This window comes from Arvicanthis niloticus, chromosome 1, assembly GCF_011762505.2.
Source record: "Arvicanthis niloticus isolate mArvNil1 chromosome 1, mArvNil1.pat.X, whole genome shotgun sequence".
Classification (NCBI taxonomy): domain Eukaryota; kingdom Metazoa; phylum Chordata; class Mammalia; order Rodentia; family Muridae; genus Arvicanthis; species Arvicanthis niloticus.
Window position 1 is genome coordinate 2,792,157 of NC_047658.1, and position 66,960 is coordinate 2,859,116.

Here is a 66,960-nt window from a genome sequence, read left to right on the forward strand (position 1 = left end):
CATAGCGAGTTCCAGGTCTGCCAAGTTACACTGCGAGACCCTGCCTCAAAAACAAACAAACAAACAAACAAACACACAAACAAACAAACAAACAAACACAAACACACACAAGTAAGGGACCAGAAGTCAGGCTCTGAGCGAGTACCAACTCCAGCCATCTCCGGAGACCCACACTAACACTGGTGTCAGACCTCTGCACTCAGCCCAGCTGTCTCCCGGGAACTCGCGGTCCCCACAGAGGTGGGATGGACAGGCAGATGCGTAGGTCAGATGGAGGGACAGACGCACGACCTGACGGGGCCGGGGTGGGGGTGGGGGGCTGGCGGGGTGGGGGTGCAGATCCGGGCAGTGCTGGCCGCGGTGACCGCGGGGCCGCCTCCCGGGTGCCTTCCGCTCCCCGGAAGCGCTGAGTCGTCGCTGCCTTATCTGGCGGCCGCTATTTCGGGCTCTGCTTTGCAGCAGCGCGGTGACTATTTTTAGCGGCGTTCGGGTAAAAATGGACTCCGCGCGCGCGCGGGTGGCCGAGACCGTGCGCGCCCGGGGAGCCGGGGACGCGCCTGAGTCACCGCCGCGCAGAAACTTCCAGGAGCCTCGGGTGCAGTTAGGAGGGGGGGCACCGCGGAATAAGGAAACCGAGGCACGCAGACACCCCCGCCCCCCGCGGGGACTGCAACAAGGGCTCATGGGCCGATTGAAAGGTAGCATGCCGAAACTTCAGCTTGGATCTCTACCCTCCACCCCCTCTTCTTGTGTCTCTGTCTTTCTGCCTCTCTATGTATCTGTCTCTTTCTCCTTCTCTCTTTCAGTCTTTCTGCTTCTCTGCTTCTGTCTCTCTCCCCTTCCCCCTTTGCACCTTCCTCTCTTCTCTCTCATTGAGACAGCGTCTCACAGAGACGTGCTTGTCTGTGCATTCTCCCTTCCTCCTCCTCCCCCACCCTACCCCGTCTGTCTGTGTCTCTCTGTCTCTCTGTCTTAGTCTCTGTCTGTCCTCTCTTTTGAGACAGGGTCTCACTATGTAGACCAGGCTGGCCTTGATCACAGAGATCTGCTTGCCTCTGATTTCTAAGTGCTGGGATAGCTCACACCATCAAAAAGTGGCTTTTACAATTTTCTAAAAATCAGTGTGTGTGCCTGTGTGTGTGTGTGTGTGTGCCTGTGTGAGTGTGTGTGTGTGTGCGTGCCTGTGTGTGTGCGTGTGTGTGAGTGTGTGTGTGCCTGTGTGCGAGCGCATGTGTGTGTGCACTGATGTATGTATGTGCTTTTATGGCTCCTCAGGCCTTTGTGGTGAGCCTGTTTACCCACTGGCCCATCTCTATGGTCCCATCAGAAACTTTGAAAGTTTACTTGCCAAGCAGTGTGCTATAGTCCTTCTGTCCCAGCACTCAGGAGAAGGAGCAGGCAGGCGTCTCTAAGAAAGGCCAGCCTGGTTTACATATCAAGCTCCAGACTAGTCACAGCCAAGGTTGTGTAATGAGGCCCTTTATTAACACACACACATACACACACAGAGAGAGAGAGAGAGAGAGAGAGAGAGAGAGAGAGAGAGAGAGACAGACAGACAGAAAACCACCAAAACCAAACCAACAAAACAAAAACTCAACCTGTTTGTTTACTGTTATGTATGGCCTGTGGGCTTTGAAGGTCATGTAGAGGTCAGAGGTCAACTTTGTGGCGTGGATCCCATGATTGACTCCTGTGGTCAGACTTGGTAATGAGTACTTGATCTGCTGGACCCTCAACATACATGGGTCTTCTCTGTGCCAGGCCTGGTGCTTGGCCATGGGTGCAGCCTAACCCTTATGCTGTTTGTGACTGGGGCTGAGAAGACCCAGTGCCTCATCCGCGGTACACTGTAAGATTTGAGACGCTCACATCAGCCAGCCAGCGAGGACCACAGAGCAGCTTTGGGCCAGGCTCTAGTCAAGTCTATGTCTGTGGACAAGGAGGTGAATGCCTCAGTTACCACAGATGGCCTGCCTTGTGAGGGGCTTGGGCAAGCACCCACGGGAGATGTGGGGCGGAGCATGCGGCCTGGGCTGCCTAGGACCCCGGCTTTAATGCAGAGCATCACGATGCTGCCCCCAGGTCTCAAAATAATGGAGTTCAGGGCGAGTTCTGAGAAGCCTTGGAGAGACACGGGATTTATCATGAATTTTGCTGCCTTGAACTAGTTTACAGTAAAGGCAGAGACAGTAGAAGTCGGGGAGAAAAGGAGAAAAAAAATTACTGTCACAGTTTCAGGCACAACTTGATACTGTGACAATGGTTGCTGTCTGCGTCTCCACAGTTCTCTGTGAATCCTCCAAGGCAGCCTCTTCACATCATTAGTTAGTTAATTTTTGCATGCGTGTGTGTGTGTGTGCATGATGAGAGGTAGAGGTGTCGCATGTGTGTGTGTGAGCATGATGAGAGGTAGAGGTGTCATGTGTGTGTGTGTGTGTGCATGATGAGAGGTAGAGGTGTCATGTGTGTGTGTGTGTGTGTGTGAGCAAGATGAGATGTAGAGGTGTCTAGTGTGTGTGAGCATGATGAGAGGTACAGGTGTCATGTGTGTGGCAGTCACAGGACAGCTTTGTGTCATTGCTGCTCCCTCCTTTCCTCCTCTTTCTTTCTCTCTCTTTCTTTCTTTCTTTCTTTCTTTCTTTCTTTCTTTCTTTCTTTCTTTCTTTCTTTCTTTCTCTCTTTCTCTGTGTAGCCCTGGCCCTCCTGGAACTCGCTCTGTAGACAGGGCTAGCCTTGAACTCAGAGTTCTGCCTGCCTCTGCTTCCTGAGTGGTGGGATTAAAGGTGTGCACTACCACCTGGCTGCTTTTTTTCCTTTCATCTTTACCTGGGCTCTGGAGATCAAATCAGAGTCATCAGGGTTGCATAGAGGCTGGTATGACTGAACTCTAAAAAAAAAAAAGAGAGAGAGAGATTGTATTTTATGTGTATGACTACTCTGCCTGCATGTATACACATGAACCACTACCATGCAGTGCCCAAGGAGGCCGAGAAGAGGCTCGTTTGACTCCTGGGACTAGAGCAGTGGGTTGTATTGAGCCACCGTGTGAGTGCTGGGAGCCTGCCTTAGTTACTGTTGCATCCCTGTGATGAAATATTATCACAAGGTAACATTAGAAGGAAACATTTCATTGGGGAATTGCTTACAGCGTCAGAGGGTTAGAGCCCATGGCCATCGTGTAGAGAGTGTGGCAGAAGGCCAGTGAGCGTGGCATTGAAGCAGTAACCAAGAGCTCACATCCAATCCAAAACTTGCAGGCAGAGAGAGTCAGAGTGGGCTTGGCCTGGACTTGTGAACCTTCAAAGCCCATCCATCCCCATTGAAATACCGGCTCCTCCAAGGCCACACCCCTCCGAGGCCACACCCCTCCGAGGCCACACCCCTCCGAGGCCACACCCCTCCGAGGCCACACCCCTCCGAGGCCACACCTCCTAATTCTTCTCAAACAGTTTCACCAACTAGAAACTAAAGGTTCAAATGTATGAGCATTTGTGGCTACTGTCATTTAAACCATAGGGCCAAATCCAGGTCCTGTGCAAGAACAACCAGTGTTCTTAACCATGACTTTGAACTTCTGATCTCCCACATGATAAGGTGTAGTTGTTACCATCTGTAACCTCGTGTTTTTTAATCTGGCCAATTTATTCCCAGAAATAACCCCGAGACATATATGGATAAATGCCTAGGCCAAGAGTTTGGGCCTGTTCCCCAACTAGCTCATAACTTAATATCCTGTATGTTCTATTCTATGAATGCCCAGTGGCTGCTTACCTGGTCCTCAGTTTGTTGACTGTCTTTCTCTGTTTCTGAGGCAAAATCTCCCACCCCTGACAATTTCCCAGAATCCTCTCTCTCTCTCTGTTGGATGTCCCACCTTCTGAAAATCCTGCTTCAGCTCATTGGCCACAGCCTTTTAAAAAATTGACAGGTGAAGCTTCCACCATTGCACAAAAGATTCCCTCTACAATGAGAGGGAAGGTTTGTGCCACCAAACCCAGAGCTTTATGGTTCCTAGGCAAGGACTGTCCCCACCAGGCCACATACCCAGCCGTTATTTCATCTAACGTTAACACTGTTTTAGGAAAGAGCTCACTGTGCCCTCCAAGCTGGCACATAGCCGTCCAGTTCTTCTGCCTCCACCATCATTCATTGACCTCAACAGGATCATATGCTTGGGCCTGAATCGATCCCGGTCTCATGTGGGCAAAGGCTTGGGCTGGCCCAGTGTGGGGTGAATTTGCCTGAAAGGTGCGTTAGACTGAACTCAAGGTTTGGGATGGGAGCCTTCCCCAACAAGATGGATGGCACAACTAGAGCAGCAGCCTGAGCATCCGGGCCCTGTGGCTGGGAGGAGGGGAAGGCAGGACAGGTTTCCTTCCATGTTAAGCTTATGAGAACAAACAGTACCTTCCCTTCCAGGGTGAGGGCGGGCATTCAGCCCACAGTTTGGCAGGGAGCAGGTGCTGGGTGACAGGCGGTTGCTACTTTAAAACAGTCACCAGTGTTACCACCACTGCTGCTGAGAGGTGTCTAGGAGCTGGGAAGTTGTGAGCTCCCTGGCTCAGGAGGAAACCAAGCCAAGGCTGAGCAAATCTGAGAATGAAACTCATGCCCTCCACATCCTGAAAGCACAGTCTGCCACTGTGCCTCGGGATGGATGGGGTGGAGGAAGCCAGAGGTCTTAGACTGTCACTCTTCTTTGTCACGGACCTCAAGGCAGTCCTTGTCTACTCTCATCTATGCCTTCTATCATCATCACCCCCAAAACAGACAGACAGACAGACAGACAGACAGACAGACAGACAGACAGGGCTATCTCTGCGTAGCTCTGGCAGTCTTGGAACTTGCTTTGTAGAACAGGTTAGCCTCAAATTCAGAGATCCACCTGCCTCTGCCTCCCGAATGCTGGGATCAAAGGCATGCACCACCACATCCAGTGTATTTTCTTTTTGTTATGGTGCTTGGAGCAGAACTCAGAGCTTCTAAAGAGATGGGGGAGCACTACATGGTTGAGCCACTCTCCCAAGACCCTGTGTAGTGATTTGATCTGTTGCTAGAGTATTGCTTAAACTGCGGCATAGACTCATCCCACCCTTAGGTGAAGCGATCTTTGTTTTTCGGTGTGGCACCTCCTTTTATTTCATTTTACTTTATGTTATTTCTTTCTTTCTTTCTTTCTTTCTTTCTTTCTTTATTTATTTATTTATTGAGACAGGGTTTCTCTGTGTGGTCCTTTTTAGTTTTCCTTGGCAACAGACAGCATCTGAGCCCCCCTCCCCCCACCGTTGCATCCCCAAAGGGTACCGGGGCTGAGAGAGCTCATACAGTGCATCCGGAGGAACCAACAGGGGAGGGGTGGTGTGGGGGTGGGGACTCTAAGCAGAGGCTCTCCCACTGAGCCACACCTCCCAGGGTCTCGGCTTTGCCAGTTTCTGTAACATTCTCAACAGAGTTACATCTGTCTACATTTTATGGAGAAAACACTCTACCCCGTTCTGAGAGTGTGAGACATGACAGTTATCTGTTCCTGCCTAACCTGGGCTACACCTCAAGACCCTGTTTTGGGGACCAGGGAAGGGAGAAAGCAAAGCAATTTAAAACCTCAGATTCTGGCAGGGAGATGACTCAGCAGGGAAAAGAGTAAAGGTGTGAGCCTTGGAAGTCTGACAACCTGAGACAGAGCACTGGAACCCATGTAAATGTGGGAGAGAACTGACTCCCTCCACGTGTGTGCCGTGGCATGGGTATGCCCCACTCCCTCTAATAAGTAAAACTGTCAAGGAACCCCAACACTCTAACCAAGTATGGCTCCCACTTGTGACCTCAGCACTTGGGAAACTGAGAAAGCTGTATTGCTGGCATTTGGGGGAGAGCTTGGTGTCTTCCTTGGCCAGCCTGGCCTATATGGCAAGGCCCTGTTGCAAAACAAACCAAACACAGCCAGACTTGATGTTCTACACCAGTCAATCCAGCACTTGAGGCTGTGAGGCAGGAGGACCAAGAGTCAAGGCCAGCCTGGGCTACAAGAGACCTTGTCCCGAATGAATGAATGAATGAATGAACGAATTAAAATTAAATACAAAAAAGTCACCAGGTGCCGGGCAGTGGTGTCATACACCTTTAATCCCAGCACTTGGGAGACAGAGGCAGGCGGATCTCTATGAGTTTGAGGCCAGCCTGGTTTATAGAGCAAGTTTCAGGATAGCCAGGACTACACAGAGAAACCCTGTCTCAAAAAAATAAAATAAAATAAAAATAAAAGCCACCAGTAGGATGGCTCAGTGGGTAAAGACTCTTGACACTTGACCCCAAGCATGACAACCTGGGTTCAACCTTCAGGTCCCACATGGTGGAAGGAAGGAAGGAATGAAGGAAGGAAGAAGGAGAAAACATTCCTGGAAGTTTTTCTTTGAACTCCATATAAGTACTGTGTACATGTTTCCCTCCCAAATAAATGTAAAAATTCGTAGATGTAAGTTAATTCTCATTATAACAATTAGTGTTATAAATAAACAAAACAGCCACATCTGGTGAATGTCCTCCATCTGTGGCAGGACATTCTGAGTGACAGGAGACCACAGTCTGGAAGATTGTTCTGGCTCTAATGCCAGCCCTGGAGCTGCCCAGCTATGATGTAATGACCCCCCCCAAGCCCCAGCTTATTCATCTACAGAATCAGGAGTCTCAGGCTTGAGGATGACGTTCAGTGAACAGAGCCGCATGCGTGGAGCCTCCTGTTCCAGCGCAGCATAAGCAGATGTGGTCAAGTCTGTCATCCCAGTACCGGAGAGGAGAGGCAGCACATCGAGAATTGAAAATCATCTCCAGCTACGTAGTGAGTTTGAAGTTAGTTTGGTTTATGTTAGACGCTGGAGAGAGAGACACATACACACGGGGGGGGGAGGGACAGAGAGGGAGACAGAGATAGAGAGAGACAGAGACAGGGAGAGACAGCAGAGGGAAGAGATAGAGAGGGGCAGGGAGAGAGAAACAGAGGGAGAGGGAGAAAATGAGGGAGAAACAGACAGAAAGGGAGAAGGAGAGAGATGGAGAGAGACAAAAGACAGAGATAGAGAGATAGAGAGGGAGACGGAGGTGGAGAGAAGTGGGGCCGGCAAAATGGTTCAGTGGCAGATGTCTGCCCTGCAAACAGGCGACCCAGGTAAAGATGAAAGAGGAGAATCGACCCCAGGAACTTGCTCTCGGACCCCCATCCTTCGTTATTTTCACACTCACACACACAATAAAAAAAGACAACAACAACAATAATAATGATAATAAAGAAAAGTCTGGTCAGATATGGTGGTGCACACCTTTAATCCCAACACTTGGGAAGCAGAGGCAGGCAGATCCCTGTAAGCTCAAGACTAACCTGGGTTACATAATGAGTTTCAGGCTAGCTTGGACTACATAGAGAGACTGTCTCAAATACATACATATACACGTACATGCATACATACGTACATTCATGCATACATACATATGAAAACGAATAAATTCAAGAGACATGTAACAATTCATTACAAATAATAAAGAAATTCACATTAACCTACACTGTACAGTTTACTGAGCCTGCACTCTTCAGAACTCAGTAAGAGCCGGGTGGTGGTGGCCGCGTCGCACGCCTTTAATCCCAGCACTTGGGAGGCAGAGGCAGGCGGATTTCTGAGTTCGAGGCCAGCCTGGTCTACAGAGTGAGTTCCAGGACAGCCAGCTCTACACAGAGAAAACCTGTCTCGAAAAAAACAACAAACAAACAAACAAACAAACAAACAAACAAAAAAGAACTCAGTAAGAAGGTGTCACTGGTTTGGATGTTTTTGACATGATTTAGATCTAACCAAGGGTGTGGTGCTATTTACTTGTTTGGTTCCGTAAACAGTTTCCTGTAGCCGAGGTGGCATGGCCAGTCTATGCAGTGGTGGGGATTGAACCCATGACGTTGTCAACACGAGGCAAGTGCTCTACCAATGGACCTATTCTAAGGCCATTATTGAGTTTGTTAAGACAGAGTCTTCTTGAATAAGCCCAGGTTGGCCTGTAACCTTTCACCCTCAGGCTTCAGCCCCTGGAGGGCTGGCACCTGAGTCCCTGCCTCCACATCCAGTTTAGAATTGCTCAGTCTTTGCAAGCCACCACGGTCCTTGGGTTTCAATGAGCTATCATCCTTCTCTCTCACGTTTATGTCTGTGTCTGGTCTGCTGTGATTCCCTGCAGGCGCCATAAATTCAGCAAAGAAGCACAGTAAAGTCGGCTTAGTGTCTACACGTGATTGTGTCCTTAAGGGGGCGGGGCTGAGGGTTCCTTGGGTTATACGTTGGTAATCACACCTTTCCAGGCTCCCTGAGTCCCCAGTGCTGTGACCCGCATGACCTCAGGACCAGGTGGCCCAGGTGTAGGCGACACAGCGCGGCACTGTCAGCCTGACTGAGCTTCTCCAATCAGCATAGTTGCAGCGCGCCCCTCCTGGGGTTAAACGGAGGCCACACCTGCCCATCGCACCTGCTGCCGGGACAGAGAGCAAGCTGCTGATGGGTCCATGTTTTCTTTTTGCCATCACTTTTCAACCCGTGCTAATCGGCTAAATTGAATCTCTCTTTAGCTGTCTTGTGTTGTCCTGGGCACCGCTCATTTATCCCAGGCCAGTAGGTCAGAGGGATGGCGCACTAAAGTAAGGGTAGAGTTCTCAAGTCTTTGGAGACAGGGATAAGCACTCCAGGCGAAGGGAACATTCCAGGGGGTGGGGGTGGGGTGGGGCAGTACAGAAGACACCTTGTGGAACGATGGCTGTCTGCGGTCGAGGTGTCCGTGCCTTCGTGTCTAAAACATTTCAGTACTCTTCCCAGTGAAAAGCACGCGCGCCTACCTGATCCAATTTCGTTGGTGGAAGTCCTTCCCCTAATCTAACTGCAGTGCCTCATGCTACAGACATCTTTTGCTGTGTATCTATCTATCGACGGACACATTGTCCCAGTGGACACATTGAGGTGCACTAGTAGAAGACGTGTCCGTGAAGGCGCGGGGGTCGGGTCCGGTGTGCTCCACTGTCCCCCCATCCGGGGGCCTCCACTCCGGGCCGCGTGAGTCAGCCCCGGGCGGCTCCCGCGTCATCCAGGCCGCTCTGCTCCACGCTATTTCGGGCTCCGGGCGCTATAAATAGAGGCTCTCACAGCCGAGGCGAGCCAGCCCCCCTCTCTCCTCAGGCCCCCTGTGTCCCCGGCCCGCCGCGATCGCCGTCACCGCGGCTAAGTATAGAGGCGGGTGGGGACGCCGGCCTGGTCACTGCGGTCCCCTACCCTTGCCGCCACAGGCGGAACCTTTGAGGGTCTCCAGCTGTCCAGCTCCTTTTTAGTCCAAGTCCCAAATTCTCCATCTCTTCTGAAGTGCAGAGGGGACCCCTAGTTGATACAGGAAGAAGAAGCACAGGTGGAGAGCTTGACCGGGATGCTGAATGAGGAAAGTGGGATCATTTGAACTCAAAACCCCAACGAGAGGGAGGACCTGGACCTGTATACGCAAGGCTCAATGCAGAAATTGAACACAGAAAGCAACCCAGGGGATGCTGAAGAACTAGGAGGAGGAACTAGGAGGAACTTTTCCCGCCCTTGACTAATGCAAACGACTCAAAGTCACAGCCGTGGGCGGCCGGGTTGCAGTTTGGCTGCGGTAGGGATGCTGGCCTCCTTTCCGCTGGGTCCTGAGCATCCCGCGTGGTCCTTCCCAACCCGTCTGAGAATCCTCTAATAGCGGGACGCAGGCGACCTCTGGCGGTAACGTCGAGAGTTGCAAGTTCAAGCCGGGATTTCTTTGCCCTGTGGGAGAAACTGAGTTAGGAATTTACTTAGTTTAGCATCCCAGACACGTTTTCTGACATTTCAGAGATTCAGAGACACGTGTCCTTGTATTTTATTTTTTAAATGGCATGTAATTCTATTTTTTATGTGTATGTGTGTTTTGTGGACCTGGTACCTGAGCTCTGAAACGGGCGTCAGATGCCCCGGAACTGAGTCACAGAAGGTTATGAATGCTGCAAACCGAGCCCTCATCAAGAGCAGTCAGTGCTCAACTGCGGAGCCATCTCTCCAGCCTCTGGCTCTTTTGTCATGGGAAGCGGGTACTGGGAGGGTCTTCCTACGTATCCCTGGCTGATACGGAATTACTGAATAAATCAGGCTGCCCTTGAACTCACAGAGATCGCTCGCTTCGGCTCTCCAGTGCTGGGGTTGACACCGATACGTCCAGAGGTTTTGGGCGTTTGTTTGTTTGTTTTGTTCAGGTTCTTTGTGGCACAGGCTGGGCTGGAAGTCACTAAGTAGGAGGCAAGCTAGTTTGGAACTTGACCCAGACCTCCTGCCTCAACGTTCTCGAAGCTGGGTTTACATGTGTGCTGGTGGTTGCCACCACTCACTGCTGTCTTACTGTACCCTTTTAACCTCGACAAATAATTCCAGGGAGAGAAACTAAGGCTTACTTTGGGGACTCACCTCTCAAAGGGTCGGTTTCGGCGCCTTGTTCACAGAACACACGGTAATAGCGCGCCCTCTGTAGGCTAGGCTTATGCAGGTGCTCTGATTCGTTGGCAGCTTTTTCCTTCTGAGGATCAAGGTTTTCTTACTATTAAACTTAATTAAAATAATTAATTAATTTTGAGCCAGGGTCTCATTTTGAAGCTCTGGCTGACCTGGAATTCACAGAGACCCTCCTGTCTCTGCCTCCTTAGTGCTGGGATTAAATGTGTGAGCCATTTGCCTGGCTATTAACAATTAATAGTTTTCTTGTGTATCACAGTTCCAAAGGCCTGGGGCCATGGCTCAGTAGTAGAATTCCTGCCTAGAATTCTCAGCGTAGGCATGTGCTTGCACACACACACACACACACACGGACGAACACACCTCACAACTAGGAAAACATTAAAACAAGGACAGAGGAATTACATATTATGACCTTAGGGCATGTCCTCTCTCAATACACGAAGACCAAAAGAAAATGGAGAACACGTTGGTAAATGCATGCAAAAATGGAGAATTTTAAAAGTATGACCCCGAAGGAAAGATTTGCAACCTATGGAAGTGACTAACGTCAACCTTGAAGCATCGCTCCAACAAATGGGCGGTAATAAAAAGAGGCTCGTCTCCTTTTCCTCCCCGTTTTTAATTTTAAAAACTGTTGAATTGAATTGCTCATTTAGAAAAAAATGGGCAAAGGATATGAGCCAAGCTTTAAAAAAGAAATGGGCAAAGGAAATGAGCAAGAACACAAAATATATAAGACCATTAAACTCACAAAACGATGTCCTATTTCCTTAGCGATCACAGAACTACAAGTTGGAACGGGGTGAAACTGTCCTTCCAGGAAGTGAGTAATACTAAGTCATCCATGGGGCCCCAGGTCTCGGAGCACAGGTGTCCCTTCCTTCAGGAAGCCCGTTCTGACACCCCAGCTGGGTCAGGTGCTCCCCCTAACCCGGTCTCAATGTCCTCTGGGCTCGCCCTTCCTGGCCCTGCCCGCTCTGAGCTGTCCTTGTTTGGGTAGCAACACGTCTGACTGTCCCACTGGACTCTCAGCCCTAAAGAAGCCACAGCTGTCAGTAGCATCCCCGCTCGGGATGCAAGTGGGGAATGGCTTAGAATGAGTGAGTCAACGTCAGTGGGCTGAGTCCACCCACACTTACAGGGAGGGCGGCCTCTGAAATCTCGCCTCCCTCCTCCCTCTCCCCCTTCCCCTCCCTCTCTCTCTTCCTTTATCCTTCCCCTCGCCTCCTCCTTTGATCATCACTGAGCCAGGTCTGGAGTCTGAGAAGCGCTCAAGAGGGACTTGGAACAGAACCATTTGAAGTCAAAGTCTCCCAAGTACCAAGATCCACAAGTTCCATCCGCCCCAAACCACAACGGTCCTCCAGGACCATAGAGAGCAGCACGAATAGAGTTCTCCGCGCTACCTCCCCTGGGGAGCAGCGAGACGAGCGGAGGGCCAGAGCGGCAGGAAGTGAGTCTAGTCAGCGGTGTCGCTGGCCGCGCTAGTCGTGCTGTCCGTGCTGGCGGTGCTGGCGTTGTGTCGCCTCTATTCCCCCCCGTGGTATTTTCTTCTGGGCATCGGGAAAGAGCATGTGAGTTTTGACAGTGCTTAAACCCAGAGACAGGGCCGGGAGGGGCAGGGTGGGAGGTGGATGGAGACCTCGGATTGATGATTGGCAGAGGAAGAAGCCAATCATTGCGGAGGCTGAGACTAGGCCGAGACTGGGCGGGGCGAACCCATCCAGGTGTGCCTCTGGAGGCGGGGCCACTGCCCCTGAGCGAGTGAGGTGCGGAATAGTAGACAGGTAGGAGAGCCCGCGGACCAATCCGGAGTGAGAAGGAGGAAAGGGGCGGGTCCATGGGTTGGTCTTCTGGACCGAAGGCTACCTTTTGTGGGGTACCGCTGTGAGCCAGAGTTTCCCTCTGGAATATGGAAATGCGAACGCCGATGTCGCCACGCCTTTCAGGCTCCAGATGGACCCTGGGAAGGACGAGGAAAGTCGGCCACAGCCCTCAGGACCACCAGCCAGGAAGAAGTTTGTTATCCCACTGGAGGAAGACGAGGTGCCTTCTGCAAGAGTAAGGGCGAAGACTTGGAGGCTCTTGGGAGTAAAGGGGACAGTAAGGGATCCCTGGGACTACGGTGTGAGTGTAGGCTTGGGCTGCTTTGGAAAAATTACCTGCCGTGCTTTGCAATCCTCGGGTTGCCCGTTGGTAAAATGGCATGACAGGGTGGTTAAGAGAGAGGCTGGCAGCTAGGCAGTGGCCAGTGATGGCTTTTGTTTGTTAAGTTTGGGTCTTCGATTGGATCACGTATTTCCTGGGCTAGCCTTGGAATTGATATGTAGCTGAGGTTGGCCTCGAACCCAGTTTCTTCCATCTCCACTTCCCAAGTGCTGGGATTACAGCAATGGACCACCCTGTTGGTTTTTGTTTGTTTGTTTTAATTTTACGCTTGTGGATGTTTTGCGTGCGCATATGTCTGTGTGCCACATGCATGTAGACCTGCAGAGGTCAGAAGAAGGCATTGGATCCCCTAGAGCTGGGAAGAGTGTTGAGCCTCCATGTCTGGGCTGGGAATTGAACCCAGATCCTCTTGAAGAGCAGTCAGTGCTCTTAACTGAGAAGCCATCTCTCTAGCCTCTAAAACATTTCTTTATGGTGTGTGTACACATATGGGTGAGTGCCATGAAGCTCCTGTGAAGGTCAGAAGATAACTTGTGGGACTTGGTTTTATCCTTGTACTGTGTAGAGCCTCGGAATTAAACTGAGATCATGAAGCAGGCAAGCAGCTTTATCCACTGAGCCGTCCTGCCTGCTTTGCTTTGCTTTGCTTTGCTTTGCTTTCTTGCTTGCTTTGCAGAGCCTTGCTATGACCCAAAACTTGCAGCAATCCTCCTGCCTCCATCTCTCAAGTGATAGGGCATTACAGATGTGTTTCACCACACTAAACTCAGCTGTGCGTTTTATATGACAAGTATTCTGGATTTTCAAGATGCGAATTTGGATCTGACCTTTGTGTGTTATTATTTTGTTTTGTTTTTACATTTATTTATGTATCGTGGTCGGTGTATACTTGCCAAGGCATTGGTGTGGAGGTCAGTTCTCTCCTCCCACCTGGTAACTTTCAGGCTTCAAGCCCAAGTTGTCAAGCACCACTAACCACTGAACCATCTCCCTGGCCCTGGATCTGACATTTAAGAATTGGAAGCTATCTATCTACCTACCTATCTATCTCTGTTTTTTGAGACACGATTTCTCTGTGTAGCCCTGGCTGTTCTGGAACTCACTCTGTAGCCCAGGCTGGCCTAGAATTCACAGAGATCTATTTCTCTCTGCCTCCCAAGTACTAGGATTAAAGGTGTGTGGCCACCACCAAGGACTAGAAATGGAAGCTTTTACACTTAAGAAAGAGAAATTGGTGTCCTAGAGGGATGGCTCAGCAGTTAAGTGCACTGGCTGCTCTTGCAGAGGCCCCAGGTTCAGTTCCCAGCACCCACATGGCAGCTCATAGTCAGCTGTAACTCCAGTTCTAGGGCATCCAATGCCCTCTTCTGCCTGCCAAGAGCACCAAGAATGTACATGGTGCATGTATATACTTGCAGGTAAAACACTCAATACAAGTAAAATAAGAATCTGAAAACTTTTAAAAGGACATATGGAGGCTGGAGAGATGGCACATTCATTAAGGTGGCTTGGGCAACGTTTTTTTGTTTTGTTTAGTTTTTTGAGATAGGCATTAAAGGTATGAGCCATCAGTGCCTATTACTGAAGTGGTTTGTTTGTTTGTTTGTTTGTTTTTAAGGATTTTCTGCTTTTCTAGGGGAATCCAAATTTGGTTTGTGCTCCCGTGTCAGACAGCTCACAATCAATCACCTTTAAGCCAGGGGTCCGACACCATCTCTTGGCTTCCATGGGCATGTATACCTGCACACATGTGCCACACACACAGGCACACAGACACCTGCTCACATGTGCCACACACACACAGACACAGACATAAATAAAAATAAGTAAATCTTAAGAAAAAAGAAAGAAAAAAATCTGAGTCATGCATGGTGGCAAACACCTAATCCCAGCACTGGAGATGCTGAGGCAGGAAGACTGTCACAAGTTCCAGGCTAGCCTGAGCTACATAGTGAGATTCAAAAACAAAGCACAACAGGCTCCGTGTGGTGGCGCACGCCTTTAATCCCAGCACTTGGGAGGCAGAGGCAGGCAGATTTCTGAGTTTGAGGCCAGCCTGGTCTACAGAGTAAGTTCCGGGACAGCCAGGGCTACACAGAGAAACCCTGTCTGGAAAAACTAACCATCAACAAAAAAATATCTGTACTTCTGACGTCCTTTGAAGGGTCTGACACGAGAAGTAGTAAGAAAATGAGCCGTGGGGAGAACTAACGGAGGGGAAGCCAGTGCGGGCGCTCTGAGGTGAGCAGGCCTGAGGAGCTAAAGCAGAGCAAGGCAGGCGCTGCGGACCCGGGAGGTGTGTGTCCAGAGGCAGGGCCATAGGGATAGCCTAGAGCATCGCCACCTCTGCCACCCGCGATGACGGGCGTGCACCGCTGCGCTTGGCTCACTGAGGGCTCTGTGCATGCTGAGGCACACACTGAACCGACTGAGCCTTGTTCTTAGCCCGGGAAGCATCTGGAAGGAGGGGGAGGATTCCAGTGTTCCTTCCCCACTCCCAATCCGCCCTTCTTTCCACAGGTCAAGCCCTTATTCAGCTCGTCACGGAACCCCACTGCCCCAGCATCCTCAGCTCACACAGCCCCTCAGACGTATGCTGAGTATGCTATCGCCCAGCCTCCAGGAGGGGCAGGGCCCACAGTGCCCACAGGCTCTGAACCTGCGACGGGAGAGAACCCCAGCCAGACCCTGAAAACAGGAGCAAAATCCAATACCATCATCGTGAGCCCGCGGCAGGTGAGACAGGAGATGGGGTGCTGGGGGTTCTGGTGGGAAACCCTGTTCTAGGGATGGGTTGGGAGTGGCGGAAGGAGAGCTGAGGTTCACGTGCTCTGTTTATTCATCCCTTCCTCATGCGTTTATCACTTTTCATTAATTCCTGCATTCATTCAAATATACATCCTTCATTCATTCAGTTAGTCATTCATTTATTCCTTCCAATAGATACTCCACCGTTCATGCATTCGACGGTGCCCCAGCACCCCCTGCTAGGGCTGTCACTCTGGTTAGACAGCTCGGCTCCTGTCCCAGGTCTGTCCATCTCCTCAGAACCTATAGTGAGAATGTCTAGTCACTGAAATGCTGCTATGTAGCCCAGGCTGGACTCAAACTCAGAGACCTCCCTGTATCTGCCTCCGAGTACTGGGATTAAAGACACGTCCACCACCTCCAGCCTCCCACCATGCTTTAAAATGAAGGATTTTGATGCCTGTGGTAGCTTGAAATGAATTACTTTGTGCACTCATTCATCCCTTTTTACGTTCATTCATTCCTTCCTCCACGCATTAACTCTTCCGTTCATTTAATGCCCGCCGTGTCATGGCACGGGAAGGGCACAGCCCGGAGCTTCCACACTGACTTCCACACTCCAGCCCTCTGGGAACGCCAGGCTACAGGGAAGCTTTTGAACTTAGTCTTTTTGGGTTATGGTAGAATAAAAACACAGGCTTGGGTAGATGCCATCCCTAGCTATTGGTGAACCTTGAGCTCCCTTCTGTGGAGGTGGGGGTGGGGCAGACAGTCCCAACCCTGAATTCTTATCATGGGTCCCCTGAGTCTGTTCTGGGCCAAATAGGAGGCACTATGAGTCACCCAGGAGAACACAAGGTGTTCCCTTCCCTCAGGAGTCCCTCAGGCCTTAGGAAGTCCATGCTGGATGCTATCTGTGAGTCAGGAAATTCCAGAAGTCTCAAGAATCTAGGTCAGGGTGCATGTAGCAGAGGGTGCACAAGGCTTCAGGAGAGCCATATCTGGAACTGGGGCCAGAGTCCAGATGCCCATAAGAACCTGAGCCTGGCCTGGTGACTGCTGTGTCCCCAGTGTAGGGACAGTGCGTGCTCTCTGAGCATCCCCTAGATGGATTGGAGCTTGGGCTGCTGACGGTGTTCTCAGGAGAGCAGAAGAGGGGAACTGGAGAGGGGCCTCTGCCTTCTGGGGTACTGGGGAGCCATGGCAGGTGTTAGATGATGCCTCTGATCATTATCTGTAGGGTGGCCTCAGGTAGTGTGATGGTGGCCTCGGCCAGGAGGTGCTGTGGTAGTGGATGAGGAGTGTAGACAAGGTCCAGATTCCACCAGAGAAGCAGGGGAAGGAAAGAGGCAGGATTGGCCTGGGGCACTGATGTGGGACCCTCCCTGGGAGGGGCAAGTGTGGATGTTGCTAAGGTTGCAGTGAGGGCTGGTGGCCAGCAGGATGGATTGATACTAGGACAGAGGCTAAGGTGGCTGGGGGACTATGGCAAAGGCCTGGGGACAGGGAGGGCTGACATTCAGCTTCCAGGCTGAGGAATGTGGGAAGAGGATCTGGAAAAGATCAGGAAGCTGGTGGGACTTAGGACAGGAAGAGGTAGGGGAGGGCCCAGCCTTCACCTTAGTCCAAGGGTCACCCCCATAAGTAACTTCTGCCTTTCTCCCTTGGCAGAGGGGCAACCCTGTGTTGAAATTTGTGCGCAATGTGCCCTGGGAATTCGGTGAGGTGATTCCTGATTATGTGCTGGGCCAGAGCACCTGCGCCCTTTTTCTCAGGTGAGCTCCAGGTGCTTTGAAGGGGGAGGGTCCTGCCCCACTATTTTGGCATTTTGTGTATTGAGTGGGAAAAGTGGGTTCAGTGTTGAGAGCTCTGGGCCTGTGCACGGCTCTGTGTTGAAGAGGTCGTTGTGGCCTACAGTTGCCCAGAACAGGAATAACTGGGGCTGCACCCTGGGTCCGAGGGATGCAAGCTGGGGCCTAGACTTCTGTATCTGAGTCTGAGGGAGAAGGGCTGATCCCCGATTCTAGGGACGAAGCCAAGTGTCCATGCCCATGAATACTACAGCTGGCTGCTCTTCCCTGTCATGACCCTTCCCTAGAAGTCCCTCCCAGTTAGTTGACTTCCCTGGGCCTCTGGCACGGTTGTCACCTTTGCTGTCCTAATGGGTTCCAGCCTCTGGATGCCAGTAAGGTATAAAATGATGTCTGGAGCCTCGGGGGCATCGAGCCCCTCAACTTGTCCCCTTCCCTGTCTCCACCAGTCTCCGCTACCACAACCTCCATCCAGACTACATCCATGAACGGCTGCAGAGCCTGGGGAAGAACTTTGCCCTGCGTGTGCTACTGGTCCAAGTGGATGTGGTAAGCAGGGCCGCCATGCTGGCCGCCTCACCATGCAGTGCAGCATCAAGACGCATTCATGTGCGGCTGACGAGTCCCTTTTAAGACCACGTGGCTTAGGACCGCAGTGCAGAATGGATTCTCACTGAAGCTAAAACTGCCCCAGGTCTCTCAGAAAGCCTATGTGGGCTGGGAGGTGGGAAGGAAAAGTTGTCTAGAGTCAGGTAGGGCGGTGCCTTCCCACCAGCTGATCCCAGCACTCCGGAGGCTCAGGCAAGAGAATGTGAGTTCAGCAGCCTGGACTACAAAGTGAGACTTTGACTCAAAACAAATAGGATTCCTAGCTCAGCAGGAGAGCACCCCTATAATCCCCCAGTGAGAGGCTGGGGCGTGGCTCAGTGGTAGAGCCCCTGCCTAGCATGCACTAGGTTTAGTTCACAGTATTGTAAAAGTAAAAGCTTGTCTCATGCCCCTTTACCTAAATATCTGTTAGACTTTACTCTTCGTTTTTCACCACAGTCTGACATGTCAGATCCACAGTTCCTCCCTGCTTGCCATCCTGGCCACCATCCTTTATTAATTTGTTTGTTTATTTATATATTTGAGATACAGTCTCACAACATAGCCCAGGGAGGCCGAGAACTTAGTGCGTAGCCTAGGCTGGTCTTGACCTCATGGCAACCTCTTGTCCTCACCTCTTGAGTGTTAGCATTAAAGCTTGAGCCAGGGTCTGGAGAGAAGGTTAAGAGCACTGACTGTTCTTCCGGAGGTCCTGAGTTCAAATCCCAGCAACCACATGGTGACTCACAACCATCTGTAATGGGATCCGATGCCCTCTTCTAGTGTGTCTGAAGACAGCTACAGTGTACTCACATACATTAAAAAAAGAAGCAGCAGCTTAAGCCAGTGTGCTCACCTCCCTGCCCTCGGTCTTCACCTCCTTTCAAAACTCCTCTTAGCTCCTTGTGCTCCAGCACGGCCTGTCCTGTCTGTGGTGAGTGAGGACCTACCTGCCTTCAGTATATGACCTCCACCCTTCTATCAGGCTATGGCTAAGCTTCTTTATTTGGTGCTGGTTTTTTTGTTTGTTTGTTTGTTTGTTTGTTTTTTCAAGACAGGGTTTCTCTGTAGTCCTGGCTGTCCTAGAACTTACTCTGTAGACCAGGCTGGCCTCGAACTCAGAAATCCGCCTGCCTCTGCCTCCCAAGTGCTGGGATTAAAGGCGTGCGCCACCACTGCCCGGCTATTTGATACTGTTTTAAAGAACTTAAGAAATGCTTTTTACATGTGGGCAGTGGTGGCGCAGGCCTTTAATCCCAGCACTTGGGAGGCAGAGGCAGGCGGATTTCTGAGTTCGAGGCCAGCCTGGTCTACAGAGTAAGTTCTAGGACAGCCAGGACTACACAGAGAAACCCTGTCTCGAAAAACCAAAAAAAAGAAAAAAGAAAAAAGAAATGCTTTTTACATGTGTGTATGTGTGTGTGCGCTCATGAGCACGTGTGCATATGAGTGAGCACATATACTCAGAAGCCAGAGGGCAACTTTTGGGAGTTGGTTCTACTCCTATGTAGAGTACTCCTATGTCTTGGGGATCGGATCAAGTGCTGTTTTGAAGCCAGGCACCTTCACCTACTAAGAGGAGAGAGGCCTGTGAGGCCCTGCATATCCACTGTGATTTTTTTGGGGGGGGTAGAGGCAGGGCTTGTCACCTGGGCCTGGGGCACCACACCCAGCTTTTTATCCTGGGGACTGAGCTTGGTTCCTTGTGGCTTTATCGACAGTGCTGTCTCTCTCCCCAGCTCAGCTGTTGGGTTTCCACACTGTAAATCCCTGCTCACGCCCAGGTCTCTACTTCTGACTTTCTTCTCTTTCAGAAAGATCCCCAGCAGGCTCTTAAAGAGCTGGCTAAGATGTGCATCTTGGCTGACTGCACCCTAATCCTGGCCTGGAGGTGAGACACAACCCTCCACCCTCACCCCCATGCCCTGCAACAGCCAAGGCAGACTGTGTAGTGGTAGGGGTTCCTAAGCCCGGCATGGTGACACAAGCCTACAATCTAGCACTGGGAAGTCCAAGGTCAGGACAGGTCAAAAGTTCAAGGCCAGCCTGGGCTAATGAGCAGGAGGATGGGCTGAGGCAGGAGGATCATTACTTCAAAGCTAGGCAGGGATATATAGTGAGACTTTGTGGTGTTAGAAGGAACTCAAGAAGGGAATTAGGGGGCATGGCTCAGTGGTAGAACCCCTGCCTAGGATCTTCAGGCTAGTCTCAAACTCACCGAGATCCCCCACCTCCTGAGTTCTGGGATTAAAAGCACATCGCATCAGGCTAGAGTAGTTTACTTGTTTATTTGATTACACTTTCTTCATTTGTGTGTGTGTGTGTGTGTGTGTGTGTGTGTGTGTGTGTGTGTGTGTTAGGGTGCATGTGCTGCAAACACAGCGTCCTATTCCTAACAAAACAAAGGATACCAGGCTTTCACTGGCCAGCCTGCCTAGCCACTCACTGAGCTCCTGGTTCAATGAGAGATCCTGTTCTCAAAAATTAAGGTGTAGAGACCCTGAGGAAGACATGCAATATTCACCTCTAGTCTGGGTGTAGGCAGACAAAGGCTCAGTGGTAGAGCCCTGCCTAGATTCCCCCAGTGAGGGGCTGGGAGCGTGGCTCAGTGGTAGAGCCCCTGCCTAGAATTCCCTAGTGAGGGGCTGGGGGCATGGCTCAGTGGTAGAGCCCCTGCCTAGAATTCCCTAGTGAGGGGCTGGGGGCGTGGCTCACTGGTAGAGCCCCTGCCTAGAATCCCCCAGTGAGGGGCTGGGGGCGTGGCTCAGTGGTAGAACCCTTGCCTAGAATCCCCCAGTGAGGGCCTGGGGGTGTGGCTCAGTGGTAGAGCCCTTGCCTAGAATCCCCCAGTGAGGGGCTGGGGGCGTGGCTCAGTGGTAGAGCCCTTGCCTAGAATCCCCCAGTGAGGGGCTGGGGGCATGTATGAGTGGTAGAATATCTAGCATGTACAATATCATGGGTTCCATCCCCAGCATGACCAAAATAATAAATGTATGAGAAGCCACCTCACAGGGCTTCTTGCTGAGGATAGCAGTCAGGGCTGGGATTGGACTAGCTTTTGTTTGCAGGAGAATCGTGAAAGATAGCCTTCTCACCTCGGCTCACACTGTGTCCTGTTCCCCAGTGCAGAGGAAGCGGGGCGGTACCTGGAGACCTACAAGGTGTATGAACAGAAGCCCGCCGACCTCCTTATGGAAAAACTGGAACAGAACTTCCTATCACGGGTGAGACTGCCACCTCTTGTACTGTACCTCCTGATTCTGTAATGGCTTCTGGGTTGAGCTTGGTCCTTTGCAAAGCAAGTCCATGCTTGATGGGGAGTTCCTTCCCTGTGCAGTCCGCCCGCATCCCCTCCCACCAGCTTGAAGGGTCTTTTAAGTGCAAACCAGACCCTGCCTTCCTTAGCCCTGACCCCTAGCCTGCCCTCAGCATCTAAGATCCTGTTCTCTCTGCTGGAATCCATGTTTCCCAGCCAGGTGCTGATGCCTCCTCCTCCAGGAAGCCCTCCTTCATCAGCTCAGCCTAGTAGCCCAGAGTGCCATCCTGACCCTGCTGTGACTGCTGCACACCCCCCCACCCCCAGCACTCAGTGGCCACTTCTGGATGTTATTTTGTAAATGAATTGATGCTTTTCAGCTGTAAAGAGGGACTCTATCTTTCTGAGTGTCCTGGGTGCTAGGAAGTGAACTTGGGTCCTCTGGAAGGGCTGGATGTACTGTAATGGCTGAACCCTCTCTTCAGCCTCACTTTTGTTTCTGAAGACAGTATCTCCCTGGGCCCAGAGGCCTGAGTCTGGTTATGGACCAGGCTGGCCTCAAGCTTGTGGGAATGCCCTAGCACCTGCTTTCTAAGTACTAGACTCACAACTGCCCCTAGGCCCAGCTCCAAGAAAATACCCTCTTTCCCTTCTAGGCCACTGAGTGTCTGACCACCGTGAAATCTGTGAACAAGACCGACAGCCAGACGCTTCTGGCTACATTTGGAGTAAGAGGCCCCCTGGGAATCCCCTCTTGACCTTCCCATGGCCCACACCCTGGGGTCCCCTGCAGCTGGGACAGGTAAGGGTTTAGGGCACACTGCCCTGACCTCGAGTCTGTCTTTCAGTCCCTGGAACAGCTCATTACTGCATCAAAGGAGGATCTAGCCTTGTGCCCGGGCCTGGGCCCCCAGAAGGTAAGAATTCTAGGGGGATGCTACAGAGGTTAGGGTACAGGAATGAGCCCCAAATCAATGGACCTTAGACTGAAGTTATATTAGGTAGCTGTTGTTTTTAGACAGTCTTACTATACATAGCTCTAGCTGGCCTGGATCTCACTATAGACCAGGCTGGGCCTGAACTCAGCTCTGCCACCGACTTCTGCTAAGACCACAGGCAGAGCCACCGTGCTTGTTTTAAAAGACTCCATGTCAGGATGGGACCATGTGGCTGAGCTGGTACAGTGCTTGTTGAGCACGCGCAAAGCCATGGCTCTGATCCCAGCACTGGCTACACTAAGCATGGTGAGCATGCTTACAGAAGCCATGTAAGGCAGGAGGATCAAAGGTTGAGTTCAAAGCCATCCTAAACAGCTAGGCAGGCCAGCCCAGGATGCTTGATCCAGTGTCTCAGAAGCAAGACTTCTGCTGGTTTGTTTTATTTATTTTAATGTAGCTGAGGTTGGTCTTGCACTTCTGATCCTCCCAAGTGCTGGGATTAAAGGTGTGCACACCACTGCCTGGCTGATGGACTAGTGTTTCGGTCCATTTACATCCACCTCCTGGCTAGCCTCAAGTAGACCCCAGAAACCCAAAGCTCTCAACCAGGAGAATAAGAGGCAGAACCCCACACCAAACAGCAGCACAGCATCTTTAATGACGACTTCTCCTCTTGCCCTCAGGCTCGCAGGCTCTTTGAAGTACTACATGAACCCTTCCTCAAAGTGCCTAGATGATGCTGCCACCGAAGCCCAGTGTCACAATAAAGCATTTGCCGGGCCCCGGTGCCTGTGGTGTGCGTGTTTGCCGATTTCCACTTCAGCCCTGCGACTTCCTCCCTTTCCCCCTCCCCAGGGGCTCGTTATGGCTCCTGCTGCTTCCTTCTTCTCCCGTCCTGTGGGAGACATCTCTCAGTGGGGAGCAGTGTCTTGCACCCTGCTTTCCTGATCCTTCTTTTTCTTCTTCTTGGGGGATCTTTGACTGGCCCTGGGCTCTGGTTCCTCAGACTGTCCTGGGTCAGTCACCTCAGACTCTGGTGTTTTCTGTCCTCTCTCTTTTCTCTTGCCAGGTGCTAGAGTTCCCTGGGGCTCAAGTGCAGCCTCTGTCACCTCTGCCTCATCCACCCACTTTTCCTTTTTCTTCTTAGTCTTCTTGGGGGACACAGGAGCTACTTCAGCCTGCCGCCCATGTTCTGAGAGTCCGGTCTCCACAAGCACTCCAGGGAGCCCCATCTCTGCCTCCCTCACCAAGTTCTGTCTCTTTTCTTTCCTCCTCTTCTTTGTAGGGGACAGTAGGATGGCTTCCTCACGGGGCTCCACGGCGACCTGTGGCTGGGAGCCAGCCATGGTGCCGTCCACTTCCTCTGTCCCTTCAGCTTCCTTCTGCCTCTTTCTCTTTTTGGTGGAGGACAGGAAGGTTCCCTCAGGAGGCTCTGTTTGAGCCACAGGTTCAGTGTGTCCCAGATCTCTTTCTGCCTGGACTGACTCTGCCCCCTTGGATTTCTTCTTCTTCTTCTTGCCGCTGGTGGTAGATGGGACTGGCAGCTCTGACACGGGCTCCATCTCCCCCTCCCCCACAGGATGCCTCTTTTTCTTCTTCACATCCATTCCTAGGTCACCCCAGGCTGTTCCCACTTCCACGATTCCGTACCTGTTCACAGCCTCCTGCGGGTCTGAGGCCTCTGTACCCTTTCTCTTCTTTTTCTTCTTCCCTGAAGTGGGTGACCTCAGAGCTGAGGCTGACCCCAGCCCTGTGATGGGAGGGCTGCCCCCGAAGGCAGAGAAGCGAGGCCGCAGGCCAGCAGGGATCTGCGGTGGAAGGCTTGTGGGGATAGGCTGCAGGGGGACCCGAGAGATAAGATATTCCTGAGGACCCTCCGTGATCCTTAAGTTCCCTTTGGGCGCGGGGGCACAGGTGAGTCTGCCACCTGCCTCCGATGAAGATGCGAGCAAGGTGGCTTCTCCAGCCTGGGGGCTGCTGGTAAAGACCCGGTACCGGTGCTTCTTGCCATCCAGTTTGCCCTTAACAGTCTTGGAGCCAGACAGAGGCACTTGCCGCCCATTGAGGCTGAGGAGAGAAAGGGAGAAACAGTGGCCGATCTTCTCCAGGCTAGGGTGCAGCTCAGCGCTAGATCCAAGTGCAAGACCCTGAGCTGTTTTCACCCAACCAACCAACCACCCACCTTCTGGGGGTTTGTAGGCTGCCTAGAATGCCAGACCAGCCCGGGGCCACCTCCCAGGTACTGGGATTATCTATGTGCCATCTTGTGTGAGGCTGGTTTAGTACTCCCTAGTTCATGCTGGCCATGAAGTCTGTTTTCCTGCCTCAGCCTCCCAAGTGCTGAGATTATATCTGATTATCTGATCTCCACCATTGCCCATTTTTAATCCCAGTACTCAGGAAACTGAGGCTGGGGGATGCTGGTTCTTAGAAACCAGCCTGGGCTAGAGAAGAAGACTGTTTCTTTTCTTTTTACTCAGAAATCCGCCTGCCTCTGCCTCCCAAGTGCTGGGATTAAAGTCATGCGCCACCTCTGCCCGACAATACTGTTTCAAAACAACCCAAATCAGCATTTCCGGGTTGCTCAGAAATGCCATCTAGCCTGATGGTGGCAACTCGCCTTTAATCCCAGCAGTCTGGAGGCAGTGGCAGGCAGGTATCTCTGAGTTCGAGGCCAGCTTGCTCTACAGATCGAGTTCCAGGACAGACAGAGCTACACAGAGAAACCCTGTCTTGAATTTTCAAAAAGAGCTGTAAAAAAAACGTTCTGGTTCACTGACTACGGTGAGTTCAGCCCCTCGAAGGTTCAGCCTCTAGGAGGTGGGGGGTCCTCCTAGGAGGTGGCCTGGAATCGACCACTCACCATTGTGGGGCGAAGTCTGCAGGAGCTCGGATAAGCCACAGTTCTGTATCTGGACCTGTAAGCGCCTCCAAGGAGAAACGGGGGGGATCCGCGTCTGGAGACATCTCCGTGAAGTGGGAAGGGCAGGAGAACCGAGTGGCCCCTGAGAGGAGACAGTAGGGGGACACTTTTGACATGGCCAACCTCTCAAAAGTACCCGTAGGTCCTTCACTCGCCTGCTCCACGGGGGCAACCTCGCAGCACTCCCCAGCCCCTTCTGCACCCAGATCCTCCCGGATGCCCTTCCTCTCCACCAGCTCAAGCTCCACTCACCGCAGGCCGGAGTACCTTCCATTCCAACTCTGGAGGAGCCCACGCAGGACCTGCCCGGAACGCTGCCCACCACGTGGACCCCAGGGGTGGAGCCGCACCCGGAAGCATCCAAGTAGCGTTGGAGAGCCGGGCGGTGGCTTGGCGCTGTCACTATTTGCAGAACCCGCCTAATCCCCACTCTTAAATTTCACACAGCATAGGAATGATCAATTTTCTAACAATGTCCTGAAGGTGTAAATCAATCCCCTGTTCGTCACAAATGCAAGCTAGCTCGGATCTTGGAGCGTCTGCTCCCCCGACAGCTTTCTCACGTGGTTTCTTCCAACACTGTCTTAAAGAGGCAATGACCCACATAGGTCATGGCTTTTAAAGAGACAGAAGATCGATTGTGCTGCGTTCCTGTGAAAGCTAGGTAAGAATTCTAGTCGTCACGATTGTGCTTTCAAAGCTAGAGTGTGTCTTCAGAAGTCTCTGGTGCGGCGAAACTGGAAAGTTTGACTGAACCAGGTCAGAAAATAGAGAAAAGCGGACAAGCGGAGCATTTAAGTACCAATCAGAGGCAGAGCTTCTGAAGTCTAGGGCAAGCGGGAAACCGAGGGGGAGGAGTCCGCAGGGTCGGGGGAGGAGCTTCGGACCCTGAGCCCCAGATCCTGGCTTGAAGCGGGGTGAGGGTTAGTGTCGGGTGAGACTCGTAGATGCCCTCGTGGACTTAGTGTCCTGAATGGGAAGTATTCCCCACGGCTCCGAGGCTCGTAGAGGTGCAGCTGGTCGACCCCTTCCTGCTCCGCCGCCCAAGTAAACAGCGGCACGTGGACGTGGGATTTGGGGGACGTGCCCACGCCTCTTCCCAGCAGGACTATAACGCGTGGGGTGGCGGGTGGAGCCGCGGGACGGTGGCGAGACAGGGTGACTCGACTGCATTCCTGGCCGGTGTGTCAGCGTCGCGGCCCGCCCCCTCTGCGGAGATTTTGGAGACTCCTCCAGAATTGGCGTGCTCCCCCCTTCTTCCGAGGCTTTTGAGAATAGAGGGAACCAAGGCTACGAAGGAGTGTTCCCTCCACCAGAGATCTTCAGACTATGTGTCCGTCCCCCCACCCCCCGCGCATGGTGGAGAAACTCTGGGGCTCGCCCTTTGTGGGCTTCAAGACTCCAATTCCCAGATGACTCGAAGGTGGCTGGCGATGGACCTCGGCCAGGAGTGCTGCTGGGGATTGTAGTCCGGCTTGTTGCTAGGCACGCCAATAAATCGCCAATGCTGAGACGTTTTTTTTTTTTTTTTTTTTGAGACAGGGTCTCTTTATATAGTCCAGGCTGGCTTGGAACTCGCTGCGTAGACCAGAATGGCCTTGAGCTCGCAGAGGTGCGCCTGTCTCTGCCTCTTACGTGCTAGGATTAGAGGCCCCTTATTTTTATTTTTTGTTTTATTTAGACAGATAACCCGGGACTTGGAATCCTGATTAAGGTGGGGCCTTTTCTCGCCATAGTATTGGTCGTGTTAATTTCTCTGCGCCTCCCATCTCCTCGTTAACTATCCAAATCTTCACTCAGACAAGGGGAACCTGAGCCTGGAGGAGTGGGAAAGGGCTCAGAGCCCTTCCCCTGCACCCACAGTGAGCTGAGAATCTGAACTCTTGTGCATTTCGCCGTCCAGGACGCCCACGATCTTCTGTACTTCCCTCTGTCTGACTTGTTAAATGAATCGCGTCTGACTCCAAATGGAAATGTCCCTGGCTGCGCCTTGCCCATTCCGGACTACAAATCCCAAGGTGCTCCAGGCAACCGCAACTCCCCCTCCTCTGTGGGACACGCCTCCCTCCAGTCAGAGTCACGTCGTCTAACCTGTTCCCCGGCGACTACCCCGCCCCGTCCTCCGCTCCCCGCCGCTGGAGCCGGAGCCGGAGCCCGAGGAAAAGCCCCCCGGTGCCAGGATCTGCCCCGACGCGTGAGTTCCACCCCCACCCAGGGTCCAGACACCCTAGAACCCGACACCGCGTCCCCGGGAGGACTTGATGAAAACTCGGACCTTAGGTCCAGGGGAATAGTGTGGGGAGCTCACGCCTGGATCTGGAAAGAAGGAACTGGGGTGCCGACTTTACTCGGCAGATGGATAGGGGCTTGGACACCTGTGATCTTAGTGGTACTTGGAGCCCTTGGTCCTGGAGAGTTATTGGAGCTGCAGTTTTTGAATACTTTAATTAGGAACCCTTGGAAGTCTTAGGGTGCTGTTGGGGTCTCGGGACTCTGAATTTTGGGTAGATGTGGGAGATCAGGACGTTCTAGAATGGTCGGGCGCCCGGTCACCCTCCAGCAGCCTTTAACACCGAACCAATAGGTCTCTGAGTAAAATTAGTGGCACTGGAATAGTGGATCCTAGACTTCGAAAAGAGTGGGACAAGCACGAGGGGCGTGGGTTTCAGGAGTTTGTGTTACAGCGCTACACCCCTCTTTCTGGTTTTGAGATGGGGGCAGGGAGTAAGAAACAGGGGCAGCTCTCCAGCCTCTTCTGTGCCTCTGAACGAACCCCAACATGTTATTAACTGGGGCATCAGACCTGCCTAACCAGAGGAGGCACGTCCGCCCAAGAGCGCCCCCTAGCGGAAACGGGAGTCGGACCTCTAATTGCCCCACGGGGTGGGAAATAGGTGGGGTTTGCTGAGGTCATTCTAGAGCCCAGGGCAGAATAACAGAACCACGGGGCTGGATCTGGGAGGCTCCTGTGGCCCTATACTGCTGTGTTACAGAGAATGGAAGTTGTAAACTGAGGCTGGTGGGCCATACAGGTAGTTGAATTTGACATCTCCTTCACTCTTGTGACAGCTGTCTGTGGAAGGAATTCCTTGACTCCCACCAGATTTTCTAATTAACCTTCTTCCTCCCGGGTGGGGTTCCTTGTGACCCAGAGGTGAGACATGTCGCCTCCACTTCCATCTGTCTGACCTGAGGTATTGTGGGAGATAAGGGAGGGAGAGAGGCTAATTCTGGAGGTGTCTGTCTGTCCTTGAGCCAGGGAGAGGGCAGGGGCAGGCACCTCCCTCTGTCTCTCCACCCCTGGGCCCTTATGCAGGGGGATTTCAAAGCTGGTGGGGGACGAGGATCTGGAGAGGGAGGGTGTTTGCGAGCGCCTGGGCTGGAGTGACAGGCATGAAATAAAGCTAAGGAATAATAGCACAGCTGCCAACACAGGCTCAGCCTGCCAGGCTCAGGTCAGGATGGACTTCTCCGTCCACACAGGCATTTGGCAATCACCCGAATGTATGAACAGTGAGGTCCACCTTCAGTGGAGTTTGTTGACTCCTAAGAGGGCTCCTCCCTAGCAATGGGGAAACTGAGGCTGGTCCTGGGAACTTTCCAGTTTCTATCTGGAACCTTCCAGGGCTCCTTGTGTAGCCCTCACATTCCTGGGGATAGTCACTGTTGCTCACAGCTGGGAACTTTAGGGTCCTATGGTCCAGAGGCTCAGGCAGTTGAGACCACTGGCAACAGAAGGAAGGGGTTGGCGTGTGGCTCAGCGGGTAGAGTGCTCACCTAGCATGCAGGAGGCCCAGATTCAGTTCCCAACACTGCATAAGAAAAGACTGTCAGGGTACATGTCATTATTTCTAGCACTGGGAAGGTGGAGGCAAGTGGAATGAGAGAGAGAGAAAGAGAGAGAGAGAGAGAATATGAATGACCAGCTCAGTTGTGGCAGCAGCCCACACCTTTAATTCCAGCACTCAGGAGACAGAGGCAGGCAGTTTGAGGCTAGCCTGGTCTACATAGTGAGTTTCAGACAAGCCACAGAGATATAAACCAACCAACCAAGAAACCTCACAAAAAAAGAAGACACAGTTGGGCGGTGGTGGCGCACACCTTTAATCCCAGCACTTGGGAGGCAGAGGCAGGCGGATTTCTGAGTTCGAGGCCAGCCTGGTCTACAGAGTGAGTTCCAGGACAGCCAGGGCTACACAGAGAAACCCTGTCTCGAAAAACCAAAAAAAAAAAAAAAAAAAAAAAAAAAAAAAAAAGAAGAAGAAGAAGACGACGACGACACTGGGTTTCCATCCCTCACTCCGTGTGATCGATGCCCCAGGCTCAGGTCCTGAGCTCAATCAAGCCTTGTGCTAGCCACACGAGCATGTTACTGCTGGGAGCTAAAATTCAGCTCTTGTTTGTTTGAGACAGTGTCACTTATGTAGCCCAAGGTGGCTTTGAACTAGATACCCTACTACTTCAGAGCACTGGGATTGCAGAGATTTATCTGTGTCACCCTAGAGGACTCCTCTTGGAGGAAGGCTGGTAGGGTAACAGTCCAGGATGCCTGACATTGGGTCCTTGAATTGCATTGTTGTAAACACTGTATATTTTAGGTCCTCCAATGCCTACACCTCATCTAGGTGAAGTCATTAATTCCCCCAACTGTACAGGTGAGGAAACAGGGACAGAGAAGCCCTCCCAGTAGCTAGCTCAAGGCAGAAGCTTAGCTAGGGGAAGTCCCACGTCGGTTCCACAGACTTAAAAAAGCAAGTCTGACCCGGCTAGAGCGAAAGATTGCACTCTGGGTGTTCCCACACCATCTCGACACCCTGACCTGGATCCCACTGACTCCTCCAGGGAGCCCACACAGGATCCTTCACCTCTGGGAACCGGGCTGGGGGGCAGAGGAGGCTGAGCAAGGAGACCTAAGGGTGGAGCAGATGAGAACCGGATGAAGGGAGTTAGAGTTGGAGGAGGCCCAAGGAAGAAGACCTGAGGGTGGAGGGCAGGGACAGAAGCCTGGGAACAGAGACTCTGCCACACCCGCCCAGCCCGCTGTGCACCCCTGCCAGGGGAGCTGTGCACCTGCCCAGGCCCGCCTCGCATTCCCAGGGCCTGAGCTCAGTCGTCCAGCCCGCAGGGAGCGCGTCCCCTGGTGGTCAAGGCGTTTCTAACACCCACCCTAGCCTCTGAAACTGAAGAGTCTTACCTATTTGATAATGGCACAGTTGCCAAAAGATCCCTGTACTGTCATATGCTGGGGGCGGGGTTTCAGGCCTCTGGAAGAACAGCAAGAGCTCTAAGCTGCTGAGCCATTTCTTAGCCCTTGTCCTGTGCACATGGGTGTCTACAGAGGTCGGAGGCTTCAGCTGAAGCTGGTACATGAAACTGTGAACCAGCCATTCGATATGGATGCTGAGAGCCAAACTCTGGTCCTCCACACTCTAAATGGCGGGGACATCTCTTCAGCAGAGGGGTCAGGTCTTTCTGTGTAGGTCTAGCTGGCTCCAAGCATATGATGTAACCAAGCCTGGGGCTGTCTTCAGACCTCTGCCTTTGAAAACTGGGATTAGAGGCGTGTGCCACCTTGCCCAGGCCTTTTTGAAAACTTGTATTTTGTGATAGGGTTGCCCAAGCTGCCCCTTCAATGTACTCTGCTGCACCAACAGACCTGGAACTCACCCTCATTTTGTGTCAGTCTCTCACGTAGTAGGGTAGGCCTTAATAGATGCTCTGTTTGCTATTTGTGAAGCCTGGATTCTCACAGCCCTGAAATCCTCTTGTACCATCTTTGCACTGGTCCAGTGAGCTATCCTATTTCCCTTCGTTTTACAAGTTAGGCAACTGAGACACTCTTGTTAGTGGGGTCCAGAATTTAACTCTCCACCTCTGGCTGCTGGCTTGTGGTAGACTCCAGGAACATGTGATTCCAAGATAGAAAGTACAGCAGGAAAACTAGAAATTGTGGGCAAAAAAATATGAAAGAAATTTAGAATGTCAAAGAGATGAGATCCTAGCTTTCTACTAGAGATTGAACCTAAGAACGGACTAATGATAGGCAGGGGCTCTACCACTGAGCCACGCCCCCAGCCCCTCACTGGGGGATTCTAGGCAGGAGCTCTACCACTGAGCCACGCCCCCAGCCCCTCACTGGGGGATTCTAGGCAGGGGCTCTACCACTGAGCCACGCCCCCAGCCCCTCACTGGGGGATTCTAGGCAGGGGCTCTACCACTGAGCCACGCCCCCAGCCCCTCACTGGGGGATTCTAGGCAGGGGCTCTACCACTGAGCCACGCCCCCAGCCCCTCACTGGGGGATTCTAGAATTCTACCACTGAGCTAGATCTCCATTTCCAGCTCAGAAGTTTCTCTCGGTAGATACTTATGCTTTTGGGTTTATTGTTTTAGAATTTTACCATCTCAGAGACCCTACTGGGTGTGGTGATACATGTCTGTAGTCTTAGCCACAGAGAGGCAGGAGAAGCCATTAGTAAAGTTTCTGGATGGCCTGAGCTATGCAATGAGACCAAATACAGCATCAGATTTCAGAATGGAGGCCTCTTTGAAATCAGAAGGGACTTTCGGAATACTTAGTTTATGTCTTCCTGCCTTGTGGAGAATCTCAGGAGGAGTCAGGGAGTCTCAGGCCCTAAGGGTGGAGAGGATTCAAGGTGACACATGCTCAGATGAGCCGTCAGCCCCAACAGGTTCTGTTCCTCGTGGCTTTCCAGACAGAGGCTGGTGTCAACACGTCCCAACTGGCCCCACTGCCTACACCTTTAGCACCCAAAGCTAAAAGGTGACAGGGCTGGTGGGCGTGGTGACTGCCATGCGGATAGAGTTAGCTGGTGTGACCGGTTCCCATTTGTCCTACTGGTTGATGACCACAGCTGCCTCCCTGGCCCTGGCCACCTCCCTGTTCTTCCTCTTAACAATGGGTCAGTGTGAACAGGGCTTCTTGTAGACAGTGACTTGGAGAAAAACCCTCCAGGTTTGAGTGAAACATTGCAGGATGACAGCTTAGATCCTGGAGTGAAACCCAGTCTGAAGGACTTCTTGTATGTTGACTTTGAATACAGGTTTCTTATTTTTTTTAGTCTTATTTTGAAACTCACAGACAGCCGATTGTCTCTGCCTCCCAGGTTGAGATTAAAGGCCCATACCGCCATGCTTAACTCTTTTTTTTAATTTTTTTATTTTTTAAAGTTTTGTTTTGAGACAGGGTCTCTCTGTGTAGCCCTGGTTGTCCTGAAACTCGCCCTGTAGACCAGGCTGGCCTGGAACTCACAGAGACCCGCCTGCCTCTGCCTCCTGAGTGCTGGCATTAAAGGTGTGTGCCACCACTGCCCGGTTGGTTTATTTGAAAGTATGTGTATGTATATTGATATGTGTATGTGAGTGCAGGTGCCCTGGGAGACTGGAGGGGGCATTGATGTCTTGGAGCTGGAGGTCCAGGTGGCCGTGAGCCAGTCCATGTGGGTGCCGGGGACTGAACAAGCTGTGAACCAGTAGGAAGTGCTCTGAACTGCAGAACCATCCAACCCCAGCTTTCTTGTCTTTGCTTTTCTTGTTGACACAGGCTCTCACATTGTCTCGAGCCTCAGAGTTGCTCAGCAACCACAGCTGGGTCTTTTTTTTTTTTTTTTTTTTTAAATGCCCACCACAGAGGCAGGCGGATTTCTGAGTTCGAGGCCAGCCTGGTCTACCGAGTGAGTTCCAGGACAGCCAGAGCTACACAGAGAAACCCTGTCTCAAAAAACCAAAAAAACCTACTTTAATAAGGGTTCCTTTTTCTTTTTCTAAAAGCTTTTATTTATTTACTTTATGTATATGATGAGTACACCGTAGCTGTCTTCAGACACACCTGAAGAGGGCTTTGGATCCCATTACAGATGGTTGTGAGCTACCATGTGGTTGCTGAGAATTGAACTCAGGACCTCTGGAAGAGCAGTCAGTGCTCCTAACCACTGAGCCACCTCTCCAGCCCCACGGATAAGTCTTAACTGAAGATTTTCTTATCCATATTTCCCAAGTGCTGGGATTGGAGGAATACACCTGGCTTCAAGCTCCCTGAATTGTATTTCCTTGCTTACTGGTGTGTGTGTGTGTGTGTGTGTTCGCACGTGTGCACGTGCACATGTGTGTATGTGTGTGTATGCCTGCTCCGGTGTGTGGAGTATATATGTGTGGAGTGTGTATATTGCTGTGTATATTGCTGTGTGTTGTGTGTCAGTGTGTCCTTGCACACAGACGCCAGAGGTCATTGTCCCATATCCTTTACCACCACTATCTGTTTTATGTGTGGTTGTTTTTTTTTTTAAGTTTTATTTCTTTTGTTGTATGTATATGCACGCTTTACTGCATGTATGTTTATGCACCATGTGAGTGCCCGGTGCCTGTGGAGGCCAGAAGAAGTGTTGCACCCTCTGGAACTGGAGTTACAAATGGCTGTGCGCTGCCATGTGGGTGCTGAGAAATGAGCTTCATGAACTCTGAGCCATCTCCCCAGACACATAAAAAAAATATCTCTCTCTCTGTCTCTCTGTCTCTCTGTCTCTCTGTCTCTCTCTCTCTCTCTCTCTCTCTCTCTCTCTCTCTTGTTCACACACACACACACACATGTGTGTAGCTGAGCAACCATGGCCTGTGATTGCCTGTGTCTGCCCACCTCCAGAGCTGGCATTCCCAGCATGCACCTGCACTCCCAGCATGCACCTGCACTCCCTGAGTTTCAGTAGGATGCTAAGGGCTGAACTCAGTTCCTTACTCTTGCTCAGAATGCCCAGCTCTTCTGAAGCCTTTAACCCAGGTTAGCTTCTCAGTTGCTGATACTCCTCCTCACAGCTTCACCACATCCTACTGGCATGTAACACCTCAGTTGGTTAGGGTTTCTTTGTTGTTGTTGTCTGGTTTTTTTGTTTGGTTTTTTTTTTTTTTTTTTTTTGGCAGGGCTCAGGCTGGAGAGGTGGCTCAGTGGTTAAGAGTACTATCTGCTTCTCCAGAGGACCTGGGTTCAATTCCCAGCACCTACATGGTGGCTTCTGACTCCTTTATACAGACTTATAAACAGACAGAACACTAATGAACAACAACAACAAAAAAGGCTCATTCTGTAGCCCAGGCTAGACTAAATACACTCTAGTTCCAGGCTGCTCTGAAATCAGAAATCCTTTCACAACTGCTTTCTGAGTTCCAGAACTCTAAGTGAGTGACACTTGCCTAGCTCATAACTTGTGGTTTAGAAGTGGAGGAGGAGCTGGGGGCGGAGCTGAGTTGCCGTGCGCATGCGCAGTGCAAATGCGCGCTGGCTTCGCTCCCAGCACCGTGTGAGCCCTGTGGTGCTCCAAGCCTATGATCGCAGCACTCAGGTGGTAGAAGCAGGAGGATCAGAAGTTTGAGGTCACCCTAAACTACACAAGAGCTTTAGAACAGCCTGTGCCGCATGAGGCCCAAACAACAAAACAACAACAATGTGGTGGAGAATGGCTGAGAGGTTAAGAGCATTTGCCGAGGACCCAGGTTCAGTTACCAGCACCCACGTGGTGGTTCACAACTGTTTATAACTTCAGTTCTATGGGATCTGATGCCCTGTTCTGATCATGATGGGGACCAAGCACACAGACAGGCAGATGCTCATACATATAAAGTAAGTTAAATAAATGTGAAAGTAAACAGAACAACAACAACAAAAAAACAAACAACAGACTTAGAATGCTGATGCAGGCCTGTTATCCAAGAGTCCTGGAGGCCAGGGCAGGCCAAGGATTGTGAGTTTGAGGCCTACATAAAGTTTTCCAGTCTACACTGAGATACATTAAAAAAAAAAAAAAAAAAAAAAAAAAAACCAAAAACAAAAACAAAAAACTCTGTCTCAGCATGGATAGTAAAAAGAGGGCTGGGGGCGTGGCTCAGTGGTAGAGCCCCTACCTAAACATGTATATGGCACAGGATTTAATTCTTATTACAACAATAAACAAAACAATAGCAAAAAAAAAAAAAAATCAACAACAAACATCTGGTGCTGTCCCTTGGTCCCTAGTAGGCATTCATTAAACTAACAGTTAACTATTTCAGCCTCAGTTCAATAGCACGTAAGTGATGGATGAATTCTTTGTCCTGAACTTTTCTAGGACAGGTTCAGATTTCTAGGTAAGCTTATGGACAGAGTTCTGAAGGAACTGACATTTGGGAACCTTAATGACTGTTGGGGGGGGCCTGGCTTCCTCGGGGTGGAGCCTGGAGGGGCGTGGCCTGAAGGGTCTAAGCCAGTTCTCACTCCAGCCAGGCACCCTGCTCCGGCCGGCACCATGGACAGCGAAGCATTCCAGCATGCGAGGGACCTTCTGGATCTGAACTTCCAGTGTGAGCAGGCAGCAGGGTAGATGGGCAGGGCCCGGTAAAGGGAGAGGGGGTGGAAGGGACGAAGTCTTGACCTTCTTTCCCACCCACTCAGCTCTGGCCATGAAGCACATGGATCTGAAACAGATGGAGCTGGACACCGCTGCCGCCAAAGTGGACGAATTAACCAAGCAGTTAGAGTCGCTGTGGTCAGACTCACCAGCTCCTCCTGGCACACAGGCTGGAGTCCCCTCTAGGGTGAGCCTGGTAATCCCACTGACCCCAAAACAAGCTTCTCTCCATGCCCCAGGGGAGGCCTGGATTTCTAAGATGGTGTAGGCTGAGGCATACGCAAGGCATCTAGAAGAGAAAAAGATCAAGGTATGGAGATCAGGCTGGTAATCCCTGCCATAGAGAAACTGAGGCAGGAGGATGAATTTAGTGTCAACTTCTCTACTTCATAGTGAGTTCAAGACTAGCCCAGGCTACAGAAGAGGCTGGTTAAGTTGGTGGAATGTTTGCCTAGCATGGAACCCACGCTGTAGACCAGGCTGCCCCCAAACTCAGAGCTATACCTGCCTCTACCTCTCCAGAGGCATGGGCACCCCCACGCCAAACTAAAATTAAGTGGAAAAAAGTGAAAGCTCATACGAAGCCTTTTTAAAAGGTTTATTTATTTTATATGAGTGTTCTATCTGCATGTACAGGTCAGAATATCAGATCCCATTATAGATTATGTGAGCCACCATGTGGGTGCTGGGAATTGAACTCAGGACCTCTGGAAGAGCAGCCAGTGCTCTTAACCTCTGAGCCATCTCTCCAGCCCCACAAAGCTGTTTCTTATATAAAAGAATCAGTAACAGGTTAGACCCATCAGACCCAGGCTTTGCCCAGGCTCTGCACCTTCAGTCATCCAGCCTAATCCAATGTCTCTGACCTCCTCCACTCACCCCACTATTGTCTCCTCTGACTCTTCGATGCCCCCTCTCTCACAGATGTCCCGGTACAGTACCAGCCCTGTCCCCGAGCATTTTGGCAGCAGAGGGTCCCCGCAGAAGATAGCCACCGATGGCATAGAGGCCCGTTTTGGACGCTCAGAGAGTGCCCCGTCCCTGCACCCTTACAGCCCTCTGTCTCCCAAGGGCCGGCCGTCCTCGCCGCGCACCCCCATGTACCTACAGCCCGACACCTACAGCAGCCTGGATCGGGCGCCATCGCCCAGACCCCGCGCCTTTGATGGAGCGGGCAGCCCTCATGGTCGAGCGCCATCCCCGCGGCCGGGGACTGGCCCGGTGCGGCAGCCGGGTCCCCCGACGGCCTTTGACTACCTGGGCCGCGCAGGGTCCCCCCGGGGCAGCCCTCTAGCTGAGGGGCCCCAGGCCTTCTTCCCGGAGCGGGGACCTTCCCCACGTCCACCCGCTGCAGCCTACGACACATCGGGCACGTTCGGGAGCCCTCTGCTGGGCGCGGGTGGCAGTGCCTTCGCCCCTCCACTTCGCGCACAAGGTTCATGGAGACCCTCTCTTTGGGAGGCTGGTTCAGGCTAGTCTATGCTTACACCCGTAATTCACGGACCCCTTTCACCAGATGACTCGACGCTGCGCCGGAGGACCCCGAAAGCCTGGAATGAGTCGGACCTGGATGTAGCCTATGAGAAAAAGTCTTCACAGACAGCGAGCTACGAACGTAAATGACAGAGGGTGAGGGGACCTGGAGGACAGGAGTCTGGAGTCGATCTGAACGATTGATCAGTGCGTGTTTTGCAGGGCTGGATGCCTTCACACGGCCTGCCTCGCCAGGCCTGAATCTCTTACCCTGGAGAGAGAGCAGCCTGGATGGGCTGGGGGCCAGTGGCAAGGTGAGGGGCGTGTAGGCAGCACCGGTGTGTGTGTGTGTGTGTGTGTGTGTGTGTGTGTGTGTGTGTGTGTGTGTATACCTTTTCCCACACTCTTCTTATGGTGGAAGGCTGAGGATGGAATCTAGGGTAAGGCTCACTGTAGGTGAGTGAAAACTCCTGAGCCACGCCCCCAGCCCCTCACTGGGGATTCTAGGCAGGGGCTCTACCACTGAGCCACGCCCCCAGCCCCTCACTGGGGATTCTAGGCAGGGGCTCTACCACTGAGCCACGCCCCCAGCCCCTCACTGGGGATTCTAGGCAGGGGCTCTACCACTGAGCCAGGCCCTCAACCTTTTACTTGGGAATTCAAAGCAGGGGCTCTACCACTAAGCTAACTATATCAGCAAACTTCTGCTTAGGTTTCCTTAACTGATTTGAATCCCACCTCAGCCTTCTGAGTGGTAGCCTCTTCCTGTGTGTGTCGGTTGCTGTTTTGTTTTGTTTTCCTGTAGTGTGAAATGGCCTACAGTCAAGTCAATCCTTCTGCCTCAGCTTCTCCTTCTAGGATTACTGGCGTGGGCCACCACACATATGTCCTTTCTTTCCTCTCACCTCCCCACCCCCCTTGTCCTTACCTGTGTTTGTCCCCTTCTCTCACCTTCCTTTCCCTCCCCTTTCTCCCTCCCACCCAGGACAACCTCACCAGCGCCACGTTGCCACGCAATTACAAGGTGTCTCCTCTGGCCAGTGACAGGCGTTCTGACGTCGGCAGCTACCGCCGCTCTATGGGCTCTACAGGGCCCTCAGGCACTTTGCCCCGCAGCTGGCAGCCCGTCAGCCGCATTCCCATGCCCCCCTCTAGCCCACAGCCTCGCAGCACCCCGCGCCAGCGCCCCATCCCCCTCAGTATGATCTTTAAACTCCAGAATGCCTTCTGGGAACATGGAGCCAGCAGGGCTGTGCTCCCGGGATCCCCCATCTTCTCCCGAGCACCCCCACCCAAGCTGCCTCCCCAGCCACCCCCTCAGCCCCAGCTGCAACCTCAACCTCAGATGCCCCCCCAGTCCCAGGCCCAGCCTCAGACTCCAGCACCTCAACAGACTTGGTCTCCCATGAATGAAGGTGAGTCAGTTGAGGGGGCTCCCAGAAGGTTAGATAAAGGGAGGCCAGATGACAGGGGTCAGAGTAGCTGGGGAGCCAGGATAGCCGAGCCTGACTCTGCAAACTGTCCCTGCAAAGGGCTGGACCGGATGAACGTGGGAATGTACACCGGAGTCTGGGATACAGAGTCAAGTGCTGTGTAGCTTCAGGCAGGTGCTTTAACCTCTCTGGGCCTAGCTTTGCCTGAGGGTAAAAGTTGAATCGTGATATAATTCCTATCTATTAGGACATGGTACTAAAACTATATCAAGTCTTGAAAATGAGGCCCTGATGCCCAGAAAGTGCAGCTTGCCCATTGTATCCCAGCTGACAGGGTCTTTAGTGCCAGGAGGCGTAAAGCAGAGAGCTTCAGCTTCTCCAGACCCTGGCCTGTGGATGAGTCAGAGTGAATCCTGTCATCGGAGATGCACGCCTTTGGTCCTTGTGTTCGAGAGGCAGAGGCAGGCAGATCTTTTTTTTTTAAAGATTTATTTTATGTATATAAGTACACTGTAGCTGTCTTCAGACACACCAGAAGAGGGCATCAGATCCTATTACAGATGGTTGTGAGCCACCATGTGGTTGCTGGGAATAGAACTCAGGACCTCTGAAGAGCAGCCAGTGTGAGTCAGTGAGTGCTCTTAACCGCTGAGCCAGCTCTCCAGCCCGCAGGCAGATCTTCTAATTCGAGGCTAGCCTGGTCTGCAGCATGAGTTCCTGAATAGTCAGGGCTACACAGAGAAACCTTGTCTCGAAAAACAAACAAGTGAAAAGCAAATGGGGTAAATTACCTGACCTCTCTCAGCCCTTTTTCCCACCCGGGGAAAAGAAGAGATTACTGTCTACCTTGTAGGACTGTGCCAGGGGCTGGGATAAATACCAGGTAATATTCCCACCTGCTTCTGAGGCTCTGCAGTGGAGGGAGGGGATGTAACAGAAGGATAGATAGCTGAACACCAGGCTTCTCCTCAGGGTCGGGGCCAGGGGCTTCTGCGTGAGATGTTAGAGGGAAAGTTCTTCACATCCTAGAAAGCCAAGTTTAAGGTTTGTAGGACTGCAGATTCCAGAGTCAAGCAGCTGTGTAACTTTGGGCAAATGACTTTCCCTCTCTGATCCTCAGATTCCTGTCTGTAATATAGAGATAATCACCTGTTTCTTCACAATATAGAAGGGTGATGGGCAAGCATTACGGGTGCGACCTACATAGCTCAGTAGGTAGAATGTCTAGCGTGTGCCCTGGGTTCAGTGCCCAGCACTGTAAATACATAAATAAAAAAATATTTAGTATATTATATTATAAATAAATACATAAATAAATATAAATGCTCAGAGATCAAAATATTCCGTACATCCCCGAGTAGTCTAGAGAGGGCAAGTAACCTCTCTGAGGTCACACAGCTCAAAAGCTGGTTGCACCCTAGAAGTTGCAGCTCTTTGGAAGCTCCTGGGTAATCTTCCTCTAATGGGGTTCTTGTTCCTGCCAGGCCTCCTCAAATCCCCTGCTGAGCTGGAGCCTGAGCCCGAGCTAGAGGGGCTACTGGCTCCCGTGCTGGAGGCTGGGGACGCAGATGAAGGCACCGTCACTCGCCCCCTCAGCCCTACCAGGCTGCAGCCAGCGCTGCCACCCGAAGCACAGACTGTACCTGAGCTGGAGGAGGTGGCCCGAGTGCTGGCAGAGATTCCTCGACCCCTCAAACGCAGAGGCTCCATGGAGCAGAGCCCTGCCGTGGCCCTGCCTCCCACCCACAAGAAACAATATCAACAAATCATCAATAGACTCTTCCACCGGCATGGAGGCCCAGGGCCTGGAGGGCCTGAGCCGGAGCTGTCCACAATTACAGAGGGATCTGAGGCCAGGGCAGGGCCCCCTGCTCCCGCCCCACCAGCTCCTATCCCACCCCCAGCCCCACCCCAGAGCAACCCTCCAGAGCAGCCTCAGAGCATGGTGAGTCATAGGAGGAGCCTGAGATATATGCTCATCTCTGATACAGTTGCTGTAGCAAAAAGGCCTCTACCATTTAGTGGTTTGAATGAGATCTATTGTTACACCCAGACTCTGACCCCAGGCTAACCAATATTGAGATTAGCTGGGTTTAGATACCAAGATGGCACCTACTATGCTACAAAGGAGCCTGGGAAATGTAGTCTTTTGTGTAGATAGGTCTGGGCTCAGAGAAAAAGAGAGAGACTGGGTACCTTGGTTTCCTCTGCCTGTGCCCCAGCATTCCTTCATGAATCTCAATTTTACACCTGCAGTTAGTCTGAGATTTTGGTATGACACTGGATTTACCTGAGACCTGGAGAGCAGACAGTTTCTGGTGCTTACTTTTTCTGGATACCTACTCTGTCTTCTTGTAAAGAGAGAGTCTCCGGTCCCCAAAACTTTGGTCAAGAAAGGTTATGTTCACAAACGGCAGAGTTTTTACCCTGGCCCCATGCCACTTATTCAGCTGTGCATCCTATGGCCAGGCATTTAGCCTCTCTGTTTTCAGCCTCAGTTTTCTTGTCTGTAAAGTGGACATGAGAATACTAGTGGCTGCCTGATAGCTTTGTGGTGAGGCTGGTTGCTGCCCGGGATGTAACTGTGACCCTGCCGTTGTTAACGCTGACCCAGGGGTTTTGCTGGTTTGTTGTTGTTTTATTTGTTTCATCTTTTATGGATTCGACAGTTATCATCAAGTCAAGGAGATGCATTTTGGGCTCAGTTTGAGGGCACAGTCCATCGTGGCAGGGGCAGGAGGCAGCTGCTGACACTGGGTCTACAGTCAAGAAGCAGAGATAAATGTTGATGTTTGCCGTTCTTATCCTGTTTATTCAATCCAGGACCGGGCCCATGGAGTGGGCCGTCATAAGTGGACCAACTGTAATTCACCAATCTTGTTCCTCACTCACTCCCATGCACACCTAGCCAGACAGAGGTTTCTTTCCATGGTCTACTTTTCTTTTCTTTTTTTCTTCAGTTTCTCTGTATGGCCCTGGCTGTCCTGGAACTCACTCTGTAGACCAGGCTGGCCTCGAACTCAGAAATCCACCTGCCTCTGCCTCCCAAGTGCTGGGATTAAAGGCGTGTGCCACCACTGCCTGGCAAGGATTTTTTTTTTTGTTTTAAATGTATTCATTTTTTTATGTGTATGGACGTTTTGTTTGCATGTATGTCCTATGCACAGAGTGTGTGCAGTGCCTACTGAGGCCAGAAGGGGATTCCAGATCCCATTAAACTGGTGTTACAGATGGTTGTGAGTCACCATGTGAGTACCAGGACTTGAACTTGGGTCCTCCTTGGCAAGAGCAGCCAGTGATCTAAATCTCCGGTGAATTCTGAATTCCATTAAGTTGTCAGTCACTGTGTGCTAACCATCACAGTGGTTTTGTGGAGTTTTGTTTGTCTCTTTCTTTGTTTTGTTTAGCACAGTGGTTCTCAACCTTCCCAATCCTTCCAATCAAACCTTCTCGATCCTTCCACATGGTTCTTCATGTTGTGGTGACCCCCAACCATAAAATTATTTTTGTTGCTACTTCATAACTGTATTTTTGCTACGGTTATGAACATAATGTAAATCTCTGTGTTTTCAAAGGTCTTAGGAGACCACTGTAAAGGGGTCATTTGACCCCACAGGTTGAGAACCACTGATGTAGCCCAAGCTGTCCTAGAACACAGTGCAATCCTCCTGCTTCAACTACCCAAGTGCTGATATTATGGGCATGCACTACCATGCCTGGCTTACAGAAATAATTGCTGTAAAGAGCACCCAGTCCATGGCTTCCTAGCTTCCTCTAAGATCTCGGGGCTCAAGATTCCAAAGTCACAGGATGCCCTGATAGTTGTAAAGGACCAATAATTCACAAGGGCCAAGCCAGCCCTCCCCGTGTGAACAGGCCCATGGGTCTATTTTCTCCTCTGAGCTGTGGGCAGACTGGCCTAGCTGAAGCCCCTCCCTGTCCCGCAGGAGATGCGCTCAGTACTTCGCAAATTGGGATCCCCGCGCAAGGCCCGGCGCGCTCGCCTCAACCCACTGGTACTGCTGTTGGATGCAGCACTGACTGGAGAGCTGGACGTGGTACAGCAGGCAGTGAAGGAGGTGAGGTGTCCCCGCCCCTCCACACATTCCCCCAAGTTAGGAGAGCACGGGAGTGACAGGCAGGGCTGAATCCTCCCCCTGATGTTCCCAGATGAACGACCCAAGCCAGCCCAACGAGGAGGGCATCACCGCCCTGCACAATGCCATCTGCGGTGCCAACTACCCCATCGTCGACTTCCTCATCGCCGCGGGCGCCAACGTCAACTCCCCCGACAGCCATGGCTGGTGAGCCCCCATCGTGCACCTGTGGGGAGGTGGGTGGGACCTTGGCTCCGAGGTGGGAAGGTGCTGCCAGCTGGGACCTCCCTCTCACTCATCCTCCTGCCACCAGGACACCCCTGCATTGTGCCGCTTCCTGCAATGACACTGCCATCTGCACCGCACTGGTGCAGCACGGTGCGGCCATCTTCGCTACCACACTCAGCGATGGCGCCACCGCCATCGAAAAGTGTGACCCTTATCGTGAGGGCTACGCGGACTGCGCTACCTACCTGGCAGGTGCGAGTTTGTGCGCTAGGCCTGAGGTGGGGGTGGGGGGTTGGTGCTGGCAGAGGCATGTAGGTGGGTGGGGACTTGGGAACCGCATCAGAGTATACAACGCACCTGCATTCTGCCTGAGGGACAGGCAGTAGAAATAACAAATATACTGTCCAGCTGCTGTAGCAGTTGCACACTTGTGATTCTAGTGCCTGGGAGGGAGAGGCAGGTGGATGTCTGTGAGTTGGAGTCCAGCCTGGACCACATAGCAAGTTTAGACTAGCCAGGCCTACAAAGGGAGACTCTGTCTCAAGAAAACAAACAAACAAACAAACAAAGAAAGGAAGGGTAGTATGGCACACTAACCAGTCTGCAGGGAAGCTACTTAGAGGCTGGGACACTTGTACCTATGCCTGAGTTCTTGTCAGGTCTCTCCAGGCCCCAAGCTAAACTGCCTGAGGGTGACAGACAAGATACGTTGCACCAGAGGCTGGCCCATAGTCTCCTCTGCTGAATTTATGGAGAGGCAGATTGCAGCATATGTTGGCATTAGGGGTCATGAAACAGGAGTATTTAACGCTGTATAGGTGGGGATGGGGGCCTGACATGCAGGCCCATTCCTAAGGTTGGATCCTGAGTTGGAGACCAGCTGGAGTTACATATAGAGAACCTGTTTTCAGAAGAGGTTGTGGGTGGATGGAGCTGCACAGGAGAGCCCTTGCTTAGCATGATTTAGGCCCCCCGAGTTCTATCCCCAGCTCTGCAGAAATAGGGTGTGGTGGTGCACCCCTGTAATACCACAGCCTGAGAGATGGAGCCAGAAAGACCAAAAGTTCAGCATTTTCCTTGACCATAAACTTAGTTTGAGGCCAGTCAGACATACGTTAGGCCCTACCTATCTTAAAAAATAAAAATAATAATTGTGGGGCTGGAGAGATGGCTCAGTGGTTAAGAGCACTGACTGCTATGCCAGAGGACCTGAGTTCAATTCCCAGCACTGACATGGTGGCTCACAACCATCTGTAATGGGATCCGATGCCCTCTTCTGAAGTGCAGATGTTCATGCAAACAAAACACCCATCTACATGAAATACATAAATAAGCAAATCTTTTTGGTTTGTTTGTGTTTTCTAAAACAGAGTTCTCTGTGTATCCCTGACTGTCCTGGAACTCACTCTGTAGACCAGGCTGGTCTTGAACTCAGAAATCCTCCTGCCTCTGCCTCTGGAGGTGTGGGATTAAAGTTGTGTACAACCACACCTGGCTAATCAGCAAATCATAAAGAAAAAATTAAAAAAAAAAAAAAGAGAGAGAGGGGCCAGATAGTAGTGATATGTGGCTTTTAGTCCCAGCACTTGGGAGGCAGAGGCAGGTGGGTATCTGAATTCAGACCAGATCTAGTTCCAGAATAGCCAGGGTTAAACGGAGAAACCCTTGTCTTGAAAAACCAAAACCCCGGGCGGTGGTGGCGCACGCCTTTAATCCCAGCACTTGGGAGGCAGAGGCAGGCGGATTTCTGAGTTCAAGGCCAGCCTGGTCTACAGAGTGAGTTCCAGGACAGCCAGGACTACACAGAGAAACCCTGTCTCAAAACAAACAAACAAACAAAAAAACAAAAAAACCCAAAAAACAAAAAAAGCCCAGAGGGAGATGAACAGCCAGCCATTGAGTGAAGGTAGGTTTGACACACCAACGTTGGAGAGAGCTGGTACTAGCATCTCACTGCTATCCACTGGCAGAGGCAAAGACAGCTTTCCTCATCTCTCTGCTGGGCCCTGTCCCGACTACCATATTCTTTCTGTGTTTTCAGATGTCGAACAAAGCATGGGGCTGATGCACAATGGCGTTGTGTATGCACTCTGGGACTACAGCGCAGAGTTTGGGGATGAGCTGTCCTTCCGGGAGGGCGAGTCTGTCACTGTGCTGCGGAGAGATGGGCCAGAGGAGACCGACTGGTGGTGGGCTGCACTGCACGGCCAGGAAGGCTATGTGCCGCGCAACTACTTCGGGGTGAGTCCAGAGGCTACCTGGTGGGAGTCCCCTATTAATGGGTTGGGCTAGGCCGACCTGTTATACTAACACTTTGGTGGCTGAGGCAGAGGGATTGCCAAGAATTCAAGGCATGACAGCTACTTACAGGTTCCCCCACATCTTCCTGCTCCTTTTCTGGCTCGTTCTTATTTAGATGTTTTGATTGGTTATGGGTGTGGCTGGTGGTTAGATGGTAGCCCCCCCTTCTTAGGGGTGGGATCAGCAGTAATGGGCTCCTGGGGTCTGATAGTCCTCTTCCCTCAGCTCTTCCCTAGAGTGAAGTCTCAGCGGAGCAAAATCTAGTCGGAATGAAGGATGACTGTAAAGGAGAAAAGTACAAGCCAGCCTGCCTTCCCCTCAGACCCGCCCGATCCACCCAGCTAATCTGCGCATAGACTATTCTGCAGAGGGGTCTACCTGGACCGAAAATTCTGTGCTCTCGGAGAGGCTCAAGGGAGGGCAGCCCCAGACTGAAGATTACAAAGTTGCCTTAAGCATTGGGGTGAGGTGGGGCTGGGGACCTTTGGGGCAGGAACTCCTACCCTGTTCCCAACACACACACACTTGACAAATCAGATCTGGTTCTAAGTGCCTCCTACTGGCAGCAAGCCACTCTGTGCTATCCCAGCTGAGCCTGGGAGGCCACCCACCCCTTCATTTCTCTCTGAGTCCTTTCTTTCTCTCTCCCAGAAGTCCCCATTCTTCCCAGCAGCCTCCAGTCCTCCCAGAAGCCTTGGGACCTGTGTGAGGTCCCCATCTCCTCAACCAAGTGCCTTGACACCATGTGGCTTAGTGTTTATAATGACATGGGAAACGGTTTCCTTTATAAATAAAGGGTTGTTTTGTTTTTGTTTTTTTTCCCAGAAATAAACACCACTTTGATTCTGTTCAGACAACATGAATGCTGTCTGTGTTGGTTAGTTTTTGTCAACTTGACACAAACCTAGACAGGATAGTTCTCACAGAGCTATCTCACACAGTAAGTCCAATACTTATTTTTCTTGTTAGTTTTTTGAGTCAGGGTTTTGCCAGGCTGGCTTGGAACCTGCTTTTTCCTCTCAGGTGCTGGGACTAAAGATGAACACCACCATGTCCAATCTTTGATTTAGAAACAAGATATTATGTTTGGTTTAGGCCAGCTTTTTTTTTCTTTAAAGATTTATTTATTTATCTTATATCTGAGTAGACTGTAGCTGTTTTCAGACACACTAGAAGAGGGCATTGGATCCCATTACAGATGGTTGTGAGCCACCATGTGGTTGCTGGGAATTGAACTCAGGACCTCTAGAAGAGCAAGCAGCCAGTCAGTGCTCTTAACCACTGAGCCATCTTTCCAGGCCATTAGGCAAGCTTTAAACCTGTAATCCTTGTGTCTCCAACCCTGTAGGAGCTTGAGGTGACAGATGATCAGCTACTATTAATTAATTAGTTAATTAATTTTGCACAAAAAATTAAAAAGCCATTTTAATCATGTGACCACATTAACAAGTGGTATAAATAAAAAAGGACCTATGAATAAAAATTTTTTAAAAGGGAAATAAATAAAGAAAAATAAAACGGTCATCTCCCCCAAGGCTGTGTTCAGGGTCCTAACATGAGGTTTAAGTGTAGAGAGCAAGAGGCTTGTATAACTAGCCAGGCAGTGGTGGCCACACCTTTAACCCAGCACTCAGGACACAGAAGCAAGCAGATCTCTGTGGGTTTGAGGCCAGCCTGGTCTACAAAGCAAAAGTGCAGGACATTTGTAACATGAAATCCAAGAGCTGCTGAGATGGCTCAGCCGGTAAACACACTTGCCAAGCCTGACAGCCCTCGTTCAAGCCTCTGGATCCAAGGAATGATGGAAGGAAAGAAGCTATTTCTGCAAGTTGTTCTCTGACAATCACAGTAAATGCCCATGGAGCAAATACATAAATAAAGCCATGTAACTAGTACTAAAAAAAAAAAAAAAGTAATTTAAAAAAGAAAGAAAATAGGCGGGGCTGGAGAAACTGTTCAATGACTAAGAGCACTGTTACTTTTTTTTTTTTTTTTAATTTATTTATTTCATTTATGTGAGTACACTGTAGCTGTCTTCAGACACACCAGAAGAGGGCATTGTATCCCACCACAGATGATTGTGAGCCACCATGTGGTTTCTGGGAATTGAACTCAGGACCTCTGGGAGAGCAGCCAGTGCTCTTAACCGCTGAGCCATCTCTCCAGCCCAAGAGCGCCGTTACTCTCGCAAAGGATCTGTGTTAGATTTCCAGCACCTGCATGGTGGCTCACAACCATCAATAGCTCCAGTACCAAGGGATCTGATGCCTTCTAACCTCTTGAGGGTACCAGGTACACACTTGATGAATGTACATGCATGAGGCAAAACACTCACACACATCAAAAATAAAATAATTTAAAAAGAAAGAAAATAGCTAGACATTGTGGCACACACTTTTGTTTTTGTTTTTCTTTTTTTTTTTTCTTTTTTTTTAGAGACAGGGTTTTTCTATGTAGTCCTGGCTGTCCTGGAACTCACTCTGTAGACCAGGCTGGCCTTGAACTCAGAAATCCGCCTGCCTCTGCCTCCCAAGTGCTGGGATTGTGGCATATACCTTTAATCTCAGCACTCACTCCAGACACAGAGGCAGGCAGGTCTCCGTGAGTTCAAGGCCAACCTTGTTTATAGTGTGAGATCTAGGACAGTGTCAGAACTAAGTAGAGAGACTGTCTCGAAAAGAAAAGAAGGGGGGGGGAGAGAAATGACGGGAGGAAGGAAGAAAAGGTGAAGGTGATATTTGAGCAAGGATCTGGAAGTACGAAATAACCAACAGCATTGTCCAGCCCAGCCCTCAGGAGTCACAAGCTGGGGGCCAGCCTAGGCTATAGAATGAGATCCGGACCAGCTTGGGTTACATAGTGCGACTGTCTCAAAATACAGTGGGACAGGTTCTTGAGATGGCGCATGACGTAAAGGCCATTGTCTTTTGACCTGAGTTCGAAACCACATTCTGCACAGTCTTCCTACCTCAGGCCAGAGGTATTGGATTCCATGGAGCTAGCCCTAAAGGTGATCGTAAACTGCCTGATTTGGGGGTGGAAGGGGGGCGCCTGGGAAAGTGCTTTTAACTACTGAGCGGTCCTTAACTGGTGAATTTTTGTTTGTTTGTGAGCCTATGCTCACGTCCGAGCCATCTCTCTAACCCATATTAACGAATGCTTAAAAACATGATAGAGTCTGGCTAGAGTTCAATAAATAGGAGGAGCTGGTTTTAGTTTCTTGTCTTGTTTGGACACCAGTCTTTTCTAAATCGTGCTTGTATGGTACAACAATGCCTTTGTAACTTAAAGCTCCGAACAACTTCCAGTTTCTCCGTTTTTCTCTCCTAAACTCTATTCACGACTTGGACAACCAGGACAGAACCAGGAAGAGCAAACGTCAGTGAACTGTATCGATTCTCTCGACTCTCTTCTTTCATGTTCTGTTCGAAGTCCTCGGAGATCCTCAGCGATACCTCGGGCACCTCTCTCTCCGAAGTCCTCCCTCTCAACCCCCACGCGCACGCGCCAATTTTCCGATTGGCGGAGTGACGGGCGGGCTTAGCCAATGACGTCGCGAGGAAGGTGGTGCTCTAGGTCACGCCCCCTTGTTGAATATTCAGGAGGCGGGCGAGTGGACGCCGGGGCAAGCCGCCATGAAGTGAGATGGGGTCCCGGGAAGAGCGCTCGGCTCTGCGGTGGGCGATGGGGCGGCCGGTGGGCGGGGCCGGGGCGCGGCGTGGAGAGGCTGTGGAGACCGGCCCGGGTGGCTTAGGGGTCCGTGGCAGGGAGACGCCACGGGGGCGGGCGGGCCGGCGGCGCGGAGGCCGGGGCGGCTCGAGAGCACCGGGCACCGACGCCTCGCCGCCGCCAGGCTCAACGTGGACGGGCTGCTGGTCTACTTCCCGTACGACTACATCTACCCGGAGCAGTTCTCCTACATGCTGGAGCTCAAGCGCACGCTGGACGCCAAGGTGGGTGGCTTCCCTTGCACTCTGATGCCTCCCGCAGGCTAACGTCCTTGTCGGGGCCCGGGCCTTGCTATCCCAGCACCGGGAAGACCCAGGCAGGAGCATCGTTGCAAGTTTGGAGACCAGCCGAGGCTACACAGCGGGACTGAGTACTAACAACAAAAGTAAATTGCAAGGTCAGGAATGTAGCTCAGTTGGTAGGGTTGCTTGCCCAGCTGGATGGATGAAACTCTTGGTTCCATCCTGGCATCGCACAGACTGAATGTGACAGTAATTATAGTTATGTCTGTAATTCCAGAAGCAGGGATGCTGAGGAAGGATTGTTCGAGTCTGAAGAACAGTATGGGTTTCATAGTGAATTTCGGGCTAGCTAGGGCTATATATAGGGAGACTGTTTCCAAAAACAATTAGATAACAGGGGAGAGATGGTTGTAGGTCAGTTGGTAGAATACTTGCTTAGTATGCTCAGATCCCAACACTGAATTAACACGGCACAAGATGACACATACCTATAACCCCAGCCCTGAGGAGGCTGAGGCAGGGGGAAAAGAGAGAGTTTGCAGCCAGTCTGGGTGAGCTCCAGGCTAGCCAGGGCTATGAAGCATGATCTTTAAAAAGATAAGAGCAGTCAGGATAGCACAGCACTTCATCTTAGCCATCCTCCTGCCTTAGGTTAACTAGGTAGCTTGGGTGACAGGCTTTAACGGGGCTGATTCCTGGCAGGCACAGTAGTGGAGAGGGAAGGGGGTTCCATATGTGGAGGTCAGAGCACAACTTCGTGGAGTTGGTTTTTTCCTTCTTTTTTTTTTTTTTTTTTTGAGTCAGGGTTTCTCTGTGTAGCCCTGGCTGTCCTGGAACTCACTCTGTAGACCAGGCTGGCCTCAAACTCACAGGAGATCCACCTGCCTCTGCCTCCCAAGTGCTGGGATTAAAAGCATGCACCAACACCACCCAGATTTCTTTCACCTCTTTGTGGGTTCTAGGGATCACACTCAGGCTGTTAGACTTGGTGGCCGTCACCTTTACCTGCTGAGCCATTTCAACAGCCCGGTCTGGTTACACTTACTTGGAATGTGTGGATGCGTGCTACGGTGTGCATGTATGTTGTGGTGATTGAACTGTTCTGGTGATCAGGCTTGGCCACATGTGTCTTTACCTGCTAAACCATATTGCTGGCCCACCAGTGTGTTAATCCTTAGCAACCTTGCTTCAAGTATGGCTTATAGAGCTACTTAGAAGCAAGGATGCTGTGATCCAGAGAGGTAACGGTTCCTGCTGTGTGTTGCTCAGTGAATTCATTAGTTGTGTCAATAAGAGGGACACAGCAATAGGGTTCAGCCTGTAATCCCAGTACTCAGAAAGTGGAGGCAACAGGATTGCCAAAAGTTCAAAGCTAGCCAGAGGTTCATGGTAAGCACTATCCTAGCCAGGCCTGCATAGCAAGATCCTTTGGGGTGGGTGGGGATTAAGAATGAAAAATTAGAAGTCCAGCAAAAAAGGAGGAGTGGAGATTGTCAGTCCTGGGGCCTTGACAACTGCTCCACTGCTGTGAGTGTTGCCTTGTTGTTCCCGGTGGTGGCATGCCAGGGAGAGTTCCCCAGAGTTTATGCCGATGACCTTCTGAGAACCTGTGTCTTACCTCTTCTGTACCCAACTTTCAGGGTCATGGAGTCCTGGAGATGCCCTCGGGCACTGGGAAGACAGTGTCCCTGTTGGCCCTGATTGTGGCCTATCAGTGGGTGAGTGGCCTCCTGAGTGCCTGGGATGGGGTCGGGAGGGGACTGGATGGAGCTGGGCTGAGACCTCTTGTCGCCCACAGGCTTATCCGCTGGAGGTGACCAAACTTATCTACTGCTCACGGACTGTGCCAGAGATTGAGAAGGTGGGCAGTGCAGACAGAATCCATGCTCTGCCCCCTCCCCTGGGCCTTAGTGGTCCCCAGTCGCTGCCCTTGGTAGCCTGGTGGGCAGGGACTTATGCTTGTCCTGAGGTCCCCACCTAATGCTCCCATCCTCTGAGCAGGTCATCGAAGAGCTTCGCAAGCTGCTCAGCTTCTATGAGCAGCAGGAGGGGGAGAAGCTGCCGTTCTTAGGACTAGCTCTGAGCTCGAGAAAGAACCTGTGCATTCATCCCGAGGTGAGCCCTCGCTCTCATCCCTGGGCCACTTGACCCAAGCCCCAGAGTAAACCCTTTGTCGTATGAGGTGACCATGAATGGGACTTCCCTTTCAGTTGTTAGATCGATGCTCATTTTTTGCGGCTAAGGGTAGCACAAGATCACAGAGTGCTTACATGCCAACATGGCACCCTGGACTTTCTCATTTGATCTTTTGGGACAGATCAAAATCTAAATGGTAGCTTACGCAAAGTATTGGGTATTTTTTGTATACAGGCAAAATAAGATCATTTTATGGCAGCCTCGGGTCCTGTCTGACAGCGTCCATTATGTTTATGAAGCTATTCCAAAACCCACACACATCCAAACTAAAACACTGCTGAGCCAAGTGCTGTCAGAGAGGGGCTACTCAGGGGGTCTTTGTTTTCTGTTTGGGGTTTTTGTTTGTTTAGAGAGAAATTTATGCATTTATTTTAAGATTTATTTATTTATTTCATGTATGTGAGTACACTGTCACTGTGTTCAGACACACCAGAAGAGGGCATCAGATCCCATTACAGATGGTTGTAAGTCACCATGTGGTTGCTGGGAATTGAACTCAGGACCTTTGGGAGAGCAGTCAGTGCTCTTAACCACTGAGCCATCTCTTCAGCCCTAGGCATTTATTTTTTGAAACCTTACATATTGTTTGTGTGTATATGTGTGCGTGTATGTATGTGTGTGTTTATATGTGTGTGTGTGCGTGTGTATGTGTATGTGGAGGTCAGAGGACAACCTGTGGGAGTCTGTTCTCTCCTTTTGATGTGTGGATCCCGGGAATTGAAATCAGTTTGTCAGGCTTGGTGGTAGACATCCACCCTCACTGAGCCGTCCAGCTGTCCCTCCGGTTGGCTGGTCCTGTGATATGGATTGCCCCTACAGCTTTGTGTGTGCTAGCAAGCACTCTGCCTACCGTTGAGACGTGCCCCCAGCTCCTTTTCACACTTTATTGTGGCATGGGGCTTCAGTAAGTTGCCCAGGTTGACCTGTGTTTATATTCCTCCTGCTTCAGCTGGAGGGACTGGGATTACAGGCACCTGCTGCCACGCCCAGCTCTGATGGGATGACTTTAGCCATGCTCCACACTTACATCACTGCAGTAAGTTCTTTTAGCAAATAACAACTCAGCCAGGCGTGGTGGCACATGCCTTTAATCCCAATATTCAGGAAGCAGAGGCAGGCAGATAGATCTCTGTGAGTTCCAGACCAGCCTGGTCTATAAAATGAGTCCAGGGCAGCCATGGCTGTTACTCTGAAAAACCCTATCTTCAAAAAAACCAAACAGACAAAAAAACAAAACCAAACAAACAAACAAAAAAACCCAAAGAAACAAATACAAAGAAACAAATAGCAAATCAGGTAAAGGTTCCTGTTGCCCTAAACACCCCCCCCCCACCCCCGTTCTACTCCTGGTGTCTGAGTTTGGAGACCCAGGTTAGAATAGCTGATACACACCACTTCCTGTCTCTGTTGTAAGTTGTCCCCTGATTCCCCCCCACAGGTGACACCACTGCGCTTCGGGAAGGACGTTGATGGGAAGTGTCACAGCCTGACGGCGTCGTATGTGCGGGCACAGTACCAGCAGGATGCCAGCCTGCCTCACTGCCGCTTCTATGAGGTACAGGGGAGAGCCCGGACTTGGGGGCAGCAGGGCTGCGGCACATCAGAGCACCTCTCCCTGACCCTGACACCCTCTGGCCTTGCCCCAGGAATTTGACATCCATGGACGCCAGGTGCCCCTCCCTGCGGGCATCTACAACCTGGATGATCTGAAGGCCCTGGGGCAGCGGCAGGGCTGGTGCCCCTACTTCCTGGCTCGATACTCGGTGAAGAGTTGTTTTGTTTTCTTAGGAGGCAGGATCTCATTTGTAGCCCAGGCTGGCCTCAAACTTGGAATACCCCTGCCTCAGGTTCCCAGCTGTCAGGGTATAGGCATGAGCCATCATGCCCATCCTTCTGTTGGCCCGTCTGTCTGCTTGCATTTGTGTCTGTTATCTGGATTGTCTGTCTCCATCCTATTCTGGGTTTTTTGTGCCTTGCCTGGGTGATCCTGTCCATCTTTCCAACCATTGCTGTGTCTGTCTGTGTCACCTTTGTGGACCTGGGATAGATTGGATGTGATGGGGCAGCAGAGCCCAGGGCAACCTTTCCCTCTGTGTGCCCAGATCCTGCACGCCAACGTGGTGGTTTACAGCTACCACTACCTCCTGGACCCCAAGATCGCAGACCTGGTATCCAAAGAGCTGGCCCGCAAGGCCGTTGTGGTCTTCGATGAAGCTCACAACATCGGTGAGGAGGGTGTCAGGGTGTGCAGACAATGGCAGCCCTCTGCCCCTCACCCCCACGCTTGGCTGAGCCCAGTTCTCCCTCCTTTGCTCTTTCTCCTAGACAATGTCTGCATCGACTCCATGAGTGTCAACCTCACCCGCAGGACTCTGGACCGTTGCCAGAGCAACTTAGACACCCTGCAGAAGACCGTGCTCAGGTGCCCTCTCTGCTCCCACTGTTGTGTGTGCCTCGGTGGCCCTGGACACCTGCCTCATGCCAGCTCTTGTCCCGGGTCCCCCAGGATCAAGGAGACAGATGCGCAGCGGCTGCAGGACGAGTACCGGCGCCTGGTGGAGGGCCTGCGGGAGGCCAGCGCAGCACGGGAGACAGACGCCCACCTGGCCAACCCTGTGCTGCCCGACGAGGTGCTGCAGGGTGAGTCCCCCTCCCAGCCTCCGCCCACACACACCCCTCCTGTACCAGCTGACTTGGTCCTTGGTCTCCCTGCAGAGGCGGTGCCAGGCTCCATCCGCACGGCCGAGCATTTCCTGGGCTTCCTGCGGCGGCTGCTGGAGTTTGTCAAGTGGCGGCTGCGTGTGCAGCACGTGGTGCAGGAGAGCCCACCTGCCTTTCTGAGCGGCCTGGCCCAGCGTGTGTGCATCCAGCGCAAGCCCCTCAGGTGCGGCCTGCAGGGGAACCACGGGCCCAGGCTGTGTTGCTGGTGATGAAGGGGTCTGGACCATAGATAAGGCTGTGGGTCAGGTCAGAGCTGGATGTGGAGGGAGTCCATGGGACTGTGTAGTTGGCAGTGAGTGCTGCAGCCGTGTGCCCCTATGTTGGCGGCTGAGCAGGTGACACAGCCTCTGTGAGCCTAAGAAAGTGTATGGCTCTTCCTCTTTGAGCGTGGGGCCCATGACAGGCTGGACAGAAGCAGAGTGACTGTCGGCCATGAGTCTTAACAAGTTACCGCGCGTGAGCGGTGAACCTATGCACCATGTGATTGGGCTGTGCTCCAGCCTGGAGGGGTAGCCCTGGGGGTCTCATACAGTGTAGGGATAGCTTCACACAACGCCCGGTGCCCAGGGGAACATGTGGCGAGAGTCGGGCCTGTTGCTGCTTCCTGCTCCTGACCCCATCGCCTCTCAGGTTCTGTGCTGAGCGCCTCCGCTCCCTGCTGCACACCCTGGAGATTGCTGACCTGGCCGACTTCTCCCCGCTCACACTCCTGGCTAACTTTGCCACTCTCGTCAGCACATATGCCAAGGGTAAGCTCGCCTCTCTCTACTGGGGCTCTGACAGCGGGACTTGGGGGCTCAGCCTCATGGGGTAGGGTATTAGGGGGAGCTGGGGGGAGGGAAGACCATACAAAGCACCTGAGTGAGAAGGAGCCTTATGTTCAGATTCTTGTGTTCAGAGGCTCCTGGCCACGTGTGGACAAAGTGCATGGGCGGTGCTGTGGCACTGACCAGAGTGGTGCTAGGGTCACCTCACCATCAGCGGGGTGACGAGTCCTCGTGTGTGACTGAGGGCATGAGGGAGCTGTGGCAGGTTGTGGACAAGGCGTGCACTTGGTGAGAGTGTTGCTTTTGAGGTTCATGCAGCAAGGAGATGCTGTCAGGACAGGAGATCGTGCCTGGGGAGAGCTATGGGAGGAGGCGGCCAGCAGCCAGGATGTAGAAGCATGGCTGGGCATGAAGACCTCCAGGGAGATGGATACAGGCTGACGCACAGAGGCCTGCCTCGCAGGGCATTCTGGAGGCTGTTGCTTGGGTCCATCTGTCATGTTTCCTCTGTCTATGTGTTGTGTCCCCTCCCCACCCCCCACCAGCTTTACACTGAGTTTTCAGCTTATCCCTGGGGATTACCGCTGTAGCCAGGAAACCAGGTCAGCTGGCATCCTGTAGTGGGCCAACCTCAGAAGGAGGCTAACCCCCATCAGCCCACTGCAGGGCTGTTGGCAGCTGCTGCTTCCTTCAGCCTCTAGCCCCTTCTCTTGGCCTTTGTTTCTTCCTCCTCCCCCACCCACAACACATCACAGTCAGCTTCTTCCCCACACCTCCCATCACCTGCCTGAGTCCTTCAGCTCTCAGAAAGGCACCCAGCCCACCCTGTGCTGGGCCTGCCCCTTTATTCCAGCTGCATCTCAGATCATTGCTCTCTGGATAGCTGTCTCCCCTAGTACAAGGGAGGCCTTGTGGGTGGGACTGAGGCTGTGTTGGTTAGTGCTGTGTCCTTGGCAAGGGCTGGACACCAAAGACCTGATCATTTCTTGCCAAGTGAAACAGAATCTGTGAATGTATTTATTTGTTCAGTCAACAAATGGGGCCAGGCCCAGCACTGTCAAGGCAAGAGGATCTAAAAAGAGCCTCGTCCTCCCCTTCCAGGAGTGAGCCTGGGGGAGAACGAGGGGCAAAGATGATTCCAGGTGACCCGAAGCCGAAGCACTGGCCTCTGGGGCAGGGACTCGGCCAAGTGGAGGCTAGCAGAGCAGCTGGGTGCAGGAGGGCTCGGCAGAGTCCATGGCACACTTCTGGGTCATGGGAAGAGCGTGGAAACCTAGCAAACTTGGGAGTCCATGGCATGTCTTTTGTTGCTGTGTAGGGAGTAGGAGGGGGAGGGGCTGGGGGACAGAGTGGCCTGGGGAATGTCGGGCTTGGTCTATGTGCTGGACCGTGTGTGAAGCCACAGCTCCCTCTGCTTCTGTACCTGAGTGTTTGCACGGCCTGCCTGTGCGGGCTGGGGTGGTTCTCCTGGATGATGTCTGGGGTGATGCAGCAGGTCAGGTATGAAGTGACCCAGTGAGACTCACCGGCCCCCTCCACCAGGCTTCACCATTATCATTGAGCCCTTTGATGACAGAACCCCCACCATCGCCAACCCGGTTCTGCACTTCAGGTGAGATGCGTCCTGTGTGGATGGGACAGGCCTCGGCCCCGCCCTCTGCCCTTTTGACCCCTGTGTTATCCCACAGCTGTATGGACGCCTCCTTGGCCATCAAACCTGTGTTTGAACGCTTCCAGTCTGTCATCATCACTTCTGGGGTGAGGACTCTGTGCTGTTCCTCCGTCGGGGTCCTGGTCCCTGGCCATCCCGCTGAGGTCTCACTTGCCGTCTCTGTTACAGACACTGTCCCCACTGGACATCTACCCCAAGATCCTGGACTTCCACCCCGTCACAATGGCAACCTTCACCATGACGCTGGCCCGAGTCTGCCTCTGCCCGATGGTGAGTGGGCGAGGCAGGTGGCTTCACCCAGCTTCAACCTGGGCAGCTCAGCTGAGGCTCAAGCCTGGTGGGTGCACCAAGCTACCAAGTGCTGCTGACATGGGAGGGCCCCTTCCCAGCAGCCTGGGCCATGGCACTTAGACACGTGCATGCAAAGTGTACGCTGGGGCAACACAGGCCTGAGCAGGTGGTACTTGGGCATCATCTTGTTGAGGGTGGCTTTGTCGTGTGTCATCCAGCTGTGTCTTGGGTAATGAGCCTCCCTCTGAAGCCTGAGGCAGAGCTGTCCCCTCAGCCTCATGGCCTCTGCTTTGTAGTTCAGAACCCTGCAGCTCGCTAGGCATGTTCACTCCATGCTCCAAGGGCCACAAGCAGCCCAGGGTAGCTGGGAATGCTGCCTGGGACAAAATCAGAAACCCTTTAAACCCTTCCTGTCAGGGGGAGGGGCTGGAACTGGATCTCATGCTTATGGAGTATGGACTTCATAGAGAGTGTCAGAGGCCACCTACCTGTCTTGGCAACAGGGTTTAGACAGTTGTTTTTAGATCAGTGCCATTTGCAGGCCTGTGATCTCAACTCCGATAGTGGGGCAGGAGAACCAGGGTCACCTTGGCTACAGAAAACTTCAGGAGATTGGAGGATAGCCTTCTCATGGGCTTGGGAGGGATGGAGAGCCTCAGGAGGTTCCCAGTCTGAAGGCCAGCCTGGGCTACATGAGACACCATCTCAAGAAAAGGGGGGGTTGGGGCTGGAGAGATGGCTCAGTGGTTAAGAGCACAGACTGCTCTTCCAGAGGACCTGAGTTCAAGTCCCAGCAACCACATGGTGGCTCACAACCATCTGTAATGGGATCCGATGCCCTCTTCTGGTGTGTCTGAAGACAGTGACAGTGTACTCACATACATGAAATAAATCTTTAAAAAAGAAAAGGGGTGTTTAACTGTCACTCAGTATGGTCACATCGCCCTTACCCTGACTCTTCCAGATCATTGGCCGTGGTAATGACCAGGTAGCAATCAGTTCCAAATTTGAGACCAGAGAAGACATTGGTGAGTCACCTGTAGGCTTAGTTGGGGTGGGTCTTAGGTGGCTTTGGACCTGCTGCCCTAACAAGACCCCAGCCTCTGTGGCTAGCACAGGGGGCCTTCCCACCCTCAGCGGTCCCTTCATTTGGACATCTGCACTACCAGGCATACCACTGAGCCCAACATAGCACAGGGCCCCTGGGATGTTGGGCACAGGCTCTTAAGTGTCACATGGAAGAAATAACCACTTCTACATGTCTCTTGTGCTGTCCCAAGTTATATGGCCTTGATGAACCTCAGGGATGGGAAACAGCCCTCTAATATGCGTGGGAGAATGAACTGGGAATATGGGTCGGAGGCCTCGATGGGAGCCCGGAGAGGATCCAGTCTCTAACCTACTCTTCCTAGCTGTAATCCGCAACTATGGCAACCTCCTGCTGGAGATGTCTGCTGTGGTCCCCGATGGCATTGTGGCTTTCTTCACCAGCTACCAGTACATGGAAAGCACTGTGGCCTCCTGGTACGAGCAGGTACGCCTGGCCGCTGCTGCCACGCCCTCACTCTGCTTTTCCTGTGGCTTCACTCCCTCTTTCTACTGGTGGCACTAACAGCACCCCACCTTGCCCATCCCTACCTTTGGGGTTTGTGTGCTGTGCTGCTCTTGGAGTTACTGCAGACTACATTCCCAGCAAGCAGCCTTGGTGCTGGGGTGTGCAAGTTTTGGAGAGTTGGTCTGGACCAGAACTTCAGATCCAAGAGCTCTCATACCTGTGTGGTTGGATGGAGCTGTGGTTCTGGTGCCGCATGGGGACACCCTTCTGTCTGGTGACTGCTGAACCCAGCTTTCAGGCCTGGGTCTGAACAGGCACTATAGACTGTATAGACTGTGGGTGTGGCTCAGGCAGGGTGCCGAGTCTGCACTCTCCCAGTGAGGGGCTGTAGGGTTAGTTAAGTGGTAGAGTGAGCATGTGTGTAACGCGTATGGCCATTATCACAGTCAGTCCCTAGTACTGAAAACAGACACCTGCCGGCCTGACTTGTCTGTATTTGTGAGACAGCACAGACTCATCTAGACTCGGTGAGACGGGGTCAGAGTTCATTTTTTCCAAGTCAAAGGTCCATCCTTCACATCTTTGGTAGAGTTTGCTCACTGGGCTGCACAGATAACACTGCCTGGTGCCAGGGACCCCACGTCTGTCTTGATGGGCTGCCTGACTTTGTCTCTGTCCCTCACTCACTACTGCAGTGTCAGACTTGATCTGAGGACAGCCTGGTTGGTCCTGCCTTGGTTATGGTCAGACTCTCCACCAGTCACTTGCCACTCTGGGGCCCTGTGCCCACCTCTGGGGCCCCGTGCCCACCTCTGGGTGGTGATTGGCTCCCCACTTTAGACTGCCTGTGAGGTTGGACAGCTGGGGGCCTAGAGAAAGATCTTCATGGGAGGCCAGCAGTGCTTGACTGTGTGTGGCCTGAGCCCTGACCTCCCCGTCACCCCCAGGGCATCCTTGAGAACATCCAGAGGAACAAACTGCTCTTCATTGAGACCCAGGATGGGGCTGAGACCAGTGTGGCCCTGGAGAAGTACCAAGAGGTGGGTGCCTGGGACAGGCAGGGGAATGCCAGCAGCCAGCAGCCAGTGGGTCGGGTGAGTGGGAGAGGGCCGAGGAGTGACCGCTTCCACCTCTCTAGGCATGCGAGAATGGCCGTGGGGCCATTCTCCTCTCAGTGGCTCGAGGCAAAGTGTCAGAAGGGATTGACTTTGGTGAGTAGACCTGGCTTCTTAGCCCAGGGGCCTGCCTACCCTACCACTGTTGCTCCCTTGGGAACCACTGGGCATATAGTGGTCTGTCCCCTTCTACACACTGGGGTGACCTATGCACAGGCCTTAGCCCCAGCAGCCCAGCATGCACCGTGATCCTCTTCTCCTGCCCCCAGTGCACCACTACGGGCGGGCTGTCATCATGTTCGGTGTTCCCTATGTCTACACCCAGAGCCGAATTCTCAAGGTGAGCGGGGAAACACTGCTCTGTGTGTGTGTGTGTGGGGGGGGGCAGGCTCTCCACCTCAGCCTCCTCATCTCCTAGGCCCGGCTGGAGTATCTGCGGGACCAGTTCCAGATCCGGGAGAATGACTTCCTCACCTTCGATGCCATGCGCCATGCAGCCCAGTGTGTGGGCCGCGCCATCAGGGGCAAGACAGACTATGGGCTCATGGTCTTTGCTGACAAGGTGGGGTTCAGGGCTTTTGGGCACCCCAGCCCTGCTAGCCCAACTTCTACAGGGTACAAAGTAGTGGTCAGCCTGGGCTCCAACCTGGGGTCTAATATCCTTCCCCTCCTTCCTCACAGCGGTTTGCTCGGGCCGACAAGCGCGGGAAGCTGCCTCGATGGATCCAGGAGCACCTGACTGACTCCAATCTCAACCTGACCGTAGATGAGGGTGTACAGGTCGCCAAGTACTTCCTGCGGCAGATGGCGCAGCCCTTCCACCGGGTGAGCCTGAGCCCCGCATGACTTCTCCCTCCCCCAGGATGTGCATGCTTCCTGGTGTCCTCTGTCTCCACACTGAGGAGGAAGGAGAGGGAGAGTGCCAGTCCTCTTCTAGTCTGGCTGTGTACTCCTGCCACCAGACAGACACTGGGTCACACAGATCATGTGAGCTGACACCTGCCCTTTACCTCTGTCCCCTCAGGAGGACCAGCTGGGCCTGTCTCTGCTCAGTCTGGAGCAGCTGCAGTCGGAGGAGACGCTGCAGCGAATTGAGCAGATCGCACAGCAGCTCTGAGCAGGACTGTGGGCAACGCCTGTGGCTCCCGGGAAGTGCTGGAAGGTCCCAAGGCCCTCGGCGAACACCCAATACCAGTGCACAGCCTTTAATTTCAGGGAGGATCACAGGGTCCCGATGTACAAGTGCTGCCAGGCAGGGTGCAGGATGACCACCCACCCTTCCTGATCCCTGAGAATCTGTGGCCACTGCAGCCAGTCCACTTAGCGCGGGCTCAGGTCCTGCGTGCTGGCACTCAGAGTCCGAGGAGCCTCGCTCAAGAGCCGGGTTGAGAGCTGGGGACAGGCATGGGAGTGATTAGTTCTTTACCAGTTGACACTGGAGCCACTTGATGCTCTACCTTGAGTCCCCAGGAGGAGGCCCCACCTTTCCCGTCTTGCTGAGCCTGCCAGCAGCACCCTACTCCCATCACCGGCTCCTCACCTGCATCCTGGCAGCCCTTGCACCATCTACGTTCAGCGTATTGAGTGACATGGCTCTCTTCATCCTGAAGGGAGCCCAAAAAGACAGGAGTGAGTCAGGGAAGGCTCTGGTCCCTGGCTCTGAGCACTGTCACGAGACTGATGTCATGGAAGGTTCTTGACAGACTGCTGACCCCACCCAGCACTCACCCGGCTGCCCCTGCCGTGCCCTCCCCTCGGAGACGGGAGACCAGCTTCTCGCTTCCACGTCGGATGGACTCCCGGAACTCCCGAAGCTTAGAGAAGGAACTGCTCCTGCGAAGGACCTGGGGAGGCACAGTGACATGTGGGGACATGGTGGAGGCCCACCAAGGACCTGAGCTAGAGGCTGCTTACCTGCTGTTGTGTATCACCCGCTGTGCCTCCCTGGGGGGCTCCTGTGGGACAGAAGGGACATGGAGGTGGGAGTGAGGAACACCACGCAGGGGGGTTTGCAGGGGGGTGCAGGGGTGGGCTCACCGAGCGGGGCGGGCAGGGCCTCCTGGCTGAGGATCTCCTTGTACAGCTCCTCTGCCTGCTGGTACTTGTTCTGCTTCAGGTAGGCTGAGGCCTGCAGGGAGGGAGGGCAGGGCCAGGGCGTGGGCATCTTGTTTAGGTCTGGCAACTTTTCAGACCTGCCCGCCTTCCCCAGCATCCTGCCTCAGCTTACTACAGTGCAGAGCCACCCGCAGGAAGCCAGGCTGCCTGCCGCTGAGTCCTGCAGTCCCCCAGTCTCCTACCTCAGTGGGTGAAATGTTTGGGGTCACCCACCATGACCACAATAAAATTTGATACAGGATTCTGTGAACTGCGGCTTGCTTCTGGTTTGTTGTACTGAAGGGCCTGCAGGAGCCTGAGGTCTCTCCCCTCCCCACAGAACCCCCAGGACAGGACAGACCTAACATGCCTTACCAGGTTGTTCTTGGTCTTGGCCACATTTGGGTCATGTGGCCCCCCCAGGGCCTCGTAAATGCTCAGGGCCCGTGCATAGTGCCGCTCCACGTCCTGAAACTTGCCCTGGTTCTGGCACAGTAGGGCCAGGTTGTTGAGCTGCTTGGCCACATCAGGGTGGTCTGCACCCAGGACCTAGGATACACACAAACCATCTGTCACACAGGGTGGCCTATGAGATGTCATTCTAGGGCCCCAGGCTGGGAAGAAAGGAACAAAGTAGAAGTTAATGGGGTGTGGGGATTAGTAAGGTCAGAGGTCACAGGGTGCTGAGTCCAGCCAGTCAGCTAAGATGTATAAGGGTTCAGGAGATCAAAGTCAGGATTGGACTGTAAGCTCATCGAGGCTACAAGGTTGGGTGCTCCAGGCTCAAATAAGGTAGACCTGCCGCCAAACCCAACCCACGGTGTACAGATGGCTGTGGCACAGAAGTACAGAAAGGCTGGGCATGGCACCTTCTCACGGATCTCCAGAGCACGTTGGCAGAGGGGCTCTGCCTCCCGGTAACGTCCACGTTTTCCATAGAGGACAGCCAGGTTGTTGAGGGTTGCGGCCACCTGCAGTAAGACAGTTGGCAGAGGAGGAGGTCCCTGCAGCCCACCCTCCCCAGTCCATCTTCCCTCCCTCCCTCTCTGAATTGCTGCTTACTGCAGGGTGTTCAGGACCCAGCGTCTGTTCCCGAATCTGCAGGGCGTCGTGCAGAAGCTCCGTGGCCTCTTTGTACTTGTTCTGGTCCCTGCGGGGCAGCGATGGAAGGCTGGGTTAAGCTCGGGTCACAGGCTAGACTGCCAGGAATGAGCAGCATCCTTCAGGGGTCCCCCTTCTCACACCTCCCAGGCCTCTAGCTCTGCGTGCCTCCACTGCCAGGCCTGTCAAGCATCATGTCACCATGTCCCTTGCCTTCTCTGTTGCCCAAACTCTGGACTCCTGCTCTCACTATTTACCGTGTCAGGAGATAACAGTGTCCCCCGCTACCACAGGCAGAATCCCAGCCCCATCAGCTGCAGCCCTCACCTGTACACGAGTGCCAGGATGTTGAGCATGGTGGCCACGTCAGGGTGGCAGTGGCCTGAGCTCCGCTCCAGGTCCTCTAAAGCCTGGCGACACAGGGGAACTGCCACCTCATAGCGTCCCTGGCCAGCATACTGGATCACCAGGTTGTGCAGGGTCCGCAGACGAGCTGGGATCTCATAGCCACCCTGCTGTGCTGCGGCTGCTCCTGCTGCCTCAGGACCTGAGGAGGTGGTGTGGCGTCAGCCTATACCCCACAGCAGTATGGCCTTGTGCTGACAGGACACAGGGATTTCAGAAATCTAACCAGCCAGTGGCATGTTAGGTGCCAGAACCTAACATGACTGACTTCCAGCTTCCAGTGTCCCTGCTAGCCAGAGCCACCTGCTTCTTCCTTCCATAGAGGCCTCAGTGTCCCTCAGGGCAAGGCTCCGCCCCAGGCTTAGCCTGTAGTCCAGCGTGGTTACCCTCTGATACAGTAGTACCCAGGGCTCCCACACACCCACCTTTCTTTTCCTCTTCTTCATTGGGGAACAGAGAAGCCAGGCTGTCTCGGCGAGGGGGGGACTCGGGCCTCTGTGGAAAACAGGAAAGACTTCTGAGAAAGTCAAGTGTCGGAGGCGGAGGCCCTGAAGCTACATCAGACCTGCCTGTGTAGCTGTCTGTTGTTTAAGGCAGGGGCTGGCTCACCATGTAGACTAGGCTGGCCTGCCTCTGCCTTCAAAGTGCTGGGCTTAAAGGCATGCCACCATGCCTGGCTTCAGGACTGGTATATTTAAAAGGTAAGAGTCTCACCATGTAACCCAGGCTGGCCTAGAACTCACAGCATCCTCCAGCCTCAGCGATTGGGTCTGGGTTTGACAAAGGTGTGGGGTGAGAGCCTTAGAGGTTTCAGTGGTCTGGGGAAGACCTGGAAGCTCTAGGGAGCATGGAGGGGACTTTGGAAGCTCAACTAGGTGTGCGGATTTAGGGACCTGAATGTACTTGAAGGGTTTTGAGTACTCAGAAAGATCCAAGGCCACCGAGGAGCTCTGCAGAGGGCCGTGTACCCCTCCCACCCCGCCCCTGCTACCTGGCTCTCCTCGGGCGGGTCGTACTGCCTCAGCTGCCCCAGGAACTGGAGGTGGCTCTTCTCCTCTTCCAGCTGGGCCACAGCCTCCTCACTGGCCCGAAGTCGCCTTTGCGTCTCCTCCAGCTCCTCTCGAAGCCATGTGTTCTCTTGGGCTAGCCTCCGTGCCTGTGCCCGTAGCCTCTGCTTCTCAGCCTCCAGCACGCTCACATGTGCGGACAGGGCCAGCAGCACCTGCGAAGCATTGGGGCCATGAGTAGGCGTGGATTCATCCAAGGGACAGCCCCAGCCCCGCCCCAGCCCCGCCCCAGCCCCACCCCAGCCCCACCCCAGCCCAGGGTTTATATCAAGCCACATAGACCCATTCTATATAGGTTTCCTCAAATTCTCAAGACACCCTACTATATGGCTCTGATAAAGTTAAAAGTTTCCCAGAAATCCCTGATTTCACCTAAATTATGCATAGGGTTAATTCCTATTCCATCTATGTAAGCTAGCCCCTGCCTAAAATCCACCTGTGAATAACAGGGGCGTGGCTCAGTGGCAGAGCCCCTGCCTAGAATCCCCCAGTGAGGGGCTGGGGATAGGCTGGAGCTCTACCACTGAGCCACGCCCCCAGCCCCTCACTGGGGTTCCACTCATAATGAAAACCCCAAGCTCCCTCAGGGCCCAGGGTCTACAGGAGAATCACTTCTGATACACACAAAATCTCATCCCTAAAGCTTCTCAGGGATGCAGTCTCTGACTTACAGTCCCTTTTTCCAGGCCTGGCTCCTTCAGACCCCCTACCTGTGCTATGGTCCCCTGACCCTACACACATACCACACACACACACACACACACACACACACACACACACACCATCATCTCCGGTCCTCCTTAAGCTTAAGCCCCCTATAGCCCCACATACCTGGGCCTCGCCCAGCCCCAGCTCAATGGCCTCCAGCGAGTGGTTCACCACCTGCTGTTTCTCTTCCAGCAGTTCCGCACCATCCACGGGGCCTGGTCCAGCCAGGGCCTCCGCCAAGTGCCCGGCCAGACTATGGTGCTCGGCCCGCAGGGCCTCCAGTCCCTGTACAACCTGTCGTGTCTGCCGCACCAGCTCCTCGGGGTTCAGGCGTTCTGCGCCCAGCCCTGTGCTTCCGGGGGCTGCCACCTGCACAGACATGGCTGCTCCTGGGGGGCAGTTAGGTTGAGGGAGTCACCATCTGGGCCACACAGACTCACAGCTTCTCTTCATTCCAGCCTTCCCCTGCCCATCCCTTTCCATCACAGACGGCCGGCCGTCATCGTCATCGGAGAACATCTACCTTTGTGAACCCAGGGCTCTGCCCTGAGGGCAGCTCTTAACTCTGCGTGATTATCCTAGAAGACCAACAGCTGGTTCCAGAGCCCCCTCCGCCCCCTGCACCCTGCTCACCTGGTCCAGCCCCCCCACCCAGGTCCCCAGACACCCCAGCTCAGAGCTTCCCAGCCTGCTGAGTGCCCTGGGACCGGAGGTGCCACCTCTGCTGGGCTGAGGGGCGGAGCATGTGGAGGCGGCAGGCTCCCAGTGAGCTCATTCTTAGGGTGTTTTTGTCAGGAACCAGTCAGGCCACTGGTGGGGGGGCCGAGGGCAGGGATGAGGGGTGGAACCCTGTAAGCAGAGACGCAGAGCAGAGGGCTGGGGAAAAGGTGGGTGGGCGTGTCTAGGAGGGGCCGGCTGTTGGCTCTTGGGCTTGACATCTTGATGGACAGGACTAGGGGTCCCAACCACCGGGCTTGATGAGGCCGTGTGTTACCGTGGCGTGAGGGTGACAGTGTCCATGTGACACGTGAGCACTGGTGGGGTCGGCCAAATGGGTTTTTGTGTGTTTTTATGTGGGTAACCCCACCGACACACACACCTCAGTAAACACACAAAACTCTCCCTTCCTTCCTTTACTATTTTTTCAGACAGAGTCTCACTTTGTAGCAGCCCAGGCTGGCTTGGAATTCACAGAAATCCACCTGTGTCTGCCCTTGAGTGTGCTGGGACTAGGGGTATGAGATTGGGTCTCATGTGCCCAGACTGGTCGTGACCTTGCCATATAGTTGAGAACCTTAAGCAACGTGCACCGCCAAACTCCATTTATGGGGTGCAGGTGATGAACCCCGGGTCCTGAACATGCTATGCACACCTAGGACAGGCATTCTAAGCAAACAGAAATCAACTGAGGCCCAGCCCAGGTCCTTCTTAAAGCCCCAGTGGCAGACAGATGCTCATCTCAGACACAACTCAACACACGCTCTCTCCTTTCACACACCCCCGCACCCACCCAAACACACACACACATGTATTACCTAATCAGAAATACAACACAAGACAGGAAACAAAGGGGCACAGCATAACATCCACTCTCATCTTAGAAATGCAAACCACACCAGACTTTCTCCTTTTCAGAGCACAGGTGTGGTAGCACACACCCATAATTCTGGCACTGGAGGCTGAGGCAGGAGGATCATTGGTTCAGGAGCTATGAACTCTGCTTTTAAAAAAGAAAACCTGGGGTCTGGAGGGATGACTCAGTGGTGAAGACCCCTAGCTGCTCTTGTAAAGGACCTAGCACCCACATGCCAGCTTCCAACCAATTCAAGTTCCAGGGGAGATCTGGCGCCTTCTTCTGGCCTCTGTGGGTATTGCATGCACATCGTGCACATATATGATTGGAGACAAATGCTCATGTAAATAAAATAAAAATAAATCTTAGCAAGTGGTGGTGGCACACCTTGAATCCCAGCACTCAGGAGGTGGGCCTCTCTGAGTTCAAGGCTAGCCTGAACTATAGAGCAAGTTTCAAGACAGCCAGAGCTACACAGAAAAACTCTGTCTCTTGAAAAGAAAAAGAAAAATCTTAAAAGAAAAGGCTGGGGACAAACAGCTAGCCAAACATTGCCAAGGCCCTAGTACCATAAGAAAAGGAAAAGAGCCAGGAAGTGGTGGCACACGCTTTTAATCCCAGCACTTGGGAGGCAGAGGCAGGTGGATTTCTGAGAGGCCAGCCTGGTCTACAGAGTGAGTTCCAGGACAGCCAGGGCTACACGGAGAAACCCTGTCTCGAAAAAAAAAAAAAAAAAAAAAAAAAAAAAAGAAAAGAAAGAAAGAAAGAAAAAAGAAAGGAAAGGAAAAGAGAGTTGACGAATGGGCATGTGGTACAAACCTGAGATCTAAG

The 66,960-nt window shown here is 52.6% G+C and overlaps 5 protein-coding genes and 1 long non-coding RNA gene across 14 annotated transcripts in view; 3 read left to right on the forward strand and 3 right to left on the reverse strand.

Annotated features, from left to right (window-relative positions):
• Positions 1 to 7,301: 7,301 nt before the first annotated feature.
• LOC143441326 (uncharacterized) lies at positions 7,302 to 11,886 on the reverse strand. Its single transcript, XR_013108630.1, has 2 exons — positions 10,488 to 11,886; positions 7,302 to 9,815 (listed from the first exon to the last, which is right to left on the reverse strand). It is a non-coding gene; the product is annotated as an uncharacterized LOC143441326 (long non-coding RNA).
• Ercc1 (ERCC excision repair 1, endonuclease non-catalytic subunit) lies at positions 11,878 to 22,827 on the forward strand. The gene is made up of 10 exons (XM_034484610.2): positions 11,878 to 12,109; positions 12,485 to 12,596; positions 15,225 to 15,440; positions 17,124 to 17,227; positions 17,713 to 17,812; positions 19,666 to 19,742; positions 20,976 to 21,075; positions 21,764 to 21,835; positions 21,956 to 22,024; positions 22,729 to 22,827. Coding segments are annotated over exons 1-10 (906 nt in total). The 5' UTR covers positions 11,878 to 12,107; the 3' UTR covers positions 22,783 to 22,827.
• Polr1g (RNA polymerase I subunit G) lies at positions 22,660 to 25,656 on the reverse strand. The gene is made up of 3 exons (XM_034484600.3): positions 25,221 to 25,656; positions 24,909 to 25,050; positions 22,660 to 24,112 (listed from the first exon to the last, which is right to left on the reverse strand). The coding sequence occupies exons 1-3, from the start codon at positions 25,240 to 25,242 to the stop codon at positions 22,957 to 22,959; spliced, it is 1,320 nt and encodes a 439-aa protein (XP_034340491.1). The 5' UTR covers positions 25,243 to 25,656; the 3' UTR covers positions 22,660 to 22,956.
• Ppp1r13l (protein phosphatase 1 regulatory subunit 13 like) lies at positions 25,580 to 45,752 on the forward strand. 3 transcript variants are annotated; one of them, XM_076928865.1, is made up of 14 exons: positions 25,616 to 25,632; positions 26,872 to 27,162; positions 35,234 to 35,314; positions 35,406 to 35,548; positions 36,286 to 36,796; positions 36,878 to 36,976; positions 37,057 to 37,148; positions 37,820 to 38,249; positions 39,752 to 40,212; positions 42,215 to 42,346; positions 42,438 to 42,571; positions 42,678 to 42,844; positions 44,634 to 44,833; positions 45,119 to 45,752. In XM_076928865.1, exons 3-14 carry the CDS (start codon positions 35,260 to 35,262, stop codon positions 45,155 to 45,157), a joined length of 2,463 nt encoding a protein of 820 aa, XP_076784980.1. In that variant the 5' UTR covers positions 25,616 to 25,632; positions 26,872 to 27,162; positions 35,234 to 35,259; the 3' UTR covers positions 45,158 to 45,752. The 3 variants fall into 3 exon arrangements, with proteins under 3 accessions (XP_076784990.1, XP_076784980.1, XP_034374817.1); XM_076928875.1 differs by lacking the exon at positions 26,872 to 27,162 and having other exon boundaries at positions 25,580 to 25,632; XM_034518926.3 differs by lacking the exon at positions 25,616 to 25,632 and having other exon boundaries at positions 26,513 to 27,162.
• Positions 45,753 to 48,393: 2,641 nt separating this feature from the next.
• Ercc2 (ERCC excision repair 2, TFIIH core complex helicase subunit) lies at positions 48,394 to 61,546 on the forward strand. 4 transcript variants are annotated; one of them, XM_034497342.2, is made up of 23 exons: positions 48,394 to 48,533; positions 48,747 to 48,846; positions 50,505 to 50,582; positions 50,663 to 50,725; positions 50,866 to 50,979; positions 52,499 to 52,615; positions 52,707 to 52,823; positions 53,163 to 53,286; positions 53,386 to 53,482; positions 53,567 to 53,700; positions 53,776 to 53,944; positions 54,412 to 54,530; positions 56,091 to 56,160; positions 56,237 to 56,306; positions 56,389 to 56,490; positions 57,476 to 57,539; positions 57,924 to 58,045; positions 59,014 to 59,106; positions 59,205 to 59,277; positions 59,451 to 59,521; positions 59,600 to 59,743; positions 59,863 to 60,006; positions 60,206 to 61,546. In XM_034497342.2, the coding sequence occupies exons 1-23, from the start codon at positions 48,529 to 48,531 to the stop codon at positions 60,296 to 60,298; spliced, it is 2,283 nt and encodes a 760-aa protein (XP_034353233.1). In that variant the 5' UTR covers positions 48,394 to 48,528; the 3' UTR covers positions 60,299 to 61,546. The 4 variants fall into 4 exon arrangements, with proteins under 4 accessions (XP_034353233.1, XP_034353242.1, XP_076785014.1 ...); XM_034497351.2 differs by lacking the exons at positions 59,014 to 59,106; positions 59,205 to 59,277; positions 59,451 to 59,521; ... (1 more) ...; positions 59,863 to 60,006; positions 60,206 to 61,546 and having other exon boundaries at positions 57,792 to 57,956; XM_076928899.1 differs by lacking the exons at positions 56,091 to 56,160; positions 56,237 to 56,306; positions 56,389 to 56,490; ... (6 more) ...; positions 59,863 to 60,006; positions 60,206 to 61,546 and adding an exon at positions 56,044 to 56,075.
• Klc3 (kinesin light chain 3) overlaps positions 60,371 to 66,960 on the reverse strand; it is a 9,176-nt gene continuing 2,586 nt past the window's right edge. For 2 of the 4 annotated variants that reach the window (XM_034497384.2, XM_034497373.2), the window contains exons 2-13: positions 64,680 to 64,945; positions 63,773 to 64,003; positions 63,207 to 63,276; positions 62,704 to 62,923; positions 62,338 to 62,425; positions 62,145 to 62,246; positions 61,651 to 61,824; positions 61,219 to 61,309; positions 61,096 to 61,136; positions 60,910 to 61,025; positions 60,722 to 60,785; positions 60,371 to 60,573 (exon numbers count right to left, since the gene is read on the reverse strand). In XM_034497384.2, the coding sequence (XP_034353275.1) occupies positions 60,502 to 60,573; positions 60,722 to 60,785; positions 60,910 to 61,025; positions 61,096 to 61,136; positions 61,219 to 61,309; positions 61,651 to 61,824; positions 62,145 to 62,246; positions 62,338 to 62,425; positions 62,704 to 62,923; positions 63,207 to 63,276; positions 63,773 to 64,003; positions 64,680 to 64,937 (1,527 nt within the window). In that variant the 5' untranslated portion in view covers positions 64,938 to 64,945 and the 3' untranslated portion in view covers positions 60,371 to 60,501. The other 2 variants (XM_034497392.2, XM_076928906.1) reach the window with 2 other exon arrangements.

Excerpts from the sequence above, each read along its gene's own strand:
- Ppp1r13l (XM_076928875.1), top strand. The coding sequence starts at position 35,260 with ATGGACAGCGAAGCATTCCAGCATGCGAGGGACCTTCTGGATCTGAAC. Across the intron at positions 35,315-35,405 it reads TCTGGATCTGAACTTCCAGT|CTCTGGCCATGAAGCACATG; the intron begins GTGAGCAGGCAG and ends CCACCCACTCAG. Across the intron at positions 42,845-44,633 it reads CTGCGCTACCTACCTGGCAG|ATGTCGAACAAAGCATGGGG; the intron begins GTGCGAGTTTGT and ends CTGTGTTTTCAG.
- Ercc2 (XM_034497342.2), top strand. Across the intron at positions 50,726-50,865 it reads CTGTGCCAGAGATTGAGAAG|GTCATCGAAGAGCTTCGCAA; the intron begins GTGGGCAGTGCA and ends TCCTCTGAGCAG. Across the intron at positions 53,701-53,775 it reads GCCCGACGAGGTGCTGCAGG|AGGCGGTGCCAGGCTCCATC; the intron begins GTGAGTCCCCCT and ends GTCTCCCTGCAG.
- Polr1g (XM_034484600.3), bottom strand. The coding sequence starts at position 25,242 with ATGGAAGGTACTCCGGCCTGCG. Across the intron at positions 25,051-25,220 it reads GGAAGGTACTCCGGCCTGCG|GGGCCACTCGGTTCTCCTGC; the intron begins GTGAGTGGAGCT and ends GTCTCCTCTCAG. Across the intron at positions 24,113-24,908 it reads GCAGACTTCGCCCCACAATG|CCTCAATGGGCGGCAAGTGC; the intron begins GTGAGTGGTCGA and ends TTCTCTCCTCAG.
- Ercc1 (XM_034484610.2), top strand. Across the intron at positions 17,813-19,665 it reads TACTGGTCCAAGTGGATGTG|AAAGATCCCCAGCAGGCTCT; the intron begins GTAAGCAGGGCC and ends CTTCTCTTTCAG. Across the intron at positions 22,025-22,728 it reads CGGGCCTGGGCCCCCAGAAG|GCTCGCAGGCTCTTTGAAGT; the intron begins GTAAGAATTCTA and ends TCTTGCCCTCAG.